General features: G+C 40.2%; 2 protein-coding genes across 3 annotated transcripts; one reads left to right on the top strand and one right to left on the bottom strand.

Annotated features, from left to right (window-relative positions):
* The first annotated feature begins 3,687 nt into the window (after nucleotides 1–3,687).
* rad23b (RAD23 homolog B, nucleotide excision repair protein) lies at nucleotides 3,688–39,760 on the top strand. The gene is made up of 10 exons (XM_076284880.1): nucleotides 3,688–3,900; nucleotides 6,620–6,701; nucleotides 6,964–7,043; nucleotides 11,250–11,446; nucleotides 13,570–13,616; nucleotides 13,840–13,967; nucleotides 14,439–14,580; nucleotides 15,148–15,275; nucleotides 38,598–38,750; nucleotides 38,877–39,760. Exons 1-10 carry the CDS (start codon nucleotides 3,835–3,837, stop codon nucleotides 38,991–38,993), a joined length of 1,140 nt encoding a protein of 379 aa, XP_076140995.1. The 5' UTR covers nucleotides 3,688–3,834; the 3' UTR covers nucleotides 38,994–39,760.
* Nucleotides 39,761–44,733: 4,973 nt separating this feature from the next.
* On the bottom strand, nucleotides 44,734–48,618 carry klf4 (Kruppel like factor 4). 2 transcript variants are annotated; one of them, XM_076284879.1, is made up of 5 exons: nucleotides 48,339–48,618; nucleotides 48,087–48,198; nucleotides 46,711–47,488; nucleotides 46,442–46,606; nucleotides 44,734–45,824 (listed from the first exon to the last, which is right to left on the bottom strand). In XM_076284879.1, the coding sequence occupies exons 1-5, from the start codon at nucleotides 48,341–48,343 to the stop codon at nucleotides 45,649–45,651; spliced, it is 1,236 nt and encodes a 411-aa protein (XP_076140994.1). In that variant the 5' UTR covers nucleotides 48,344–48,618; the 3' UTR covers nucleotides 44,734–45,648. The 2 variants fall into 2 exon arrangements, with proteins under 2 accessions (XP_076140994.1, XP_076140993.1); XM_076284878.1 differs by having other exon boundaries at nucleotides 48,087–48,618.
* Nucleotides 48,619–55,495: the final 6,877 nt, after the last annotated feature.

The raw sequence follows: 55,495 nt of genomic DNA, 5'->3' as shown, positions 1-55,495 counted from the left end.
TATACAAGAACAGAATAGAATTGGACAGAATTGAGTTCAGACTTGAGTTCGGTATTTTGGGTCCGGCCCTCCTCAACAGTCCCAGTTTGTCATGTGGCCCCTTGGGGAAATTAGTTGCCCACCCCTGTTGTAGGGTGTGGGGGCGGTGGTAGTGTAGTGGTTAAGGAGCTGGGCTAGCGTGCAGTAGCCTGAAAGTTGTCGGTTCAATTCCTGGCTTCCACAGTTGTGCCCTTGAGCAAGGCACTTAACCCCAAGTTGCTCCGGGGACAATGTGATCCCTTGTAATATAGCTGAAATATGTAAGTCACTTTGGTCAAGAAGTGTCTGCTAAATGTAAATGTAATGTAATGTAATGTAATTGTAGGGCACTCCACTTGGGCCTGGTGCAGAGCTCGATCATGCTCTCCTTACCACTTCCTCCACTTCCATTGGGCGGGGCTCTTTCAGGTTGAAGGTCCTTGGAGCAAGTGATGCGGCCAGCCCTCTTTTGTCCAAGGAGCTGCTTGGTCAACTTGAATGGATTGGCCAAGAATGCTGCCCTCTTCCTGGCTCTCTCCTTCCGCCTCCTCCTGTGGAACTCTGCCCTCCATAAGGTCAAGAGTTGTCTCCTTAGGATTGGTCTCAGGTCCGCTAGGCCGGCTATCTCGACTTCTCCTGCTGACTTGTATTACCTTTTTAGCAGCACTGAGTTCCCCCCTGAGGTGCTGGATTTTTCTTACTCTGTGGCTTGGAACATATGCCGATGGAGCAGGCTTGGGTGCCTCAGTTCCAAATCGCTCAGTTGCGATATTCACTATGAGGGTGGTCATCGTTCTCAGTCGGTGGTCCCCATCCCCCTTGGCTGTCACTTCCAGGACCTGGCTTACATCCTCATCAAATAGTTGCCACTCTCTGTGGATTTGCATTACTGGATCCTTGGTTGGACCGAAGGGGCCAGTTGTTATGGCTACAGCTTGCTGGCTTTGGAGGCCCTGTGGGTTGTCTGGAGATGCTGTCTCTTGGGTTAGGGTGGCAGGTGAGCTGCTGACAGCAGGTGTTGGCAACACTAGGAGGCTTTGGGCACTGTGGGTTGCCTCCAGGCCTGGCTCCTCTTACGTCTTACCAGAAGTCACTTCTGTGCGTTGTATCAATGTTGCTGCTGTCAAGCATCTCATTCTGCCCTCACACTGTATTGTCAATGTCATTATTCCTTTGTCCTGTGTTGTTATCCTTGAGTCCGTCCCCAACCCCCCTCCTCAGGCACCCATGGGGGTATGTTTCTTTTGTGGATATTGTAGCTTGCTTTTGGGTTCTTGGTTTGGGCTGCCAACCCTCTCCACCCCGGGTTGCCGTCTCTCCGGCTGTCATCTGTCTCTCCAGATTTCACCACCTAATCAATTATTTTGTTTTAGGTTTATAATTTAGAAATATATAGACCACTGGACTTGGATAAGACCAGCTAGAACATTTGGCGAGACTAATGCCCGAGACCAAGACAAGCCTGAGTCCAAATACCAGTGAGTCCAAGACTGAGACCATAAAAAACGTCTGGACTCCAGTACTACAGCCCTGTCATTGGGGTGTTACAGTAGTTGAGATGAGGGATAACCATGGTCTGTACCAAAAGGTGGGTGGCATGTTGAGTTAGGTAGCCTATGGCCTGATTTTTCTCATATTGAAGGGTGCGAAGTGGCACAACCAGGCAACGGAGTCAGTGCAGCAAACATCAGTGCAGCACTCCACCAATCAGGCCTTTATGGTAGAGTGGACAAATGGAAGTTTCCCATAAAGCACCTGAACGACTCTCAGACCATGAGAAGTAAAATCTGGTCTGGTGAAACAAAGACTGAACTATTTGGCCACAATTCCCAACGTTTTGTGGAAGAATTCAGGCACTGAGCTGCACTGATGGTTGCCCTTCTTTACGCTTCTCTCATCTTATCAAAGAAACTCTGGATCTCTTTCATCATCTGGTCGTTCAACTAGCCCTGTTTCCAAGCTGAATATTTAGTTTTTGACCATTTCAAAATAGTTGCCAAAATGGTGTTGGTTAAAATGTTTTTTTTAGCCTGTACGGTTTTACTATAACAGGTTTTTCACCTGGGACCTGAGAGGATGAGAAGGTGTACTGCTGAAGCATGACTGATTTAGGTCCTGCTCCATTTAATGATTTATAAACAAGCAATAGTGCTTTAAAGTCAATTCTGTGACTTACTGGAAGCCAGTGCAGGGACTTAAGAATTGGAGTAATGTGGTCAGTTCTTTTAGTTTTTGTTAGAATCCTAGCTGCTGAATTTTGTATCACTTGAAGCTGTTTAATAGTCTTTTTAGGAAGGCCTGTGAACAGTCCATTGCAGTAATCAAAGTTTCACAGACAGAGATAAATGCATGAATGAGTTTTTCTACTGTAAGTCATGTTTTGACATCAGCCTCTAAGTTTGGGAATATTTTTGAGGTGGTAAAAAGCTGATTTGGTTATCGCTTTCATGTGGCTGTTGAAATCACTGTCACTTAATACACCAAGATTTTTAACAGAAGGCCCTATCCTTTGCCTTCAAGTCTTTTGTGTCAAGTGGCAACCCTAAGTCTTTCCTCTTTTTTACCAAATATAATTACTTCAGTTTTTTCTTTGTTCAGCTAAAGACAATTTTGAGACATCCAGGTGTTCATTTGTTCTATACACTGACACATCGATTCAAGGGAACCAGTCGTTTGGTGACAGAGCTAAATAAATGTGTGTGTCATCTGCTTAGCTATGATATGAAATCAAATTACTTTGGATGATTTGTCCAAGTGGGAGCATAATAGAGGTTGAACAATAGTGCCCCCAAGATCGGCCCCTGGGTGGGCTATGCGAATGGTAAGTAAAAGTAGTGGATCTTGGTCAAGGAATAAAAGGACGGGCCAGCAACATTTACAAATTCGTAATATTTAATATTCATTTTACGCAGGGATGGATTACTGCACGGGCCTACCGGGCCCAGGCCCAGGGGCCCAAGGGGTCAGGGGGCCCTGAAGCCCAAGTCTTTGCATGGAATCATTGCCTCAATATCAACAAATCAGGATGTAGGCTATGAATCTGATTGAATTTAGTATTGGCCATCCCCAAAATGCACCAGAATACAGGAAATCACATCAAACAAATAAAAAAAATTCTGGGGGAGGACTCCCAACCCCCCCTCCCACATATACGAAAATGAGTGGGGGACCCCTTAAAGCAACACCAAATAGTTTTTTGCACCTTAAAATAATGTTTCCAAAATCGTTTCAGTGGTTCATCAACTCGTAACAGGGTGAACGGCACTTCTGCATTCGCTTCGCAGCCCTCTATCGGCTATAACTACAAATTTGACTTGCATCTGAAGTCGCAATACATCGTACTTTCATAAAATCATGCAACATATTCTACCTTATCTGTGGACATTGTTATTGGCAAAGCCGGTGCTGGATAAACAAATAGTGCGTTTGACAGAGGAAAAGTTCTTTGGTGTTGCTTTTATACATCTGGGCCCAGGGGCCTGAAAGTTAATAATCCGCCCATGATTTTACAAGACAGTTTACATCATTAGACACATTTACAGAACTCTTAACGCTTTACAGAAGGGTCCCCTTTGGTCAGGCAATGACCTAGAGACCACGTGAAATATCCGCGCAATTACAAGCAGTTGCGCATGCCTACTAAGTGTTTGAGGTAGGTTGGTTGGTTTGTTTATGCGCTGAAAAAAGCGAAAGCGTAATGGCGGCAGGCAGACTGTAATGAGCTAGCAAAATTAGCCAGGAATCCTTACCCAGAGCTTGTAAGAGAACTGAGGGTTGGAATAGTCATAAGACTTTCTTTAAAATATTGTCGTCAAAATGCAGATCACATTGAAAACCCTGCAACAGCAAACTTTTAAAATCGACATTGACGCAGAAGAAACGGTGAGAGTTTGAAACCATGCATTTGTCCGAAGGGGGTGGACGGACTCTACGATGAGTTAGCTAGCTAGTTAGCTAGCGAGCAATTTAACGAATAGTTTCCCTCAGAAAGGTGAAAGACTCAAGATTTCAGCTGTCAACACCTGTAAGAGGTCAAGGCTTTGTTCCTTGTGGACAACGCTGCCTTTCATTGCACTTTAATTTCACTTTCGTTTATTTCCTATGGGAACTATGTAGCCAGGTAGTAAAGACGTGGCTAACAGTTCTAAGGTACAGGCTGAGTAATGCTAGCCTGTAGCCCAATAGCATTGACATTAACTAGGCTAGCAAGCTAGATGCTAATTGTATATTGTAGCTAAGTGGCTCATGTTGATTAACTTAGTTTCGCAATCCTTTAGGGTACGACTATACAGCGTGAGACCCTTCTCCAGCATCTATTACTCGATGACTGCACAAGTAACTTAACGCTATATATGTTGGCCTTCACTAGAAGTAACGTAAACTATGGCATGTTTATGTCGGATTTCCTAGCTAACGTTACTAGCTGTTTTGCCATAGCAAGAAATGTGGATGGCTTAACCTTTTAATTTCTATTTTGAATGTTCATATATTTAAATAACTGTAAGTACCTATATTTTGTTGGGTATTGTTGCCATCTCATCACGTATTTAGAGATAATAAAAAAAAAAACATTCTGCCTATTTGTCAGTAACTTTTCTACAACAAGCTAGGCAGGATAACGTTAACGTCAGTATGCTAACGTTACAGTGGAGGTGTACGCTATCACCATGTTCGTTAGGAAGTGGAATGTCCCCAGCCATTTGGCAAGTTTGTCAAGCCAGCATGCCACTCGTGCATATTATATATGGAATGCCTTCGAAATATAAAAAACCGATTAGGCTAACTCTGTCTGGAGGAACTTGACTAGCTAAGTGCATGTATCGAGGCAAGATTTATTTAACGTTAACCATTTTCCTTCATGTGAATCCTACATTGCTCATTTTTTGTATTATCATATGACAAAGCTCGTTTCTCCCAATACCTTTTAATCCTGAATTTGCACTATTTGCTGTCAATAGACCTTGTTATCAGTCATTTCAAACTATTGAAGGCTGTTTAAACTGAGCATGCCACACATTTGACAGGTTTGCTTCATTAGGGTGACCAGATTTGGGTTTGTGAAAAAGAGGACACTTCAGTGGGGTGGGGGGGGGGGGCTGGCCTCAAAAGACTATTTTGAAAACATGAAAGTTTTAAATGTGCAAAAACAATAATTACAATAACAGCAGGGCTGTTGAGCTCTATACTCGCAAGATACATTTGGATGGCGACCCATCTTTAATGTTGCATAGCATCTCTAAATTTGATCCAAGGTGTTTCTGAAAATACATGAATCTTTTACAGTAGCTCTATAATTTTGAACAATCTGTTTTAGAGCTTAATAGTCCTGACCTATGAAAACAGTTGTGTTGATAGGGACTGATGTGGATATGTTGTCCATTTTCAATCTATCTATCAAACCATCTATTCAATCATGTCTGGTCTATTATTAGGCCTACCTCTTTTCAATCCATTATTATTAGATATTTCTTTTGTAAAGAAATAGGCCTACATCTATCCCTCATGTTATGCCAACATATTTAATTCACCTGAATATAGGCTGCAGTAGATAGAGGATTATTGACATCTGCTGTTGTCAGTGTGCAGGCTATCCCTTAAAGGCAGTTTAAAGGTTCAGCTAAATAAATAGCTCAGACAATGGCAGAAGTGCCGTTCGTCATGTTACAGTCTATGGTTATGAGGTTGTGCCATCAAAATGATTTTGGAGACGTAATGTTAAGGTCGAAAAACTCTGTCACTTTAGCTGATGAGCTCTCACCCCTCGCTGCCTTTCGATGCTTTGCTGAACATTGTGTAGCCTACCTGTAGGTCGTTGGCACCTTTATTTGTGACCGACGCGTAAGTGCCTGCTTTGCAGGTCCGGCACTCAGCTTCATGTTGATATCGACCGAGACAAAAACATGGAAATTTACGTTTTAATTCGTCCGTGAACTTACACTAAACAAGGAAGTTTGCGCTATTGAGGTGACTGACTGACCAATTAAATGTTTGAGATTACTATCGACCAATGACTGTATAGGTCAGGCTCTACACCCTACACTTTCCACTCAATGCAAAGCGAACTGTAGGGGGAGGCCGTGACTAGTATGTGAACGAAAGACATAGATATATCCATGAATGAAAGAGAGAGCAATGCAAATTCGCTGTAAACATGTTTGGGGCTAGAATAACAAAATCCCGGATGACTTTGAAATTCCGCCCGGACACATTTTTAGGTTTCAAAAAGAGGACATGTCCGGGCAAAAGAGGACGTCTGGTCACCCTAGCTTCATTCTATCTGTTGATATTCACTTACTATGGGCATGTCATTCACTAACGCCATAAATGCACATTCCATATCACGTTCGTAACTCGTTATGTAGGTTTCCGGGTAGGCTATGTGGTTGTAGTCTGGTGGTGTTTTATAGGTATGTTTTTGCTATGCCGTGGGGGTGAATCTGTGTCAGAGAGAAACTCATAATCCAAAATATCATTGTGACACTGAAGTTCTTTTTAGTAGTGCATATAGTAGCAAGACATGGTTGCATATTCTTGGGTATCATTTTGGGAACGCTGGTAATGAATACATTCATTTGACTCTTCTTTCACCTTTTCCCTTCAGGTAAAGGCCTTAAAGGAAAAAATAGAGAATGAGAAGGGAAAGGAATGTTTTCCAGTTGCAGGACAGAAGTTGATATATGCAGGTATGACTCTCTTTATTTTCCTGCCTCCTTTTCTATTTCTTGTATGAATGCGCTCTCAGTTTATTGTGTTAATGTATAATTTCCCCAACTGAATTCTACGTCAAGCTGGTCAGAGAAGCTGTGCTGCATCTGCAAGTCACTTGCCTAGATGGGGCTCATGTGGGTCAGATAGGGTGGTTTGGATAGATATGCAGCAGAGTACTGATGGGTAAATTGTACTATTCTCAGGTCAAATGTAAATAGATTTTCTTCTTCTTTGTAGGCAAAATCCTTAACGATGACACAGCTCTGAAGGAATATAAAATAGATGAGAAAAACTTTGTGGTTGTCATGGTAGCAAAGGTAAGTGAGCCTTTATTAACCTCCATTGAAAGATTTACTAGCTGCTCATGACCAACACTTTGGTCCTGGAGAATCCTGTAATGATTCAAATATGGTTTGCAGCTGAAGCAGGAAGGGCTAATATATTTCTGTACAAAATCTAAGCGAACCAAATGTTCTGAAAATGTATCTACAGAGATGTTCCTCCATAGAATTAGTTAAGCCTACTTACAGTCAGCAGTGCAAGACTGAAATAAGCATAGCGGCAGCACATGAAAGCATAGATGCGGTATCTCTATCCAGTAACGGTAGTGGCAAAAATTAGAGCGCAGAGATTAAAGTTCTCCGTCGCTACGACGGATTTCCGTCAATTTGATTTTAGAAATGCCATTTTTGAGATCGATGCAGATCCGATGAGAGAGAGAAAATGGGAGGTCTATCACTTTTTCTTTTTCTAAGGCAACTACAAATATTAGGTCCGATGAATGAATGAATTTTGTGCTGTTAAATGTTTACGGACCTAATAGTGTTCTTGAGAACTTTCTGTGTCTCAATCAGTGACAGCTCAAGGCTCCAAGTTTCGCTTTGTTTATGTTGTAGCCTATACACTTGTCTCATTAGCCCATTTGCTTAAAAAACACACATTTTAGGAGGGGGGGGTTGAAAATGATTATTTACAATTAAAGCTTAATGTCATAGGTCACATCCCACCTGTGAGCTAAACTATTACACGTATCTTTGATGTCAATACATTGTAGGTGTGTAGGTCTAATTGAGTTCCTTGATTGCATAACTTCACTTAGTAAATTGGGGAGACTAAACTATGTTGTGATAAGACTTTAGCAGAGTTAACTTGAATGCAGCAGTTTTGAACAAATTTGCGCAGCATGGTCACAATGCTAAGCGGATTTAATAGAAATTTAGCCCGTCATCTTTTTATGCAATGTTTCTATGTACCAACAACAATCCTTAATGTTTTGTTGAATGTACATGCAGAGGAGGAGCAGCAGATCCGTTATGAGAGGGGGCGGGGAAAGGCTGCGTGTGTCAAAAGCACAGCTCAATGAAAGGATTTTATCTAATTTAAACAGTACAGCATAGAACATTATTGTGTGACGGCCACTGTTGATTTTATGGCGGCCCACCACAGATTAGTCAATGTATGGAAAAACACTGTGGAAACGGGGGAGAACGGCAAGCCATACAGTTCATGGTCTCGGGGGTTTGCTTTTGCATGGTTTGCTGCAAGAAAATTGTTTATGGAAGCAATGGGAAAAAAGTTTTATCACGCCACCAGTCTGAAGATGGTCATAAGGCTAGCGTTCATGCTCTTCAGGACACATCTTCCATACCTGGTGCAACTGCCACCACGACAGAGGTAGACTACACGCAGTCAGCCATGTTTATTTATGGCTGTCTGTGTTTGTGCTCAGAAAGTATGCATATGTTCTTTCATAGCACAACACGACCTGTCCCTCACCATATTGCAACCTCTTGTCAACCTTATACGATCCGTTGCTGAAGACAAGAGTGCCCTCTCCAGATTGGCGTTATTGTATGTACAGACCGCCTACATGAGCACACACGGTATTGCTGCTCATTGGAAAACTGAGTTCTCTGTCAAACTCAAAACTACCATTTTTTTCTTTTTATCATCGTTTCCCAACCTTGGGGTCATGTGGGGTCGCCTGAGATACTGGGTATTAGGGCTGGGCGATATGGCTGAAAACTGTATCACGGTATAAGTATTTCATATCGGTCGATATCGATAATTATTTAACATTTTTTTAACATTAACCTTCCTCTGATTTGAATCACCTCAGTTATCAATCAAAGCAAACAGGGAAAAGAAATAGCAACACAATCATGAAAAACACTCAAATAAATAATTGTGCACATAAGTCTGAATGAAAAGCAGCACTGGTTGAAGCCTGGAAATATTGTAAACAAAGTAATTTGCTAGTAAGTCTACTGGTTAGACTGTTCAGTTTCCCCACGTGTGTTTACGTTTCAAATGAATACTTTTTCTCCTTGGGACAGGCCCGTTTGAGTCTTGGAAAATACTTTTCCATTTGCATCGGGATTGAGTTGATTAGAATTTAGCAGTCAATTTCAATGCAACAGTTTTGAACAAATTCGTGCAGCGTGCTAATGATGCTAACCGGATTTAATAGCAATTCAGTCGTCTTACCCGATTGTGAATGTTTGGAATACATGTGCATGCTGAGGAGGGATGCACCTAGAGAGAGAGGGAGAGAGAGAGCGCACGGGGCAAGGACTCATTGAGAGTCTGTGTTGAGGTAGGCCTACTTCTATCGTCTACTCTGGTAGAGTTGCACATACTAGCTACAATGCAAGATTTATTTATGGACAACGTAAGGCGGGAGGTGTGTGTTGCTTTTAATTATCGAATGTTCTATCGAACACATTTTTTATTGATATCGATTACATGTCTATTGCGATACATATCGCTATCGTTTTATCGCCCAGCCCTACTGGGTATCTTACAATTGACCAGTATTTAATGTACATTAAAATATACATTAAATAGAAAAATAAAAAAAAAACCATGATGTCTTAGTTAAGTAACGGATCCTTCATTATAATTTAGCTAAGTAAAAATAGACTTAAAATAGCATGTTTGAACGGGCACTGCACTAGTAATGTTAATTGTGTAATGACATGAGTGCTCAAGGGACAGTGAGGTGTGTGTGTGTGTGCTGTCTGTCCGTTCTGTCTGATGGTGGATGTTTGTATTACGAATTAGTGATGTTCGATGTATCTTCTAAATTATCACAAAACCCGACACAAAACAAAGCTAGTCTGTCACCTGAATTTACACCAGATATGAATATTGATTATTTAATTTCAAAACTAACATGGAGTTGCCCTTTGCTGCTCATGAAAAACTTTGGAACCTGCCTGCAGGGCTTTACACATTGATCCTAAGTGATAAGGTGCAGCTTGGAGATGGCATGGCATTCCAATTCATCTGAAAAGTGTTTCCTAAGGTATAGGTCAGCGCTCTGTTTTGGCTAGTTATATCGCTGTGTGCACAGGAGCAGGACCTTGCTATGTGTTGCCCACTGCTTCGTGGCCTAGGTGATGTTCTTAGACCAGGGGTCTCCAACCTTTTCTTCTGGGAGCAACTTTGATAAAATGAATGTGGCCAAGTGCTACTAAGATGCATTGCAAGTTAGCTCTGGGGTAGCAAATTAAGTTTTCCGTCTTAACATGGGAGCCACTCAAAGGCAGAGGACAAAACTGTGTTGAGCAAAACGTCTGCATTTCAGACTTCTTTGTCCCAGCGAGAGTTTAATAGGTGCAATAATTCATAACCCCCATGTTATTTTAAAATAGCGCAATTCCACGGAAAATTGACTTTTTGTCACATCCAAAACACCAGTGAAATGCCTTGGCATTTTTATGATGTGAATGATAACATTCATTTTTTGTGCATTTTCTCATGTACATTCTTCAGCCAAAAATAGCAAATGCTCAAATGTCATGTAATCATACCATATACCATACCATCACATTTTATTGGCGTTATGGATGTTACAAAAAACTTCATTTTCCATGGAATTGCCCAATAGGAAAAATCACAAGATACCGGATCTCAAAGATGGCAGCTTTTTTTTCAGAGGTCTGTACGGTTGGTTACTTACATTACAGGAAGGGTTGGGATGTGTACAACTGCCATTGGTGTTACGAACATACATTTCTTTGAAGGATTTTTTTGAGAGCTGTGTCTCCTAATTATAAAGTGTCTGGCTTTTTACAACCCATATAGCCACAAAAAAATTGTGAATTGAGACTGCATGGATGTCTGCTAGATTTTAGATTTTTTTTTAGATCTTTTGTTTTTTTAAACTCCAACTGTACTAGTTATGCCTCCACTAAGCAACCTGTTACGATTGGACTGTTTCCGCTGCTGTTACATTCCCTGTATGGTTGTTCCTTAGTGATATGTGGGTGTGGTGGAGGAACAGTAGGCAACCAATCATTACGTTTAGAACTTGCCTTCAAGTAAAAAGATTTAAAAAAAAAGGATAAAAGTGTTTGGTAAATATCAGTCACCTTTATATCCTTCCCTACAGCAGGAGGGGAATGTGAGGTAGTGTTTAGGAAGGGCTCTGCGTAATTGGATGGGTAGGTTGCTTCAGCAGTAACATGGTGATTTTAAACTTCAGATGTAATAGACTTACTGACTCTCTTGTCATGCAGCCTAAAGCAGCTCCTGCTGTAGCTCAGCCTTCCACTGCTACAACAACCACAACTAGCTCCAGCACTACAGCCTCTACTACCCCCTCTAGTGCAGGGGCAACAGCTCCTGAGAACCCCCCGGAGAGTGCGTCCAAGGAGGACAAGCCTGCAGATGAGAAGCCTCCCACCAGTGCTGCACCTGCCTCCACACCTACCCGGTATTCACTGTGTTTGGGATATCCTATATGATGTCGACATATAGAAGTGTATATATACTCTTTTGATCCCGTGAGGGAAATTTGGTCTCATTTATCCGAATCCGTGAATTAGTGAAACACACTCAGCACACAGTGAACACACAGTGAGGTGAAGCACACACTTATCCCGGCGCAGTGAGCTACCTGCAACAACAGCGGCGCTCGGGGAGCAGTGAGGGGTTAGGTGCCTTGCTCAAGGGCACTACAGCGTGCCTACTGGTTGGGGTTCAAACCTGGCAACCCTTCGGTTACAAGTCCGAAGCGCTAACCAGTAGGCCACGGCTGCCCCGATCTGGTTTTGTATTCTATACTGTTTTGAAAACCTTTTGCATTTAAGTTAAAGGTACAGTCAGCTATTCTGGAGAAAGCTTGTTGATATTCAAACATAGACGAACCAAGTATATTCCTCTCTTTAGTCCTCCTTTTAGGCTCCTGCCTCAGGGCCAATGTTTGACAGGGACAGTGGATATGGTCACTTTCCAGTTTAATACAGTGTCTGTGTCTCAGGACTAGGGGTGTCACGATTCTCCAAATCCTCAATTCGATTTAATTTTCGATTTTAAGGTCACGATTCGATTTGATTTTCGATCTTTTTTGAATTACATTACTATTAATGCAATTCTCATGTTTACTTTGTTTGCCTTATTTCCAGTTCTGTTTTGGGGGGCTTTTATTTTGAAACCGTTCTTACCGTGAGCTGGGCTACTAAACGGAACCGACAATTACACGTGAACATAGAGAAATTTAATAACACAGAATGATAATTTGACTGTTATAGCACACGCCAGAGAGACACAAGGTTTGTGTTCACAGAGTATTGCACTGTTAGTGTGCATTTTATGCCTTAAAGTCATTATGGGCTAATTGGAATTAAAATAGCCCCACATCATGACATACCCTTCAACATATCTCCCGATTGGCATGGGGTACTTTCCATACCATCATCTCTCAATGCAAATCAAACCAGCTATTAGGCTAACTGAAATAAAACCATGCCAATCTAAAGGTATGGTAAAGGGTATGTGATGTGGGGCTATTTTAATTCCAAAGGTCAAGGGAACTTTATCAGGATGCAAGGGAACTTTATCAGGATGCACTTCGAATTATGCACCTTTCAGTAAATACTGGATGTTGAGGATATTTGAGCAGTTTTTTTTTTCTTTTTTGTCAAATGAAAACCAACATTAAAAGTAAACTATTACTATAACCACAAAGCCTACTAAAAGTAAACTATTACTATAACCACAAAGCCTACTAAAGCCTACCATAAAGTAGGCTAATAAATTTGTTTCTATCTCAGGTGACTTTGTAGTTCTTCAGAGCCCTAATTTTTACTATCCCTGCTGTCTTTACCATGTCCATTACAGACACTAGCATCAAGTTTACCACTGACACCTCTAACTATGTTGGACAAAGGGTCGAAATAAACATTGTATGCTTAGTGGATACTGTCATGCAAATGCAAAGACGCACCGTGACTATAATAGGTGATCGATGTCATTTCCAAAAGTCATATATTCTCCTTCAGAATTAGAATAGGTGAATAACAAATCCAAGTCTTCATCACAAGTGAACGTTTTATTTACCATTTGGTGTATTTCTGCTACAATTTGCGCAAAAACAATGATCAGAATCACTTCCGTGTCAATACAAACAAATGTACTTATTCTCCGGTTTTGTCACGTTTGATTGTACTACTTCCTGTGCACTTTGAGAAGTGATATCGGGCTTGAATCAAAGCTCTGGATGTCTGCCATCTAGAGTACAAATGAGATTTTACACTGTACTCGGGTTTATAGTTTGTTTTATTCAGTAATGACGCTTGTCGCAATTTTGCGACTTTGGCGGTTAAAGAGTTAAGGAAGAACATTTATTGATGTATAATACATCAATGATATATGATACATTATTCATTCACACGCAAAATTGGTGTCCTTAAAGGTTGTTTAAAGGGAGTCTCCCTTAAGGGGAGTTTTCATATTTTTTTTTTTAATTAAGGCATTAAGATCATAGTCAACTTTAGCATGTGTATGTACAGGGTATGTAAACGTATGAGCACAACCATAATTACTTATCTATTACAGATCTTCAGCAAATGTTAATATATTTGAAGAAGCAACATCTGCATTGGGTGAGTAGGGAGAAATCACTTGTTCATGTCAGGTCTTTGTTTCTTCATCTTTCTAACTGTTCTTGACAATGTATGGTTAGTTATGTCATTGTGTTCCCTACAAAAACTGCTTAAAGTTTTCCTTGCATGTATTTAAAAGACTTTTAAGACTACGTCATAGATTTTAGTCTCCATGTAGCTTTGCTCTGTTTGTACCCATTATCCTTCTGTCTCTCCCTCTCAGTGACAGGCCAGTCATATGAGAACATGGTGACCGAGATGATGCTAATGGGTTATGAGAGAGAGCAAGTGGTTGCTGCACTAAGGGCCAGCTTTAATAACCCAGACAGAGCTGTGGAGTACCTGCTTACGGTGAGAAAACAATATTTTTTTGTTTGAAGATCCATGTTCACACTTAAAGGAGAATTCCGGTGTGATTTTGACCTAAAGTGTTTTGAAACATGATACCGAGTGTGAACGTATGTCTCATAGCCCATCTCGGCTTGTCCGCTGCACTCAGAAATCTGGCGCTAGTTAGCCGATGCTACCAACAAGGCGGTCAATGGTGGTGCCTCGGCATCGGCATAGCCATGCAAATAAATCACTGTTTTACACCATTTACGAGGCTCAATGTATCTCCACACTTCATTGGTAGACTTCCGAGGGCCCTGACATTTAAAACGGGACATTGAGAACTTTGAAAAAGCACGGGGACAAGCCGAGATGGGCTATGAGACATACGTTCACACTCGGTATCATGTTTCAAAACACTTTAGGTCAAAATCACACCGGAATTCTCCTTTAAACCCAGACTGTGAGTTCCTTTTTTGTTTATCTTGTTAGGGCATCCCAGTGGGGGAGGGGGAGAGTAATACTGGTGCTGAGCAGGTCAGTCCTGCTGGGGGGGGCGCCCCAGCTGTCTCCACTGGAGCCCTTACTTCCCCTACAAGCACAGCTCCTTCACAGCCCGTGGCTGCATCTGGAGGTGAGAGAAAGGCATGTGCACGCACACACACACACACACACACACACACACACACTTACTTTCTTGCAGCTCTTGACTACTTCCTGGAGGTATGTAAAAGGGATGACAACTCGGAGCCCAGTGCAGGGCGTACTGATTTGTAGGGTCATTTTACTCACATGCTTGATGGGACATAAACAGGTGTGCCCTATGCTGAAAATAGGGTTCCAACGGGTCATGGAATTTCTGGAATATCATGAATATCATTTTGGAAAGTCTATTCCAGACATGTGAAGGGAATTTTATCATTTTTGGCGCCAAGTCATGGAATATCAGGGAATTTTGTTGTAGCAGTTTAAAATGTACTTGTCAAAATGCATTACAAATATATTAGGTTATATTTTAGTTGTTCGGTTTACTGCTTGCTTGAGTATTTGTGGTTAGCCCAACTTTGTTTATTCAATACCCATTTAGCCCCCATTGCTATTGAATATTTGGATTTCCTTTGGTAATTTGAGTATTGAGAAAAGGTTGTCAGGCATATTTAATTTGTACATGTTCTTGCTTATATGATGTATGATCTCCTAGCCAATCCCCTTGAATTCCTGAGGAACCAGCCCCAGTTTCAACAGATGCGGCAGATCATCCAGCAGAACCCCTCACTGCTACCAGCTCTCCTGCAACAGATAGGCAGGGAGAACCCTCAGCTTCTGCAGGTATGAACACTCTCATTACTTTCTCACATAATTTCATCTTCCTCCAGAGACCATAATCATTAATTAAAACTCATTGTGGCTGTGACTGTGGACCCATTATTTGTTGTACATGCTGCCACATCCTAACCTGACTCTCGCCAGATGAATTTCGTTCCGCCTAGCTCCACTCATCCATCTGGTATCGCTCCATTGGAGAGGTGTTTCAGAAGGCTGGGCCTTATCAAAAATCCTTGCATATGATTGGATAAGCCACTTGTCCGTCATCTTTATTGACCATCGTTTCCACCAACAAAAGCCTTCAGAGCCGTTCTCTGATGTTCTTTTAACGAAAAAATATTGGGTAGATTGGACAACACGAAAGAAATAGCAGCATCAATGTTGACGCTTGCTTCCTCGATGCAAGCTGCCATTGTTGTCTGAATGAAAACGGTCTCAGTCGCTTCTCCGCTACGTCACATCTATGAAACTCCCGCCCTGCGTCCTGATTGGCTCTACCATAAAATCTGGTGCCGAAATCACTCCCAAAGGAAGCGACCCCAGATGGATGTGAGTGGAGCTAAGCGGAGTTTGCAAAACCAACTGCAGTACAGTACAACCGCAGTACATCATACAGTTATACACAATACACAAAAATGACTAGGCACCGTTGCTCACATACAATTAAGAACAAAATTATTCATACCCCTGGCAAATATTGATTTAATGGTGATTCTCTCTTGCCCAATATGTTTGGTGTGACATGAAATATTTGCAGAGGTTTTCCTTCAGAATCTTGATGTAGTCCTTTTTTCTCATGTAATTTATTTTAACAATATTGCCAGGCCCTGAAAAACACCCACAGCTAATAAATTTCTATAAATATGTAATGTAGGCCTAATGTATCACATGTCATTAAAGTAATTTGTTAAATTGATATTTAGAGTTCAAAGAGGGTTCTCTTCATTATTCATACTATGCTATCTCAATGTGACCATCGTTAATGAAATAGGCCTACCAAGTTCAAGTTCATGAGAAGGCAATCTAGACCGGTTTTATAATTGTAGTCTGCTTTTAGCCTATATTTCCACCCTCTGTTTGAAATATAAGATAGCTATGTGCACACGATTGCGTTTTTGCAAGTTCCAAATATGTATGGAGCAATCACTCGCTGAAAAACAGAATAACTTTGAAATATGGCATCCAAACTTAAACCAGGTAGTTGTGCAATTTCTCTTGGAACTATTAGTCCACTCTCTTCCGTTCATACCAACTTGTGCTTTTTAATTTGGAAAATATTAGAGGCTTGAGGAGAAGATGGAAACATGCAAGCGCATAGGAGGAGTGCGCACAAGAAAGTATGATAACTTATTCTAAAACATAGGCTACAAAACACATAAATAGACCACGTAAATTAGGCAACATTATTTCCAACCATGATTTATCCACAAAATGTATTATAGTATGTCAATGCATGGCCAGCATATATGAAACAAGGCAGACCAACAAATCTTTACATGTTGCGGTGTCATTCATCCTTTTTTGCATGTCTTTCCAATTAATACTAAAGCCAGATGAGAATATAATATTACAATAGTTGGCCTATCATAGTAATCGGATATTAACTACACTATAAGATCATTTTTGGCATTATCACAGAGTAGGCTATCTTATCGGGATTCCATGAAATGCGATTCAGCGTGACTCATAATAGACTACGTGCACGAAAGGTTCTCTCCGCTGGTTTGTTTCCGGTGGAGCGAGGTGTATTTGAACCTGCCGCTGTTGTTAATGTAATTAGTGTCTACACAGACTTGGTTGGGTGTTGCACTAGGGAATCAGCACGTTGCTATAAAGAAGGATTTATGCATGTGTTAAAATTTGTTATTGGGGTTAACAGGATATTCATTGTAGGAGTGAAGATGTAAGGAGCAGATTATAACAAAAGATGTCGTTACAGCACAGTTAACGCTTCACCGGAAATATGAGCGTATAGTAGAGCCCGACCGATAAAGGATTTTGAAGGCCGATACCGATACAAATATTTGTTGATTTAAAAATCCGATATATCGGCCGATATATATATATATATCATTTTTTTTTTTTTTTTTTTTTCAGAAACGCGCAACAAAACATTAACAGATTTCCCTAACATTAGTTATTTGTAGTTATTTATGAGTATTGACTAAAATAATATGATAATGCATTTCAAAAACAAACTTGTTTATTTTTAAATAATATTGTCACAGTGGAACAGAGGAACATCGAAATATATTAAAGTTCTGATAAATAAAATGTATAAAAATAGAAACTTAAGATATGAAACTTTAGTCTTTTGAACAAAAACATAATAATAACAACAACAACCAAATCAAAGTTACCAATATTAAAAGACTTAATAATTACAAAAAATAATGATGACATTATTACTATCATCATTTGTATTATCATTAAACAAGATAAAGGTCACTCTTAAATGTTTGAGTGTGCGTGTGTAATAATTAGTCCCTATTGCCTTATAAGCTACCTTATAATTACAATGTCAGCTTGCTTATCCCTTTACCTGCACTTTTAAAATTATTTCCATCAAGCTACATCAAACCATTTTCAATCATCAATTGCTGCCTGCCTTCTAAAACCTACTAGCCTATTTAGTGATCTAAATCCATTATGTAACTCGTTAATGCTGCGGCTGAACGACAGTCTGAAACGCACACTTGGCGTCATTGGATTTCACACACGTGTAAAAGAAAAGCTAACTTTTATGCACAAGCTACGTTTTGCACAAGCTACGCTTGATACTTTTCCCCTATGTCTAAATGTTCACTCCTCGCACGTCTAACTTACATTTTTGAAATGCAGGGACTGTAACTACAGATATACTAGTTATAAATCATTATTTTATTTAGGCAGAATAAGTTTGTTGTGGTTTCCAAGCTCATTAATGTTAACGTTAGCGGTCTTCCACTGAGATTCATGGCATTAGCTAGCTTTGTGGTTAGCTAGTCTATGATGAGCCCTAATTTAGCAATGGATAACGTCATACTGCAAATTGTAAAACATACGTTTCCAAATAACAGGCCGGGGAGAGATGATACGTCTCACTGCTATAACTGTCACGCTATTAAAGAAATACATCTTCAGTCACATTGTCAAAAGTTAAAAGGACAGACAGTCAACTACACTGGAACAACGTAACGTAATTACTAGCTAATTCCGCTTCACTCTCGGCTTATTTAACAGCAGCAAAACTGGACATTGTTTTCACAAATTTTGTCATGCTTATTTGAGTTAAGAGAACTGATGGGGATGTTCTTTTAATTGTTATTTCAAGCAATGTATGTCTCGTGACCAAATCACCATGAACACACTTCACTGATGATCTCTCTCGCGGATAACTGGTTCTCTGCCCGACTCTGGCTGGATCAGCAGGTTGCAGGATGTGTGGCGCGTTATACACGAGTGTTGCCAGCAGGGACGGTGTAGAGTGCCCTCTGGTGGACAAACTATACAACGCCAACACTTATGACATGGTTGAAGGGTGTTTCGTCCGTTTTTATTTTATTTTTAAAATATTCATTTATCGGCCATTATAAATGCCAATACCGATAGTTTGGAAAATGCTTAATATCGGCCGATAATATCGGCCCGCCGATAAATCGGTCGGGCTCTAGCGTATAGGAAAAGCTTTTTGTGCACCTAGTCTATATTGCATAGCCTATATTATGCTTAAAGTCATATTAGCCTAGACCCTACAATGTTTTCGTGAATTTAATTGTTTGGAAGAGCAGAAGAAAGGCCTACATATTATTCTTTGTCCCACCTTTCAAACGAGCCATAGTATGTGTTCATAGCTATAACATAGAATAAAATAACCTTGTGTTACTTCCAAACAGCAGCCAGTTTGTGCCTGTTCCTCTGTCCCTCACGCACAGACACACATACAGTGGGCAGTGCTTCGACTTGGCCAGCTTCCCTCGCGGTCCGCGGGCGGGATCACGCGACTTTAATTTATATTTTTCCAGTGACGCTGCAACGACGCTGCAACAACCGGCAGAGGTCTCAAGTGAGCAGGGTGTCTCGTAAAAAGAAATGGAGCTGGAAAACCCGACACAGACTTCACTACAGACTTTAGCAGACTGGTTTAGAAATAATTAAATAGCCAGAAATATGCCTGCCCTGCCCTAATAAAGAAATATTTGGTTAACGGCGAGTGAATCCTGTTTGCAGCCGTAGAAGAAATGCAGGACAAATTAAACATTCTGGTTTTCTCCGAGTGCAACGATGATAGACAGACATCTTTTGGACAAAATATAGAGCATATTAACCTCCGTTGCTCAGCCAAATGCCTTCCTGTTACGTCCTGTTATCACGGAGTTACAGGCGATAAACGATTTTTGATGGTCACAAGTTTACTTCATTAGCGTTTATTTTTTTGATTATTAAAGAGTGTTTTTCATTTAAAGGCATGACTTCGTGCTTATTCAGAAGAGCATTTAGTGCTCTCCCCAATCCCAGACGTTCACATTGCATGTTTGTTTGTAATGGATGCAACCGCGAGATACGCTTGTCATAGGCGCCGATACCGTGGGTGCTCCGTCCCTCGGGCACCCACTGAAAACATTGAGCACCCACGTGTGCCAGCTTACAGTCCCGGCTAAATTTATATTAATTTAAAAGCAAACATCGCAGTTTATGTTAAATTCAGCATCTCTCATAATGTGATTGGATATGTTGTTGTCAATTCCCTACTCCATATACTAACCACCAATGAGCGCGGCTCTCGTATGAAAATTCCTGACACTTCCCATCTGAAGAATTAACGCAAGGCTTTGTCGGGTCTTCAGCCCCGAATGTTTAAAATGTATATAGCCCTGAATATCATTTTAAAAGTAGTCTGACAGCTTATTGTTTTGTGACACAGCTAAACACTGGTACCTCATAGAACGTCTATAACATAGCCTAGGTGGTCGCAACTCACAAAAGTAAAGCAGATAGAAAGAACTCACGCAAATCTAGCCTACAACACGCAGACAGCTTCATGCGCAGGGGAGAGAGCGCGCGCGCGCACAGGTGCTTTATAGTGGGGGGCCTTAAGCACATAAATAGGTTGTTTCGCGCAATTTCTTCTAAAAGCGCCAAATTTGGCACAGATGTAGCTCAAGTTATACTGAAATGATTTAGCAAGGGCGCCGCAGCCAGAGACCCTCGGGGCCAAGATGGCAGCCAATCCGATATGGCCGCTGCCCGAAAAGGGTTCCGACTAGCTTTTAACCACATGAGCTACAAATACAAACTTGATGTCTTTTACAACTTAATTGATCATGGGAAACACATAGGAATGTTTATATTTATGACCCAGTATATCTGGACAGCTTAATCCTCCAATTCCAATATGGACCCTGTCCAAAAAAGCAGTTTTGACTGTAGTTATACCCCATTGTTTGCGCCAATTTTTCTACAAGCACCGAATTTGGCACAGATGTAGCTCAGGTCATACTGAAATGATTTAGCTAGGGCGCCGCAGCCAGCGACCCTTGGGGCCAAGATAGCAGCCAAATCCAATATGGCCGCTGCCCGAAAAGGGTTCCGACTATAACTTTTGAACCACATGAGCTGCAAATACAAACTTGATGTCTTTTTCAGCTTAATTGATCATGGGAAACACATATAAATGTTTATATGTATGACCCAGTATATCTGGACCCCTTAATCCTCCAATTCCAATATGGCCTTACACCCCATTGTTTTCGCCAATTTATCTACAAGCACAAAATTTGGCATGGATGCAGCTGAGGGCATACTGAAATGATTTAGCGAGGATGCCGGAGCCAGTGGCCCCTGGGACCAAGATGGCTGCCAAATCCAATATGGCCGCCACCTGAAAAGGGATTACTGTAGGCTGCATATTTTGAACCAGATGAGATACAAATGTAAAATTAATAAATATTTCACCTTTTCTGGCTATGGGAAACACAAAATATACATATATATTTATTATTGGGTATATGTGGACCCTCAAAGTCCCCAAATGCAATCTGGTGACTGTCCAAAAAAGGGTTTTGACTACAACTTTTGAACCGCATAAGCTACAGATGAAAACTATTTTTTTTTTACCATGACCACACATTAAATGACCTAAGCTTTCTCAAAAAATAGAGTCTGCTCTGACCCTTCTTTGGGGCAGCCGTGGCCTACTGGTTAGCGCTTCAAACTTGTAACCGGAGGGTTGCAGGTTCGAACACAGACCAGTAGGAACAACTGAAGTGCCCTTGAGCGAGGCACCTAACTCCTCACTGCTCCCCGAGCGCCGCTGTAGCAGGCAGCTCACTGCATTGGGATTAGTCTGTGCTTCACCTCACTGTGTGTTCACTTTGTGCTGAGTGTGTTTCACTAATTCACGGATTGGGTTAAATGCAGTGTCAAATTTCCCTCACGGGATCAAAAGAGTATACTTATGTATACAGCCTCAGTAGCCTGGAAAATCCAGACCCTGATAATCTAGAAAGATTAAGGGTCTGGCAAAGAGCAATGTAATGGCCCAACTCGAGGGGCGGCAACAAGCATGCATTTAAAAATCTCACTGCACGCAATTGGATAAAACTAGACCATGTTTACTCTGAATGATTTCGGACTTCGACGCAATCGGATAACAATATGACCAATGTGTACTGTCCACCAACGTTGCAGAGCTGTCTTCATCCGTTTAGCTGGTTCCCCGGAATGTTGGGGTAAAAGTAACGTGCATCATTGCTCTTTGCCAGAGTGTCTCGCAGAGACAATTCCATTCCAGGGTATGTATACAGCCTCAGTGTACCTCCAATCCAGTTTATTGTCTATAAGAACCCTCACATATTTGTAGTTCTCAACAACTTCCTCACCCAGTATTGAAATGGTATTTAGCTCAGGCCTGGCCTTACAAAAGACCACCACCATTTCCCTTGTCTTAGCCACATTCAAGACAAGGTGGTTGTTTCTGCACCATGTCACAAAGTTGTCCACCAGTTGCCTGTACTCCGTCTCCTCACCATCACTGACACACCCCACAACTGCAGTCTGTGAACTGTCTGAGAACTTCTGCAGGTGACGGCACAGTCCCTTGTGGTGCTCCTATGCGACTGACTATCTGTTCAGACACACACCCTTTCATTCTCACAACCTGTGGTCTGTCAGTCAGGTAATCAGTAATCCATGAAGTTGTGGAGGTCTCTACTTGCATCCTTCAAAGGTTGTCACATAGCAGCATAGGCTGTATGGTGTTAAAAGCACTTTGAAAAATCAAAGAACATGATCCTCACAATACTGCCAGCCCCTGTCCATGTGAGAGTGTCTTCTATCAGGTAGCAGGTAGATTAAGGCATCCTCCACACCCACCTCTGGACGGTATGCAAATTGTAATGGGTCCATGTAGTGGTCACCTGTGGTCTCAGAAGATGACCAACAACAGTGTTTAGCCAACTACTTCCTTTCCTACCAACTTCCTTCCTAACCAGGTGTACTTTTTTCTATAAGTGTTTTGTTCTTATGACTACAATTGTGAGAGAGACCATGAGAATGAGAATTCATGAGAGAGCAAACAGTTATTGTGTGCACATCCCACCTTCTGGCAGGTGCAGGACAAATTAAAACTTACTCAATTGAAAAAATATAATGTCCGCAACACTGCTTTTGACTCCCATATATTTAATGCACAACAGGCAACGTTTCGACCCTGCTGGGTCTTCTTCAGGCAAAAATTCATGAGAGAGACCATGAGAATTCACTGTTGTTTTTATGTTATTGCTGTTTTTTTGATATGCTAAGCAAACCTTTGAAGAGTTTTGGACAAATTGACTATATTATTCTTTTAACAATTTGACATACTATAAATATTGCCTTGCAATAATAATTGTGTCTTATTCTTTCTTATATGATTACATTTTGAAATGTATTCACCTGTGGTACACTGAAAGCATTTCACTTTTATAAGGAAATTAATCCACATTGAGAATAACCTTCAAAGTTGTGGTAAAAAAAGATTTTCAACCAAAGCCTTGAAAAGAATAAAGGTTCCAGACTTACACAAGCATACATATAAATATGCCAATGGACTTCCTGTGGTCAATAAACTAAAAATAGACACAACATCCTCATTTGTAGCGCATTTGGTTCAAAATTTGAAGCCAAAACCCTTTTTCGGACAGCAGCCATATTGAATTTAGGGAATTTGGGGGGTCCTGATATACCCAATCATAAATGTAAGTAGTCCTATGGGTTTCCCATCATTAAAAAAGGTAAAATAGACATCAAGTTTGTATTTGTATCTCATCTGGCTCCAAAGCTATAGCCGAATCCCTTTCAGGCGACAACCATTTTGGATTTGGCTGCCATGTTGGTCTCAGGGACCATTGGCTCGGGCGGCCTGGCTAAATCATTTCATTATGCCCACAGCTGCATCCGTGCCAAATTTTGTGCTTGTAGATTAATTTGCACAAACAATGGGGTGTAAGGCCCCATACTACAGCCAAAACTGCTTTTTTGGACAGCGGCCATATTAGAATTGGAGGAATAAGGGGTCTAGATGTCCCGGGTCATAAATATTAACATTCCTATGTATTCCCCATGATCAATTAAGCTGAAAAAGATATCAAGTTTGTATTTGTAACCCATGTAGTTCAAAAGTTATAGCCGGAACCCTTTTCGCGCAGCGGCCATATTGGATTTGGCCACCATCTTGGCCCCAAGGGTCGCTGACTCCGGCGCCCTAGCTAAATCATTTCAGTATGACCTGAGCTACATCTGTGCCAAATTTGGCGCTTTTAGATGAATTTGCGCGAAAATGTGCTTAAGGCCCCCCACTATTATGATTGTTGGCTTCTGATGGTATCTTGCTAATTCACTGAACTGCATTAGGTGACACAAATGGTATTGCCTTTATCTTAAAACTCCTTGTCTGAGCTACTAGCAGGCCTATGTTTTTTAAAAGTCAGATGTTCCCTGACAAAGACATTCGAAAATTAAGAATGTTTATTGACTTGAAAAATACACTAATTTTTGCAAACTCCCTTCATTCAACCCTTGAAGACATCGCGGTCTGGTGCACTATCAGTGTTGCGCGGGTTTGGTCACAAGCCCGATATTCGGGCCGCAAATATTAATTAGGACAAAATTATACCCGACCTGCGATCCGACCCGCTTATTTACAAAATGTGTGCTTTTGGTTATAGCCTGCATGCAGTGTGACAGTAGGCCATTTCTGTAAAACAAACTAATTTATTTGCGAAACTATGCAGTAGAACTACACGCAGTAGGCATGCAGGACATAATGTTTGCGCAGGAGAGAGAATGAGAATAAGAGCGCAAGCACGCACGCAACCACCAAGGATTAGAACACTAGGATAAGATTTGAAGGCCATGGACATACATCTTTCTTTCGAAAACAGAAATGGTGAGGCAAGGTATAGGCAAGAGAGATACATTGCTGGTCAAAACGTTAGCGTAAGAACTGGTTTATAATGCTGAATGAAGCACAAAGCACATTTACTAAAGCACATCCACTGTTTAAAGTCACAATCACAACGAACTAAGGTAACTTTTATGCATGCGCGAACCTATACATACCGGTAGATATGGCTGTGTAGTCTGCCATAACATTTATTCCTGCAGGCTGCCCGTTTTGGCTGTCATACTTTTAAATGGCTTCGCAAGAAGTAGGCCTACATAGACCATAACTTGTACTACTGTCATCTTCTTTAAGAACTTTTCCCAATATTTCCCATAGCCTATATCGCTTTTCCTGAAGGGGTGTCTTTATTATTTTAACTCGCGTCTTCAGCTTCTTTACTGTTGACTTTACTGTATTGATGCTTTACTGTATTGATGCTAGCCTTCTCGTGATATTTTAAGTAGGCCTATTTGTAGAAAATATATATTTAATTAATTTTAACTGACCCGCCCGCAAATGACCCGAATATCATTAAAATATTTTGGTTATGACTCATAACCGCGGGTGACCGCTTAATTTCGGGCAGACCGCGCAACACTGTGCGCTATGTAGAACGTTTCTCGTACCATTTAATTTCTCAGAATTTAGGTCCACTAGGCCTACAATAACGTCATCACCAAATACATCTTTTATTTTTAGTTGATCAACCACAAAGAGTAGCATAGGCCTACTGTGCACAGTGCACTGACGACTAGCAGCCCAAGGTAACCAGTTGTTGTAGATGAGAGGCAACCCCTTGTTTCAGATAGCCTGGACAACATGTTACCTGGGTGTTGCCTACGTTTTTAATTAATGGTAGCCTACTAGTTAATTGATTCGCGTAACATATTAGTTGGCTCAAAGAGTAGGGAATCAGGATGGAGAGAGTCACGTGTGTGTTGCTTTTGCGGGATCGAATCCAGTTTAATGCTAGTTTTCAAAACATATTTTTTTTTACATGTCTTTTGTCCGAGTGGCTGTAATGTAGCCGAGCGCTCATGGCGTATGAAAAGCGACTTCAAACCGCCTAAAACAACTTGTTTGTGAATGTCTGACAACTGCTGCAGCGCATGCACGCGCAAGGAAACCAGTAGGTGGAGAAACCAGAAGGCACACAACACCGGAATGATTTTAAGGCTATTTCGCATAGGCTAGTCAATGGTGCTATTTCACACGCATTATAGCGACCCCCACTCACCGGGGTTAGGTGGAAGGTGTTATAGACGATTGGCGTAGCCTACAGTGGACTAGGGCTGCTCAAAAATGACGTTCGAATATCCCCTCTAAAATAAACACATGTATTCGAATATATTGGAATATCTAGGCTATATTATTTGCGCATTATGTCAGTGACGCGCATGATGTCATCTGTTTTTAACTTTTTGTATGGTTATTGCTTGACAGGGGGGATCCCAAGCAGCTTTTAGCCATTAAGCATTTCCTAATTCACCTAACACTGATATTCAAAATGTTGAAACTATTTCGGCATAGCCTATAAGCAGTTTAATTAAATGTAATGTTAGTTGTAAACAAACGGTCTACTTGGTGAGGCTTGGCCTCACAGATAGGCCTATTAACTGACCGCCCGATTCACGTTGGCTGGGGGGGCAGAGGAGGCCATCAGACATTTGTTCCCAAGGGTCTATGAATCGTTAATCCGGCCCTGCCCCCAACGAACGCAACTTTCCAGTTTAAAATAAGTCTAGAGGACTCCTAACTCACTGACCTACTTACTGTAGGCTGCGCAAACCACACCTTTTTTTTGGGGAAGCCTGCATTCGAGGCAGGCCTTCTGTTGAAGAATTTTATATAAATCCTGCACTGACAGTAATCCTCCTACCCCCCGCTACTACACCTGTGGATAGTGTGGCATGCTCACGCTTTGTCTCCTTGCAAACTAGGCCTATAGCCCAACCATTTACGTCTTCAAAAAATAACAACTTGCCAGATATGCCTTCATATCTTTGGGCTTCATTCAGCATTTTGTTCTTCCACTGGAAATGACTTCTATATTTGCTGCCTGCTGCATCCTTTCTGTTTGTATTGTTTAGAAAAGGTTTGACATCTTGAGTTAATGCATTAAACATTGTTTGCTGGTAACCAGCCACAAATAGCCTACAGATTCTTACGTGCGTACATTATCTATTCTCTCCAAAATGTGCCCGTTCTATAGGCTGGCCAAGTGCGTAATTCTGCGGCATAAAGCAGATGTATTTGTTTATTGTACAGAAAAATAAAAATAACCTGTCAAGCAGTCAATTGACTACATTGCAGTCAATAAGTAGGGCAAATTACGAAACCAAAACGTGGGTCATAGTTGTCTAAGCCTCTGCTGTGAGGCCAAACCCATGAACAAAGACGCATTGATATCTGCAATAGAGTTTTTTTGGCGAAACAAGCTCACAGCTGAACGAGTCATAGCACTGAAGGGAGAGGCAACTGGCATGTGATCTCCCCACGGGCCAATGGATGTACAAGTTTTCTCCTGTGCCTACGATATTTAATCCAGTGTTTTGTCAAGTTGCAAAATGCTATTCGTTTTAACAAATTTTTATGATAGTATGAAGTACTTTTTGTATAGGGTACTATCCGATATGCGTATGGGCCTATTTTTGGGATTTTGCCCGAAATTGCACAGCGTCTACTGTAATAGCTCCTGTGTCCTCATACTGTGACCTATCATCAAATGCCTGGTATCCCCTGAAAGCTGAGACCTTGTAGAATTTTTAGAAACTGTCAGAATGACTATGTACTGTCAGTGCTACAGTAGCTGGAATATTGCTTTTTCTTTCAGGCGGTTATGTAAATCCCTGGAAATGGCCACATTTCAGATGTGAAAGTCCCTAAAATTGCCATTGAAACACATCAGAGGCCCACTCCCAGGTGTTGTGAAGATAAATATCTAAGGAAATATTTGTACAATGAAGTATGACCCCTTTAGAGACATTTTTGTGTGGAAATGCATATGCGTTTTGCTCAGTGTCCTTTTGGAGACTCCAAAAAGGACCTCTGGTTACCCAAAACGCATACTCCAAAGAAAGTCTAATAACAGAAGAACCCCTTGGCCTAGAATCATGATCTTGGTCTCAAATGAAAGCTGACACCCAGGGGTGTCATTACAGAGGTATTACACACAAAACACTACTTTTGCCAAACGCCTCAAGAATTTCAATAAAAAAGGACAAACAATATGCTATAGTGCAAATTTGTAATTGTAAAAGTAAATTTGTAGTAGTGCAAACATTTGTAAAAGGCAAATATGAAAATAGGTGAAGAGCAGCAAAATTGCTTCAGTGCAAACATAAAGTAAAACAAAATATGAGTGGGGGAACTATTTACATTTGGCACAATAGAATGCAATAAAGTACAGAGTAGAACACACAAAAATGGTGTCTTGAGCTGGCAAACCGTGCACTGTGCCAGTCTTCATCGCTGAAGTTGTCATCACTATCACTGAAGAGAACAGAGACAAAACAATCAAACCATATACACACAGGAGCACATTCAATGCACACTACATTTGCATTCCCTCCCCTATGACTGCATGTTCACAATACCACAGGCCCATTCTCTCATTCCAGTACAAACTATACCCCACACACATATCAGTCACCTTAGCCCCCCCCCCCCCCCCCTTCAGACTAATACAGGACACTCACCTTCTCACCTCCCATCCCGCTGTGTGTGTGTCTTTCTCTTTCTCATACACACACACACACACAGGTAGATTGCATCCCCTCCTCCATGGCAATGTAGGCTACTATACATAAACATACCATATATCGAGTTTCTGTTACAAATAGTGTTTACTCTAAGAAGTCCATGAATCCTTAAGAGTGTTCTGAAACTTCACTTTCCTCAATGTCACTTATCTCATCACTTTTTCTACTTTCACTCAATCTGCTGGTACCTTCCTCAGCTGGTTCGACATCCACGTTCTTTTCGGCATATTTTCTGCTTTCTTCTTCTTCAAAAGATCCAAATGATCCTTGAATTTACCCTTGGGGATCAATAAAGTATCTATCTATCTATCTATCTATCTAACTGTAAAAATTGTGACTGTATTCCTCTGACGAGCCGGTCGTACTAGTAAGCTATTGTTACGCACAACGAAGGTGGACTCAATTTCCCAGAGTTCCCCTCACCGGAGGGGGTTGTACCATACGTCATTCGAAAGGTCTACTCATTGGCTACAAGACGATCTTTGAACCATCCTCGTAGCTTGTCATACGCCAGAGCTGTTGTCAATCAAAGCTAACTTGTCCATTAGGCAGCTAGCATGGCTACCATACTTCTAACACGTGTTTCTCGACAACGGTACGTCACACAAAGTTGTCACTGCTGTCTACGAAAGCTTCCTGAACACGCTGAGTGGTGTGAATCCCGGTGATACATAGGATAAGTATACGAACTATGTGGTTTTCTGTCAGAGAAAAGTTATCGTTTGTTTTTTTACTAACAAAACGGTACTGTTTGGGTGGAGTTATGCATCTTCTAAACGTAATGTCGACAAAACACGGTGGATATTCGGATTCTCGTGCTTCTTGTGAACAGTATGACACCAAGCATGTTGGGGTAGCATGAAGCCCGGGATTTACACAAAGGCTGTAAGGTGAGGAGACACGGTGGTGGTGGGGGGCATTTTGGAACGTGACTAGTGATACAAGTTGTAGGTTTTAGCCGTTCGGGATGGGTTTCATTCAGTCGACACGGGTCTCAAATGAATCCTGAGGCCCTGGGATTTCCAATGGTGTATGCCATGACTATGTAGCTAGCACAATGACTCGGCTACGATTGACTTTACATTGAAATAGTGATTCGAACGAGTGATTTGGGTCGGTACCGGAACAAATAATGCACAACAGGTTAATTGCTTTATACTCAATACTTGATCAATGGCTATTGCATCTGTCTATTGAAAGTGAGAATGTGGCATGTGATCTACTGTGTAGGCTTCATAAAATAAAATAAACAGATTGCTAATGGCCTACATGGGGTGCGTTTCCCGTACAACTACGGAGGTTAGCTTTTTACTAACAGGATGCATCGTTCAACTAACCAACATGTAAGTTACGACTGTTTCCCAAAACTGTCGTACTTACATAGTATAGTTTCCAAACTTCAGTAGTCTGGACTAAGGTGGTTAATGACGTTTAGTAGCACGTGAACGGGCACCTGCACATACTTCTGTGGCGCATTGCGTTAAGGCCGGCAGATGACAGCCGCCGTTGAACAGCAGTTACCAGTCCCCTGTCCAAGAGTTCGAATCTTGGTTAAGATTTTGACAACAATATTGACATAGTTGTTTACCTAAGTTTATCTTTTGTGCAGATCATATTATCAAAATCAGAATCCGCCTTCTTGGCTTGGTTTGCGTAAACTAACAAGGACCCCCCCCCCTCCATGAAAATCAAAGGCTACATATTCTCAGCTGACTCGTCAAAAAGTGCGCACCACCTTATTATTATCTGCAGGTGTGTGACTTTTACTTACGTGCACATGGCTGCAAATTGACTTTTAATTTATGTATTTTCTGCCTTGGGCATTTTAAAATATGGATGTATGGTGGTTAGAAGTGTAAATATCAATTAGAAACCTAAATATATTTATAATTATTAATTTGCAAACAAATAACTGGCGTCAGTGACGTCTTTGACATGAAGATCCCTGGAACTATGCTTCTAGCATTCTACCACAGGTTGAGTGGTGTAGTTGTAACTACACAACTTTACGATAGTGGTTGCGAACGTTCGTTGCTACTATGGTTTTGGGAAACACTAACGTAGTGTAACGATGCATTGGACTAGGCCTATGTAAGTTCCAAATATGAATGTAATTCTGCGGCATAAAGCAGATGTATTTGTTTATTGTACAGAAAAATAAAAATGACATGTCAAGCAGTCAATTGACTACATTGCAGTCAAGAAGTAGGGCAAATTAATTTACGAAACCAAAACGTGGGTCATAGTTGTCTAAGCCTCTATAGCGTAGCCTGTTAAAAATGTCGCAGAAGCCTACCCAAGGCTACAGATTAATTCTGAACAGTTATTTCTCTACTGGCTCAATTATCACACCACTGTTTTGATTTGCGTAGTTGCGTTACCCCAACACTGACAATAATATAGACAGCAAATTTCGATTTTCGTTACCAGTAGTCAAGCCTTAAGCCATACCCAAGTAGCCTAAATCGAGGTAAATCGAGCTTTTTCAGAAGGGGCGGCAGGCAGAGCGATGTACAGTGGCAGAGCGACGCACAGTGGCTGAAAGTGGTACTAAAGCTTCACGCAGCTTCACGCCTCGTAATGTGCGACTGAAGTGGCCTTTTGAAAGCGATGCCCACTGTAACTCTGCCCCAACTCTCCCCGTCTCTCTGACACTGTTTTGGATTCTCGAAAGGGGGCAGTGGCAGTAGCTCTGGTTAGCAAAAAGACAGTCACGGTGAAGTAGGCTACACATTCAGAAATATATATTCACAACGTGGTATATTCAGTATATTCACAACGTGGCTATGTAGACCGCAACAACTGTGCTTGCCAGTGTTATAACTGCTGTAGCCTACATTATTCACCAACCGTTTTTTATTCAGGGAGAAATTGACTGAGTATCAAGCTCTTTTACAGCAATGTCCTGAGTTACAAAACATACAACAATAATCAAAATAACAAAACAAGAACAATAAAAGATACAAAAGGCAAATTATAATAATAATAATAATAATAATAATAACAAAAATCTAATAATGATGATGATGATGATAATAACAATAATAAATTGAAAATAAATAGAAAGAAAAGAAGGGGAATGTATAAATAATTATATAAAAGGTCTAAATATTAGTCAAAGCAAGAACATTCTGCAACAGCCATATCATCAGTCATACCCTTGAATTGGTCTAGTGACACAAACCTATCTAATTATGACCGACGCGCAGCGAAGCGGCGGGCATATAGGTTTAGTCAGATTTATTTATTTTTTTTATTTTATTTTTTTCCGCATGCCCAAATTTCTGTCAATGATTCCCGGGACACTGAAAGACCGGGGTACACGAAACTTGGTGGGCATGTAACCCCACATGGATAGCATGGAACCATCGTTTTTCGTTTTGATCTGTAGCCCCCCCGCTGGACTGGACCCCCCGAAAGGAGGGTAGGGCAGACACAGTTTTCTGTGAATATCTCGAAAACCGTAGGGTTTAGGAGGACCATTTTTTTTTTGTATGTTGATCTCAAGGGGCCATGTCAACCCATTCCATAACCACTCATTTCATGTATAGCGCCACCTAGTTAAACACAAAAAAGTAAAAATGAGGTGTTGTAATTGAAGGTATCTGTGACCTAACAAAGTCAAAACTGTACAAAATTGGAAGTGTAGGATCATTATGACACCCTCTGTATGCACGCCAAGTTTCGTGGAATTCCGTTCATGGGGGGCCACACAATAAATTAATTTATGTTACTATACACCAACTGGCCTGTAGGTGGCCGGAGACAGTTTTCTGTGAATATCTCGATAACCGTAGGGCCTAGGAGGTCCACCTTTTTTATGTATGTTGGTCTTAAGAGGGCATGTCAACCCATCCCATTACCACTTATTTCATGTATAGCGCCACCTAGTTAAAAATTAAAAAGCAAAAAATTAGGTGTTTTCATCACAATATCTCTGGCCAGGTCAAAACTGCACGAAATTAAAAGTGTAGGATCATTATGACACCCTCCGAATGCATGCCAAGTTTTGTGTACTTTCGTTCATGGGCGGCCTTACAATAAAATAATTTATGTGTACATTTAGTGACGTACACCAACAAGGATTCCCGGGACACTGAAAGACCGGGGTACACAAAACTTGGTGGGCATGTACCCCCACATGGATAGCATGGAACCGTCATTTTTCGTTTTGATCTGTAGCCCCCCCGCTGGACTGGACCCCCTGAAAGAAGGGTAGGGCAGACACAGTTCTCTGTGAATATCTTGAGAACTGTAGGGCCTAGGATGACCATTTTTTCCCGTATGTTTGCCTCCAGGGGTCATGTTAACCCATTTCATGTGCACACATGTGCACAAACAGATACACACACACACACACACACACATACATTCACAGTAATCATACGTATGACACATACTCACACAGTAGACATATGTACGGTTGCATGCACAGGCACATACGCAGGCACACACACAAGCACGCACACACACGCACACACACACACGCATAACATAAACATGTACATGCACACATGCACACAATTCAAGAATTTCTCAGAATTATGAACAGGCAAGATGGAGGTGGGGTTGTATAAAATTAATTTTACATGTGAAATCTATGAACTAATCATGTTTTGGTACTTGTTGTCTAGCAGATATCAGTGAGAATTGAGTGTGGATAATGCAATTTAGTGAGACAGTTAGAATCATATAGGCCTTTCAGCGTGATTTATTTTTGTGGAAAAAATGTGCTGGACTGGGCGGCGGTCATATTTTGTACCGCTCTGCGGTACATCTAGTTTCAGTAACTCTTGCAATTTGTTCCATTTATTAGATGCAAAAAATGTAAAAGCTAATTTACCAAATTCAGATTTAATTTGAGGAGTTTGAAGAGATATAAAACCCTGTGAGTGTGTATTGTGGTAGATTAATTTTATGTTCAGAAGAGAAGTTAGGTAGATGGATGGATAGATAGATAGATAGATAGATAGATAGATAGATAGATAGATAGATACTTTATTGATCCCCAAGGGGAAATTCAAGATAAACAGGTAACTTTCCCAGTAATGCCTTATAAACAAAAAGGAGGCAGTGCCTTTCCCTCCTATCATAGAGGGAAGACCATCCTACATTTTGGTATAATTTACAGTAATGAGTTTTAAACCCATTTCCAGTTATAAAACATAGTGAACTGTGGTAAACTGCATCAAGTGATTTCAGAGTGGAAGGGGCTGCATGCATACTGTATACACAATGTCACCATAGTCTAGGACTGACATTATAGTTGCTTGAATAATGGTCATTCTGCTTTCTAAAGAGAAGCAAGACCTAATCCTGTAAAGTGCACCTAATTTAATTTTTACTTTTTTTGTGAGATCAAGCACGTGTTGTAAATGATAGTTTGTTATCTAGCCAAATGCCCAGATATTTGTATTGAGAAACTTGCTCAATTTGTGTCCCATTTAGGGAATCAAGGTCACATTTTCTCGATCTAGTAAAGATCATATATTTAGTTTTTGCTTCATTTAGAACCATTTTAAGATCTTTCAAGGATTTCTGCACACAATCAAATGCACATTGAAGATGTGACACTGCTTGCTCTACAGATGGTGCATAGGCACAAAGGATTGTGTCATCTGAATAGAAATGCACTTTACAATTTTCTATTGAAGCACAGATGCCACTGATATACAATGTAAACAACAGTGGTCCCAAAATTGAGCCCTGTGGAACACCATTATTTAGTCTCATTGGCTCTGAGGTTGATCCTGTCACATCTACCCACTGGTTTCTATTAGAGAGGTAGTTTTGAAACCAAAACTTATTGCTAGCAATGTTTGGATAGTTTAGAAACCACTACAGCTGTAAGTTTAATAGTGCCATGCCATCATATTTTAGTGTTTTAGTCTAGAGCCATACTATAAAACGGCACCCAAGTTAAATGTAACAGTCCTCTTCCTCTTCTTATTACACAAGGATTAAAGTTCTCCGTCGTAGGACGGATTTCCGTCAATTTGATTTTAGAAATGTCATATTTGAGATCGATGCAGATCCGATGAGAAAAAAAAATAGGAGGGGGGGGGGAGACTATCACCTTTGCTTTTCCTTTTTTAAGGCAACTACAAATATTAGGTCCGATGAATTAATGTGTGTGATGGTACATGTTTAAAGACCTAATAGTGTTCTTGAGAACTTTCTGTGTCTCAATCAGTGACCGCTCAAGAAGATAGCCCACGTCAGCCATGAGTTTCGCTATGTTAATGTTGTAGCTATACACTTGTCTCGGGCGTTTGCTTAAAAAAAAAAGAACACGTATGGAGGACTATAACAGTCTAAAAGTTGGATTATAGTGACACAATCGAGACAGCTGATGAGGTTGGCCAATCCGTTTAACTTTTTTGGATATGATATTGTGAGCTCTATGTGCGAATTCGGAGGCTGTGTTCTTTCCGTGCATCAATGTAGACACTTACTATCGCGAACTCTTGTCAGGGGAGGTCATTCATTTTGGGTGTCACCTATGACTTGAACAGATAGCCTGCTATGCCACCCGATGTAGGCTACTATTATTGTTACAGTTTTTAATCAATGCAACTAACATTATGTGTAAAGCGACGCAATACAAACCGTAGCCTATGCAATTTATTATCCCGTCTGTTATGACATACAACAATGTTTTTCACAATTTGCGACGGAAGGTTTTGACTGAGCGTGTCGAGTAAGGGGGTCAGTCGTGTTTGTGACGCACAGACAGCCTTGTAGCCTATTTTGCTTAGGCCTCACTTTTAACGACAATAGGTTGTGAGTGTATGTTGACAAAAAATAACCATACAATTAAAATAGTCAACTTAAAACTTTGCTATAAAATATTATTGATTTATAGCACAAAACCATAACCAGTGGGCCTACCAGAACCTCGCATATTAGCGTCATGATTTGTGTGCGTCTATTTGGCAAGGCCACTAGCTGTCATGGATGCGTTGTTGCTAAAGGAAGGCAGGTGTCAAAAGTTAAAAAATAAATGCAGATGGGCAGCTGTTGGAAACGGGGGAGAACTAACAAGCCATGGTGTAAAGAAATTAAAGTGCCAGGAGTTTGCTTTTGCGCGGTTCGCTGCAAGAAAATTGTTTATGGATGCAATAGGAAAACGTTTTAGCACGCCACCAATCAGAAGACCGCCATAAGGTTAACGTTCGTGCACTTCAGGACATCTTCCCTACCTGGTGCAACTAGCCACCACGACCGAGGTAGGCTACGTTTATCTATGGCTGACCGTTTTTACGTTTAGAAAGTAGGCTACGCATGTTCTTTCATAGCGCAACACGACCTGTCCCTCACCATATCGCAACCTCTTGTCAACCTTATACAATCTGTTTCTGAAGACAAAAGCACCGTCTCCAGATTGTCGTTATCAAATGCGCAGACCTCCTGCATGAGCACACACAGACTGAGAGACTGCTCATTGGAAAACTGAGTTGTCTGTAAAACTCAAAATTACCATGTTTTCATTAAATGCGGATGAGGCAACAAATGGAAATATGAACAATATCTAAAATGTTATGATTCGTTACTTTGATGAGGAAATGGGAAGTCTTGCAAATTTGATTTTATAGATTTTACTTGGTGTTGAATTGCATATTAACAAGAAAAAAATCTCCCCTTTAAACACTTTTGGCCTGAAGTAATTAAATAAGAGTGTGTTAAAGCCTTTCTACAATATTGCTGCAGTAGAAAAGAACAGCAATGGCTAATCAGCAATGGTCAGGGATGGTACTAAAATATATTTTTGTTCATCAGGAAAACTCAATCTCAATCAAGAACACTCAATTCGCCTTATTCACATGGCGGCCATTGGCGGCTAAAACGAGGCTACAGGGTACACAAACCATAGGATTGTTTTTTTCTATGCATTCACCTGTAGGTGGCATTAATTATATAGTAAGTGTACCCTGTAGCCTCGTTTTGGTTTAAACAATGGCCGCCGTGTGAATAAGGCGAATACTCCCTTTACTTTGCTGTTTGCATGTTTTTGTACATTAAAAACCAATAGGTCGTGACCGCAAAAGGGGTGCTATCTCTAATAGGTAGATATGAACAACGTATGACTTATGGCCTGAAAAAAGTTAAGTCAAACGATTTTTTTTCACTTTAATCCCTGTATTACAGTGCATGAAAATGCACTGTACTGTTCTTCCTAGGCTGTACTGTTCTTCCTAGGCTTCTTATTCTAGTGCATGAAAATGCACTGTACTGTTCTTCCTAGGCAACTTCTTATTATTATTCCGCTTACCACTTTTTCTGTACACAATTTCTCTTGAACAGTTTAACTTAGAAACTTCGTTCAAACTTTGTAACGTAGGTCTTCAAACGGACCAGGTTGCTATGTCTTTTCAACTTTGAAACTTTTATACTTTTTAAACTATTAAAGAAAAACTTTTAAAAAATCCCCATAGACTTAACATTGCCGATTGTGACATTATAATACGGCCATTAAGCAATTAGAATCCTATGCCAGGTGTTCAGGCCACCTGCAGCCTCAGGCTTTAAGCATACAATCTGGGTCAATTAAGACTACACATCCTATTCAACTGTTTCCTCTGCCCAAAACGGTTTCAAAATAAAAGTCCCCACTACAATAATTCACTGTTAAACAATTTAACCCTTTAAACTACTGAACTTTTTAACTGTTCAGCCATTGTAACTGTCACTTGTCATCAACTATGGCTCCTACCCACTGTAGATGAATTGAATTTCCCCTGGGGATCAATAAAGTATCTATCTATTTAGCTAGCTAGCTAGTTAGCATTGTTAGCATAGTCACATCATTAGCATTTTTAGCAAAACTGCTAGAAAACATTAGTTAAGTTAGCTAAGTAGCATGGTTAGCATTGTTAGCATATTTAAAATTGTTAGCACAACTGCTAGTAAACATTAGAGCCATTCCAACTTTTAGTTATCATTAAATATCTACCTATACACAGCCATTAAACGATTTGAATATCAACATTCATTAAACTTTCAGTCTGTCAACAACTTTTAAACTATTTACATTCAACTTTTAAACAGTCTACTCTTAAACTATCATTAAACTATCTATCTATCTATTAAACTTTTAAACAGTCTACTCTTAAACTATCATTAAACTAACTATCTATTAAACTAGCTGTCTATCAACAACTTTTAAACTATCTACATCCAACTTTTAAACGGTCTACTTTTAAACTATCAACTTTTATTAAGCTATGCAACCACCATGTCTATCCTAGCATCACTGTAGTAACCACCTCTGCATTATCTATTTTAACTATACATGATATTTCACATCACAACTTTTGCATTTTCATGCACTGGTAATTCCTTGGAATTGCATTTCTAGTTTGAGTTTGCCCATTAAGTTTGCCATCAGCAGCGCAAGGCTGGCAGGCAAAATTAAAGTGTAGTGTGCCACTATTGCTATAATGGTTCCCTTACAAAAAATGATTGCCGTTATGAGACAGTTATACTGCAGTACAAATCAAGTACAATGCAATTTATAGTCATAGTTTCGTGTCCAAAATATTGCATTTGTGTATGAAAGTGCAGTATATATAGCGCAGTGCAGCATTTCCAGCATAACTGCAGTTTTGACACTTGAAGTAGTGCACGTTATTTTGTAAAGCTTGGGGAAACGGCAATTAGGATATTGAGATGTATATCGTATAACGACATTCAGCAAAAATAAATATCGAGATCTGACTTTTGGTTCATATCGCCCATCCCTAATTTAGGTAGAAGTTTCTGGAGCCTGTTGTGAGTGATCATTGGCTGCAAGGCAGCCTAATTATAGGGCTGCATATTGTAAATGGGCTTGTGAAATGGCATCTGAGCATGTTTTTTGACAGATCATAGTTGCATCTATGTTAACATCAGAGAACAAGGTGAAATAAGGTGAAATACTCTGTTCATTCATTCATTCTATGTCATCTTTAATATTGTATCAGATATTTTCCCTTTCTGTTGCCCCCTTCCTTGCACCTTTCCCCCTAACCTGCCCCCCCCCCCCCAGCCCAACCCACTCACACCATCTCTTACAGGGGTAATATAAGTGATGAGCAGAAAACTCCCATAGCGTTGGACCTCTTGGCTGTTACAGCTTTAAATATCCTCTCCTCTAATGGTTCTCCTCATCCTCTGCACCAGCAAATCAGCAGCCATCAGGAGCAGTTCATCCAGATGCTTAATGAACCGGCCCAAGAGGGAGGGCAAGGGGGTGGTGGAGGCGTGGCAGAGGCGGGCGGAGGTCATATGAACTACATCCAGGTTACGCCACAGGAGAAAGAAGCCATTGAGAGGGTAAGAGTATGCTTGTATACTTTGTATACCTCAAATACTGGCATACATCAGAGACTTAATGACTTGGCATGTCATGGGTGCAATGCAACTGTGTGACCTGTATGTATGTTTGTTTTGTTTTTGTAGCTAAAGGCCTTGGGATTCCCAGAAGGACTTGTTATACAGGCATACTTTGCTTGTGAGAAGAATGAGAACTTGGCTGCAAACTTCCTTTTACAACAGAACTTTGATGATATTGACTAAAGGGAGACATAATTGTCAACCCCCCCCCCCCCCCCCCTTTTTTTTTGTGTCAATTTATCATATTGGAGAGAAAAAATGGGCCATCACGCTTTTCATAAATTTGACTCCAATTCACCTGCTTGATAACACTGGATTGTCATCTCCGTCTGTATTCAAGAGCTGCGCTGCTCTCTCAGATCACCACCAATAAGTAAAAATGAACTTGCTTCATCTGATATCAACTGTGTGCTACCTGATTCTTTTTTTAATTATTATTATTTAGCGCAGACAAACATTTTTTTTCTGTCATTACAAGGAACCTGACGACTGGTTTTTGAGTTGATCGCTGAGCTTGTTCTTCCCAATTGTAGAGGTGGAACCTAGCTGGGACGTTTGTTATGGCTTCTGCATAAATGTTCCTGTTTGATTTCTCTTTCTCTTCCTCTTTAATTGACCAGTATAGGGATCCAAAATTACTCAAATGCTGTTTTAAATGGCAGTAAAGATTTTTAAACAATCACATGTGTTAGTTTTCTGTTCTTTCTTTTCTTAAAAACTACAAGACATCAAACTCTTCTGTGTAGTGCATGCAGTGCAGATAAATCTGGCAGCCAACTGCAGTATAAAATTACACTGATATTCTGTCCCCTAAGGAATGCAACTTATTTGACTTTATCAAACCCATTAAAGGCATGTATATGGCTCACATAGTTTACAGTAGTCGACAGTTACTGTCTACAATTTGTCATTTTTACAGAGAAATAAAACTTTTCAACATAAATGAAAAATGCCTTGATTTATTTATGGCAACTTGTTGGCTGTGGTCATTATTTTGACTCATGTGGATAAAGTAACAGCAAATGACTGAAAAACATAAGAATGATTCTACAATCTGTTCTTATCAGTATCCCTGCTAGTGAGACTGGTCTCAAGAATAGTTTTTGATATCAATGGTGAGACCTAGCCTGGGTGAACCCAGACAAACCTGTCAGCAAATCAAAGACATTGGCAGTGTCTGCCCTCTGTCCTAACTGCCTCAATTTGATGCGAAATCATATCACGATGGGTGGATCCCAAACATCTATTTGCGTGCGGCCTCTCCTCGGTCCTCCAGCTCCTTCCCCCGGAAATCGTTCAAAGGTCGGCGTCATCGAGGATGTCTCATTTGTCTGATTGCAACCAGAGGAGGTGAGAGAGGAGAAAGAAGGGCTTTCTGGACAGGTGCACTTCAAATTGTTTCACTTCAAATAGGGAGACAAGTTTGCAAATCAAACATGCATCCAAAATAATAGAGATGCACTCATCACAGAGGCAGAGAAAGTATGTCATATTTTGATCAATTTCCTAATAACTGTAGGATGCACCAAAAATGATTGTGTCTGTTGGTAAACAGAAACAGAAATCCAGTGTGACAGGTTATTCATTGCAAGTTTATTCATGTGACAAGTTGTCACAAGACACTCTAAAGTTGTCACAATATGCTCACAAGTCAATGTAAAATAATTGCAATGAACAGATGTGCCCCACTTTTTTCCCTACCACCATTTTCAGTCTCAATCACACATGCAGTCTTGGAAGTAAAAAAGGCAATGTTTTAATTATCATTATTATTTCTGCTGTCCTGTGTATTGTGAATTAAGTCAACTGTAGGTGGCATCATTTAGCAGGAAATAAGTATTCTGGCTGTACTATTCATTGCTTATGACCAGTTTGCTAAGCCAGTATTCCAAAAGCAATACTAGCACCAGCTCAAACATTTATGACCAAATCAAGTCAAATTCTTTTTAATATGATGCTCTTTGAAAGGTTTTGTCGATTAGTCTTTGCTAATTTGTTTTGCATTCCTGTCATTCTAATGTAAAGACATTGTAATAGGGTGAGGTTTTAAAGAAATCAAAACATTACTTTGAAAATAGTGATCAATAAAAATGTAAAAGGTATGAAATGAAAAGATACAAATCACTTTTAAGCAATTTTAGGAACATATGTTCAGTGTAGAGACTGCTGAGTCCTCACTGATGCATAAGCTGGAAATCAGTCAGCACATAACATGTCTATACCTTGGTATGGTGTCACGTTTGTAGGGAAGCAAGTGGTTTGACTAACCTTGCAATTATTCTCAGACAGGAGGGAAAATAATATAATGGGGCCTGGACACACTATATGTGCATTTTTAAAGGGTTTTTTCCCCTTCTACATGTGCTCTGCTTATTTATATTTATATTATTTATATTAAACAGTGTTACAGCAGTAGTGGAGTTCTGAGTTTAATAATATGTGCCTCTCTGTGACTGAATATTGAGTGGTAGTGCTCTGCAAACTTTAAATTAATCAGATTATTTTACAAATAGATCACATTCATCAGGAGTGTGTTTTATTGTTAATGTTTCTTATTTAACGCCACTTAATTTAATGACACTGGCCATTTAATTTAATGACTGTTTAATTGCATGACATTCTATAGACAAGTCCTTATTCCCAAACAACAAAAATATTAGTGCCAGGTAAAGCAGATCAATCTTTAGTCACTTCTGTCCAGTTCTTCCATTAAAGGTGCCAAAGAAATAGAACATTTCATGAAGACATACAGTTAAGAACAAAATTATTCATACCCCTGGCAAATATTGATTTAATGTTGATTTTCTCTTGGCCAGTATGTTTGTTCTTGCTGAAAATGACACTGCCATATGCCAAAAGGTTGTAAGACAATATGGGAGAAACATGGAATCAAAAAAAGATGTTTTCATCTTTTTAACATTTTTATGAAAAATGGCATGTCCAAAATGATTCATACCCTTTTTAAATAGTCAATGGAATGGAATTTGCATTCACAGCTCTCAAAATGGTTCATATAGTACCTACCAAGCCTCTCCATGTCTGCACAATGATTCTAGACCGCACCTTTATAACAGCAATCCCGGTTTTGTGGCAGGAACGATTATTTGCCATCCCTCTGGCCTTGTGCTCACTTTTTTGACAGATTGATGTCTGGACTCTGGCTGGGCCACTTTAAAATGTTGATATTGTTCTCTGTTATCTTGCCTTTTTTGGCTGTATGTTTTGGATCATTGTGTGGTTTAATGTCCAATGCCGCCTGTTGGGACCGGTCTCTTCTTGGGACACTGCTTGATCTTTTCCTCCAGAAATCTTAATGTAGCCCCTTGTTTTAGTGTTACCATTTACTTTGAGAAGGTCACCAGGTCCCATTGTCTGAAAAACACCCAAAACTATTCTTCACTTTGGCTATGGTGTTTTGGTGGTTACATTTTTATACCCCATCCCAAAATGGACCATTTGGTCATCATGGATGCTGATCATGGATCACTCTTCTACAAACATGCACAACTCAGCTTAACATTTATTAGGGCACACCTGGACAAAGAATTTAGCTTTCGCTGGATTTTTTATTTGACCCAGGGACATGGCCTGAGATTGGCATAAAAAAGGAGCATTAAACACCATGTCCATTTCAAGTGTGGGGGTGAGAAAATGATTCTTTTGGCATTTTTTTCAACCAGGGGGACCTGGTGACCTTATCAAAGTAAATGGTAACACTAAAACAAGGGGCTAAATTAAAGGGGAAATCCGGCCAATTTTAACACGGAGCTCAGTTGATCATGTTCACGGAATACTGTCGGTCGGGAAAAACGTGAAAACAATCGCGTCAGACAGCACCGATTTTTTTCACAGTATTTCACAGTATTACAAGAACATGATCAACTGAGCTCTGTGTTGAAATTGGCTGGATATCTCCTTTAAGATTCTGGAGGGAAAAGATCAGGCAGTGTGCCGAGAGACCCACCCCAATAGGCAGCATTGGACCATTGACACTATGATCCAAAACATACGGCCAAACAAGGCAAGAAATTGTTAATAAAGAACAATATCAACATCAACATAGAGTGGCCCAGCCAGACTCCAGACCTCAATCCATCAAAAAAGTGAGCACAAGGCCAGAGTGATGGCAAAGAATCGTTCCTGCCTCAAAACCCGGATTTCTTCTAAAAAGGTGTGGTCTACAATAATTGTGAAGACATGGAGAGGCTTGGTAGGAACCATTTTGAGAGCTGTGATGGCAAATAAAGATGTTTCCGCTGATTATTTAAAAAAGGGTATGAATAATTTTGTACATGCCATTTTTCATTTTTTTTTTTTTTTTTTTTTAAAAAGGTGAAAATGCTTCTTTTTCTGATTCCGTGTTCCGAAATTTTTTAGTCAGAAAAAGTAGGCTATATTGATAAAAAGAAAATCAACATTAAATCAATATTGGCCAGGGGTATAAATAATTTTGTTCTTAACTGTAGTTGGAATTAGTTTCTTTGTAAATTATTGAAATTTTATTATATTTAATTTTTTATTATCATTGAAATTTTCCTTCAAAAATGTTTTATTTATTTTGCAGCATTACAATTTTACTGTAATTTGGGATTGGTCTCTGTCTTATTGTGAGATTGACAGACTCCGGTCAAGTAGCATCCACTGAATAGGGTAATGACAACAGAGTAAAGTTGAGTACTCAAATAGTTCTTTTACCATGTACTTTACTAGCACTAATCCTCTCGTATTCGTTCTTCTCTGATCAACACACCTCATCATGTCAGCTTAGAGCTTTATTAAACAGTAATCAGCAGTAAACAGATATTGAAATGCTAATCTTATAAACAGAGTCACAAAAAAAATGGGCAATACGAAAAAGGACCAGTGGAAGATAATAGAATAATGTTATAGACAGACAAACTAGAGATTCTGATGTTCGTGTCCAACACAGTTCTCATCTTCACAAATGGAATAACGTAAAATGCATTTCAAATAATGAAGCACAGTACCCCTTTAAACAAGATCATACATTAGTTAGCATAATGGAGCCTTGAAAAACAGGAGTTATAGTGGCAGAAAATGTGTCTATTTACACCTATGTAGATGTTCCATTCCAATTTTATTCCAGTAGGCAGTTTCCCCCACAAGAGTTTGAAATGGTATGGAGGAAACCAAGTTCATGTGATTCAATATTGGGCAGAGTGCTGTCTGAGAACTTTTATAACTAAACCACTGCATAGTAATATTTTAGTAATAACCCATGGAGGAATAACAAAAACTTGAAAATGTGTCGTTCCCTTGGCAAATGCTGTAGTTCTGTGGTGGTTCTAGAGAAAAAAAAATGATGGGGAGGGTTGGGGCTCAGCCTGAGAGTAAACATAAACATAACATTTTAAAAGTAAAACAATTAATATTAAAGCCATGTGAATTATTAATAACCAAACTGTTGGTGTAAAAAGGAATTAAAAATAGCAACTTGACAGATAAAGTGGCAAATCTCTTTGTAGAACATCTGAAGCACGTAACTTGGTACTGTAGATGCAATGAAACAATTAGTATAAAGTTTTCTACCATTTATACAGTTTATGTGCATACCCATGAACTTGCGTTGATATTGAAAAGAAATGCAAAGAAATGATCTACCACTGATTTACGGGTGATCACCAGAAATCTTGCCTAAACACATGTAATGTTGCATGCATGTATAAAATGAAATATTGCCTGAATAATTTGGCCATCAAAGCAAAGTAAAATGTTTGATTCTGCTAAGAAACCCATTGTACTGTGTACGTGTAATGCTGACAAGCCCAACTATCACATCTCAGGTGGGATGGCTGATTGGATTCTGGAGGGGGCCTTTGCCACCCTCGGCCCCCCATATGGCTATGCCTCTAGTTACATTCCATTCCAATGTGGCAAGAAAGCATCATAAAATCAAGGTTGCTTTATATAAAGGCTCATTTTTAATTCCTGTTTACAGAGTATTGAATACATAAAATACAAAACCTTTACAAAACATTATTCACAAATATACAAAACAGAAGATTATATTACATTATTTGTCTATAACAAAACTTTTGTTCAGTTGTTTTATTCTTCTTTGTAACATTATCTATTTATCCTTTGTTTCATTTTTCTTTACTTTTCTTTCTTTTTTTACAAAAATATGCATGTCATATTGTCAAAGTATTGCACTTTTCAGCCACAGTGCAGCTCAGATTGCTATTACCATTCAGACACCTTATATTCACCTGATTGAAGACAAGATGTGGAAGATAGATCAACTCCAGGAAATGCACAGATAATAACATGGCACTTTTGACATTTTGTATGAAATCTATTTTCCTCTTTGGTACCTTTAAAACACTGATGAGTTACTGAGCACCATCCTCTGACAGATAAACATGTATGTACCTGAAATTAATGGTTTGCAAAGGTAATATAAAAATAGATTTATTAGACAGTAGGTTGAACAGTGTGTATTCGTAAATACAATGGAATGTCTCTGAAGGCCTCTGTTTACATATACAATTCTGTCTGTTTTTAACATCCCTGATATTCATATATTTCCAGTCATACTTTGGCACCTGGTCCTCCAAGTTTTGTCAATATTGTGAAAGAGCTGAATTCCAGTTCCATCCCAAGGAACAAAGGAAAACATAAAAGGTCTCCAAGTATAACCAGCCAATGGAAGACAACAAAAACACCATAAAAATATATCTGCAAGCTCTAAATGGCTGCTATTAGCCGTGGACAACACAGCTTGTCATACAATTTTAGTGAGCATCTGAAAGGCAATGCATGTCTTAGGAGCCGTATGAGCTCTTTGTGATTTCAGTTTTGTGTGTTTCCACTGAGCTCATAAGTGTCGTTTCATGTGCAGTGCAAGATGGTCCGAGCGCGAGAAAGCCCGGTCACATTTCTGACACTGGAAGGGCCGGTGACCTGTATGCTTCCTATAGTGCCTTGTAAGTTCATCAGAGCGGGCAAACTTCCAGCCACATCCCTCCCAGTCGCAGTGATAAGGCTTCTCTCCTAAAAAAAAGAACAATAAACAAATCAATTAGGATGAAAACTACAACAAATTTCCATCACCACTCCAAACAAACACAAAGACAAGATAAGAACACAAAGACAGATAAAAAGGCCATGTACACACGGCCATGTACATTAATGTCTCTGAGTAGATTAATCAGGTCTGCAGTTTTATTTGCACAGGTTCAATATCAACCTGCTGTTTAAATAGTGGTTTGTGACACCTGCCAACTGGACTGCTCACTTGCATTTTCAATAAAAAAAAAGGACGAGAAAAGGACTAGTTTATTGCCAACATTGCAACAGCCATACCACTATGATGAGGGGAAGGTAATTGCTATTATAGCCTGTCTACATGTACATTACATAATCAAACATCTAACTCCAATTTGTTCAGTACATTTGAGTTATTTACTGAAAGACTAGATGTAAAGCTATGAAAGACATACGATCTTTATTGGTGTATTATGATGATGCAAAAGTATGCATTTATGAGCTACCATCACTCTATACATTAATCAATATTCGCAGGAGTATCTTACAACTCAAGTTTGTCATGCCACTGAAATACTGTAAACATATTTCATTCTCCAAACTGAATAGCCGGTGACACATACCAGTATGCGTTCTGTGATGTGCTTTCAGATGTGAGCTTTTTGTGTAGGTTTTGCCACAGCCTGCATAGTCACAGGTGTGTGTGGCAATCCGTTTCCTGGGCCAGGAGCGCCGGCCCCGTTTGGGCTTAGGTTCTTCAGGCAAGCACTCAGCTGGAGACATGAGCTCTGTTAGGAGAGAGAGTAGGGTAAGTTAAGCATGCCCCCTGGAGCATGTTTAGCATAGAAAATGGTTTAGCAAGCATAGAAAGGGACAACTGAACTGAACTGACCTTGGTACTGTAGGGATGGAGGCTGAGGGAAAGGGGAGAAGCTCGGTGAGGTGTGGTATCCTGGGGACAGAGGCAGCTGTGGTCGACCTAAGACCTGAGTGGAGGGGTGGTGGTCATCTGGGGATAGGGAAGCAGAAGAGCCTCTGGTGGCCAAAGGGTGTCCTCCAGGGAATGCATGGGAGTCAAGTCCAGGGGCCCTTTGGCTGGCCCCATGTCTGGAGCTGACACCCAGGTGGATGTCAATGGGCCGTGTGATAGTGCACGTGCTAGGGCTCTCCTGCTTAATTCGATGGCAAACGAAGGCCAGTGAGGGATCCGAGACTGCACCGGCTTTGCTGACACTGACATTCTGATTATAATCTCCCATATCCATGGTGGTTTTCACCACAAACTTCCCATGAAGACTGGGGGTAGGCTGCAAATAAGCGGGGTCTAGTTCTGGCCTCATGAGCTCGGCCACAAAGCCCCCAGAGGGAGAGACATCAGTGATATCTGGAATGTACAGCATATCACTAGTAGTGCCCTGGGGAGAAGGAAGCTGGTAGGAACTATATCCAGGGGAAGACGACATAGTTCTAGAACCACTTGTCAAGGCCTCCTGCTGCTGTTGTTGCTGCTGTTGCTGGAGCATAGTGTTTGACAGGATGAAGTCATAATCCAGCAAGTCTAGGTCTTCTGGCTCTTTCTTGGCCATTCCGGAAGGGATTTCCTGGTCAGGGTTGCTCCCACCTGTTGGCAGGCTGGGTCTCTTTAGGTGGGACAGCTCCTCTTTCCAGCGCTGATCAGAGAGGGGAGAAATACAGCCCGGTTCAGGAAACACAGTCACTGCAGAAAATAGCTATGAGACTTAATGTACCAGCATCTCAGTATCAGTGTAGATGGGGTTACTTTCAGGGCACAATGTTAAAACGCTAATCTGGGATGTCTATAGTTAGGCTGGAACAAAAAATCATTGGGCTATCTGACTTCACTTAAGTCATCATTTGAAGAGTAATGTGATATAGCCTAACCTAGGCCTTGGCTTCAAAAAAACTATTTACAGGCCATGTTGTTTAGAGATATTCAGCTACAAGTGGATTGAGTAGGCTATAACTTCATCAGTCCAATACTGAACAGAATATATAAGCCCTTGTCGGAACATAAGATCCACCAATTGTCTCACGACAAACCGAACGAAGTGGAGCGGTGTATGGTGCACGCCCCTACAGCTGTAGTTGAGTGCGGCAATGTTTCTACAAGAATAACTACGGGCTATGACATAACCGCTCCAGCAATGGAGTTTCCACAGATCGGGCATGAATCGTAACATTATTAGGGAAAATCTGATATCCTAAATGTTCAGTTTATGTCCCCTGAGACAGCTTGATCATACTCACTATATTGGCCGGTCCCGCTGGTTTGTTCTTGACAGCTGCACCGCTGGCAAATGTGGATATGGATGGCAAAAGCGTCCCGCTCAGTGCCATTTCGAAATCACTGGGTGGTTGCCTGCAAGAGCACAAGAGCTGGTAAATCCTTGTCACGATTTGAGGTAATAGCCTGTTCTTCAGTGATGAAATAATTTCAGAAGCCAAGGACATCGAAGATTATAAACACAGCGGGAAATGAATAGCTTCACAAAGACACACCTCATGAATGAAAACTTAGACTATCTTTCCAGTGCGATTTTCTAAAATAATGAAGATGGTAAGGCGTCTGAATGGCTCCAGTCTTCGTGACCTGACGTTTCACTAAACTTAAGTCCGAGCCATGCTTGTTTGTGGCGTAAAGTGTCGAGCATCCAACTATCGATTAAGCTATAGGATGCGAGTCGCTCAGGAGAGAGGCGACACCCGGGGATTCCCTCCTCTCCCTCTCAGTGTTGGGGCCATGCACCGGCGTGTGCGGCAGAATGAAGAAGTGTCATACCGCTCTGTCTGGCTGCTCTCCCTACTTTAAATCATTGGAAGACACGCCTCTTGTTGCGCAGCAACAACAGAGAGTGTAAAAAAAGAGAGGGCAGCGAGCGCACTGGTGACGTCACGACTAACCCAAGCTGTTTGTTTGTATCTGCAGAACGATGGCAACAGAGCGCCATGCGCGCCTCTTTTTTTTTTTTACTTCTTAAAGTTATAGAACCTGGTCACTTATTAGCTTTACAGCGATGACAATGCTGTAGGCTAGTTCTTGGAATGGATTCATAGCTTCATGCTTCCCTTATTGAATTATTCTTTTTCAAGTAAATGTTACCCTCTGAAACATTTTGTAAATTAGACATGGGCTGTTTGTTGGCCTAGATTGTAGGCTAGGCTATAGCCAGACTACATTTAGGCTAGTCCTAAATAATGGTAGGCCATGTTAGCTGAGGTCACCTAGGGGTGGTCAACTTTTTAGAAAATAGGCCTATAATATGAATAATTGCAGAGCTTCTGGCTGTTATTTGTATCATGAAATATGAAAACACAATTGATTTAGGCATACCAATGTTTAATCGTTCAGATTAGTTGATAGTTCAGATAGTCAGGCTAAATCCATTTTGTGTTCAGACTAGTATCTGGCAATTACACAACTTTTTTGTTTTGTTCACATGATGAAGTCGTTTCCTTGTCTTGTTCAGGTGAGGTGTGTCACTGAGTAAATCAGTGATGTAGCCTAAAACGAAGATAACTAATGTAGGAGGTGGCATAGGCTATTTAGCCTACTTTTAGGCTGCTTTTGGGCAGTAGGTTAATATCCCACTCTCAGTTCATCCCACACAAAATGTATTTTGGTTTCTTAATCTAACTGGGTGAACACTCGAATTTGAATGCTAATTCATTTGAAGAAAGCAACATCTTGGATTTCTTTATGTCTGGAGCTGATTAATTTGTATAAAAGAAGTAAATGCTAGAACAATACAGAGAACATGCAGCATTAAACATTTTGGTTTTGACAAAAAAAAGGAGGGTGTGCCTGCTGCATTTGTCACTATCCCTCAGGCTTACTCATTCCCTGTGGCCATCCACATGCAGCTAACCCCTAATGGCAGGAGACTGTGATATCGCTATTTTCAACACAGAGTCTCTTGCACCAGGAGTTTTGAGGATGTTTTTGTGAAGATAAAAGAGTATGAAATCAACATGTCCTAACTTGATGAGTTTTTCTTCTGGGCCATTTCAATACATGTGCACATAGTGGGAAAGGCTATGTTTGGTATTCATGTCATAACATGCTGATATTGCACTAGACTAAATTGTCAAACATTTACCTGGTTTGGTGTTGTTTGATGCATATTTCTAATAACTGGTGAAAGCCTCAAAACGTTGCATTTTTCATGGCTGTATCATGGTAATTTTGGTGGGCTGTATGTTTGTACAGAGATTGTGCTCAGCATAAACTCATCCCAATGTCAGTGGAGGCAGCTTAGAAGCCCTGTATTGTGAGCAAATACACTTTTGTCCATGATCCTGTTGCATCAGGATCTTGTCCGTTAGGTATGTCAACAAAAGAGTCTTGGTTTACCTCCTGTGTGCATTTCTCTTGTTCCTGTCTCAGATAAACGATGGTGTTATTTACACACTCATTCTCACGCATACACACACACACACACACACACACACACACACACACACACACTCATCACATGTCTAAATATCCTTATTCTTTTATTCTACCATTCTCATTTCAATTGATCTACTGTGTTTCATTAAGGCGTAGTCCAACCATGTATCCTCACTCAAAAAAACTGTAGGTGGCATCTCAATTGTAGGACACTCACAAGACAGAAGAATGACATCCCATTAGAAAAATGAGAACATGAACCGATTATGATCTTAAATGACCAGCTAGAGCTGTGCACAAAATCCCATAAAATCCTTCACACCTATACTGCTGCCCTGCATCCATGTAAAAACAAAAGACAAGCTAGCTGAGAGGCTGTAAACAGAATACATTAGTTTATGTCCAACTCCAGTCCAACTCCTCTCACTTTTTGAATGTCTTTGTCAGGTGTAGGAGTCATCATCCACATTACATTGCCCTAATGGATCTGGAAAATTGAGATAATGTTATTGTTGTAACACTGATCATGTAATCACCGGTCCAACACACTCAAAGTGTCACATTTTCCTACTGCACCAATAACAACTGCAATAGTTTTCTCTCAGAGGGGTTTCTCCCTTCATTTCCTAGTGTACTAGTTGTCATTTCTTTGTCAGTTTCATATTCCAAATTCATGATCATGGGGCGTAAAGAAGTTGGCAAATCAGGTCTTTTTCTATCCTTCCTGAGTGTAATGCATCTTCAGTGACAGGGAACTTCAGTGATCGCCACCACTTCTTCAGGCTTATACAGTGGCTTCTGTGGATCCATACTGACTATGACTTAACTGTGGGACACCAACAGGGTTGGGTCAGATTACTTTGAAATGTAATACATTACTGACAACAATTTTTTGTAATCAGTAACGTAATCAGTTGGATTACCAAAAACATGTAACGTAATCTGATTACTTTAGGATTACTTTTAGATTACTTCAGTAAATATGCCCATTAAATAAAAGACACCACCACAGAATTGATGAAATAATTTTCATTCTATTTTTCTCCACTCTTCTCCAAACATGCACAACTCAGCTTAACCTATAAGGGCACACCTGGACAAAGAATTTAGCTTTCGCTGGATTGTTTTGACCCAGGTACATGGCCTGAGATTGTCATAAAAAAGGGAAGCATTAAACCCAAATGAAACCATGTCCATTTCAATTGTGTGGGATGTTTTTCAACCAGGGGGACCTGGTGACTTTCTCAAAGTAAACAGTAACACTAAAACAAGAGGTTACATTAAGATTAGGAGGGAAAGATCAGGCAGTGTGCCGAGAGACCTGCCCCAATAGTATGTAAGTTAGTAAGTAAGTATATCTTTTGATCCCGTGAGGGACATTTGGTCTCTGCATTTATCCCAATCCGTGAATTAGTGAAGTCGAACCGGCAAGCCCAAAGGCCGAAGCTCTAACCAGTAGGCCATGGCTGCCCCAAAAGGCAGCATTTGAACATTAAACCACACAATGATCCAAAACATACAGCCAAACAAGGCAAGAAATGGTTAACAGAGAATAATATCAACATTTTCAATCCGTCAAAAAAGTGAGCACAAGGCCAAAGTGATGGAAAATAATCATTCCTGCCTCAAAACCCAGATTGCTGCTAAAAAGGTGCAGTCTACAATCATTGTGGAGACATGAAGAGGCTTGGTGGGTATTATGAACCATTTTGAGAGCTGTGGTGGTAAATAAAGATGTTTCCAGTGATTGTTTAAAAAGGGTATGAATAATTTTGAACACACAATTTTTCATAAAATTTTTAAAAAAGATACACACTTTTTTTTTTATTACATGTTTTTACCACATTGTCTTGCAACCTTTTGGCATGTGCAAGTGTAATTTTAAGTAAGAACAGACGGTAACACTTTCTATGAAGGTTGTATTTATAACGCCCTATGAATGCATTCATAATGTTTTATAAGGTGTCTATAAAGCATTGTAACGCTCATTATTACATCTATATGTTTTCACAAGTCATCATAACCAACTTCATGATGCATTATGACAACTAATTATAAATGATTATAATTTTAATCTGAATAATGCATTATAAATATTTCAAGATCTGCCGACTCACTTGTCAGTTTTATGATGCATCATAACTACTTCTCTCTGCTAAATGCGTATAGTGATGCATAACGAGTTTTGACTTCTACTGTAGTCCTATATATCTATAGCTATAAGTATATGTAATAAAGTTATAATAATTTATACATCTCCCTACAGCACACAATTATAAACAGCTATGCAATATCGTAAGTGTTATTTGTCAGCTCTAAGTAAAGTGACAAGAATATGACCCTATTAACAGATATAAGTTCACTGAATAATGAAAGGGTGCAATGAACTAAGTACTGAGTCTGCCATCTTGTCGAGTGCCATGCACAATATTATATTACAATTACTATGTTAATGTCATTGTCAATGTCAGGTGTTATTTGTCAGCTTTAGGTAAAGTAGAGCAAATGAGGTGTTGTTATATAGATATAAGATCATTATAAGCAAATATGAGGCACAATGAAATGAGAGACATGAAAATAGAAAATGAAAATAAAGTGAACTAAATGCATTCCTTTTGTCTTTATGTCCAGGCTCTCATTTCATTGTGCCTCATATTTGTTTATAATAACCTTATATGTATTTATAACAATACCTCATTTGCTCTACTTTACCTAAAGCTGACAAATAACACCTATGACATTAACATAGTAATTTATAATATTGTGCATATGGAGTAAAGATGGCAGACTCGGTACTTAGTTCATTGCACCCTTTAATTACTCAGTGAACTTATATCTGTTAATAATAGGGTCATATTCTTGTCACTTTACTTAGAGCTGACAAATAACACTTATGAAATTGCATAGCTGTTTATAATTGTGTGCTGTAGGGAGATGTATAAATTATTATAACTTTATTACATATACTTATAGCTCTAGATATATAGGACTACAGTAGAAGTCAAAACTTGTTATGCATCACTATACGCATTTAGCAGAGAGAAGTACTGTAGTTATGATGCATCATAAAACTGACAAGTGAGTCGGCAGATCTTGACATATTTATAATGCATTATTCAGATTAAAATTATAACCATTCATAATTAGTTGTCATAATGCATCATGAAGTTGGTTATGATGACTTGTGAATACATATAGATGGTAATAATGAGCATTACAATGCTTCATAGACACCTCATAAAACATTATGAATGCATTCATAGGGCGTAATAAATACAACCTTCATAGAAAGTGTTACCGAACAAACATATTGGTCAAGAGAAAATCAATATTTGCCAGGGGTATGAAAAATTTTGTTCTTAACTATATCTTAAAAAAGTCTTGTCAAATTAAAAGATAGCTAGGCTATCATAAAAAAGTTGCATTGTTTGCATGATAAAATGTAATCAGGTAATCCCCAACAATGTAACTGTAATCTGATTACACAATTTTTTTTATTGTAATCTGGGCTGATTATAGTTACTTGATTTTTGTAATCTGATTACGTAATCTAGATTACATGTAATCCGTTACTACCCAACCCTGGACACCAAAGTGGATATGTAAACATCTGTGTGGTCATGTATCAGTATGCTGACAAAAGAAGGAAAATACTCCAAAATATACGCATGATCAATTGCTCATCTCTGAATTTACAGTTTATATTACGTTATTTATGTTACTAATATTCCATTATTTAATAAAAACAGAAAATCACCAGCATCTCTCCAGCACATCTTTACCTGTCAGCTGAAAGCCCAGAGGAAATCACTGCATCATATTCAGACTAGGTAGGCTCTTTCTCCAGAGAGGGCCACTCAATCCCAGAGAGTGACAGAATGGCTCCAGGCAGGGGTTTCATAGGCACTGCGCTGATACAGTTCCACATGCAGAGGTTCCACTGTATCTCCTCTAACTACATCCCACTCCCCTCCACCATCCACGATGAGGGAAGAGGGGTGTGCAGGATCCAAATGCTGAGGTTTCTGCACAGCTCCATTCCAGATGTTTCAGTAATTAAAAAATAGCTGACATTCTTTTCTGAAGTCCTCAGGCCTCCATAACACATTATAATTCACTGTGTTGTTCCTAAGTATCTCAGAGCCACGTCTAATATAATTATATCTGGAGCGTCTATCTGTCTGTCTGTGTTTGTTCTCTGCCTCTAAATCCATCTCCTTCATTCAATCGCTTTATTTTTCAGTGGTTAATACCAATTGTAATGGGCATCATTTTGGTTATACACAGACACTGCATTGGCAAAAAGACTGACAGTCACAATTGTAAGAGTTTTCATTGTTATATTTGTTCAAAGACTGCTGGACAAATGTGGAAGTGATAAGCAAAAAAGAAGTGCTAATGTCGCTTTACTAACTGTGACAATATGCCTGAAAAAGTAAGGTCAGATTCAGGGGAGTGTTATGTGTTTGGTAACACTGAGTTGATTTATGATGCACCATTCACCCTGCCACAAGTTAACTAAACCAAGATATTGAGGCATAAGTAAACACAAACGAAAAGAAATTGGGCAATCAACAGGCGAAAATAAAAAGAGAATGGATATAAAGTAGTTGACATAATTGACCGTAACATATCATTTAGCGTCTAGTTGCCCCAATTTAATAAAGCTCTCAGATTCACGTCAGTGAGAATGCTAGTTTGCTGTGCTTCTTGGTGCTGCTCTTTCAGGGGGAGATGGGGGTGGCGACGCACAGGGGTGGGGGGTATATTTACAAACTTTTTCAGATGGGCAGGGCTCCGCTGCTTGCATCATGCCGTCCGATCTGGAGAGCGAAAGTGCTAGGGAGGGGAGAGAGGAAGAGAGAGAGAGAGGAGAGAGCTCCTGCCGGGCTGCAGGCTGTCCAGCCTGTCTGCGCTGGGATTCCTCTGCTCCCTTTAAATATGCCGGTTATTTTTAGACAACCACGTAAGAGCCCTAGGCCGGCCCACTCTGCTACAATGTTTCCCTTCAGTCAGGAGGGGAAATGGATGGGAGCCACTCTTCCTGGTCACATGACGTGACTGCCCAGTAGTAGTAATACAACGGGGGAGAATGTGGGGGGATGGGGCAGGGGGAGATGGGCTAGTGTACAGACTGGGGAGTTGGTGGAGGCTCTGCTGACCTGATCCCTGTACATTTTAACCCTTTCATCAAAGCTGCTATGCTGTACCCTTACCCGTATTTTAATCAGCCAGCTCGACGTCAGCGACAGAGCAAGCAAGGCAG

Source organism: Alosa pseudoharengus, unplaced genomic scaffold (assembly GCF_046254945.1).
Source record: "Alosa pseudoharengus isolate Yale_2024_CS ecotype anadromous, Long Island Sound unplaced genomic scaffold, YU_APseudo_1.1 YU_APseudo_1.1_scf_14, whole genome shotgun sequence".
Lineage (NCBI taxonomy): Eukaryota > Metazoa > Chordata > Actinopteri > Clupeiformes > Clupeidae > Alosa > Alosa pseudoharengus.
The sequence above is the reverse complement of the archived record's forward strand: the minus strand, read 5'-3'. Positions and strand labels throughout refer to the sequence as shown.

Bases quoted from the DNA above. Each gene is read 5' to 3' on its own strand.
- klf4 (XM_076284878.1), bottom strand. From the start codon at position 48,290: ATGTCCTTGGCTTCTGAAATTATTTCATCACTGAAGAACAGGCTATTA. The intron at 47,489-48,086 runs GTGAGTATGATC...CTCTCTGATCAG, and splicing joins CAGCGGGACCGGCCAATATA to CGCTGGAAAGAGGAGCTGTC. The intron at 46,607-46,710 runs GTCAGTTCAGTT...CTCTCCTAACAG, and splicing joins TCCATCCCTACAGTACCAAG to AGCTCATGTCTCCAGCTGAG.
- rad23b (XM_076284880.1), top strand. From the start codon at position 3,835: ATGCAGATCACATTGAAAACCCTGCAACAGCAAACTTTTAAAATCGAC. The intron at 7,044-11,249 runs GTAAGTGAGCCT...CTTGTCATGCAG, and splicing joins TGGTTGTCATGGTAGCAAAG to CCTAAAGCAGCTCCTGCTGT. The intron at 14,581-15,147 runs GTGAGAGAAAGG...ATGATCTCCTAG, and splicing joins GCCCGTGGCTGCATCTGGAG to CCAATCCCCTTGAATTCCTG.